At 45.7% G+C, this 71,396-nt stretch overlaps 5 protein-coding genes, 1 long non-coding RNA gene and 1 pseudogene across 6 annotated transcripts; 5 read left to right on the forward strand and 2 right to left on the reverse strand.

Moving 5' to 3' along the window:
* Window positions 1-13,390: 13,390 nt before the first annotated feature.
* Window positions 13,391-15,989, reverse strand: LOC125542866. Its single transcript, XR_007298158.1, has 3 exons — window positions 15,412-15,989; window positions 13,971-14,091; window positions 13,391-13,859 (listed from the first exon to the last, which is right to left on the reverse strand). It is a non-coding gene; the product is annotated as an uncharacterized LOC125542866 (long non-coding RNA).
* Window positions 15,990-19,147: 3,158 nt separating this feature from the next.
* On the forward strand, window positions 19,148-20,269 carry LOC125546662 (BTB/POZ and MATH domain-containing protein 2-like). The gene is made up of 2 exons (XM_048710835.1): window positions 19,148-19,406; window positions 19,563-20,269. Exons 1-2 carry the CDS (start codon window positions 19,148-19,150, stop codon window positions 20,267-20,269), a joined length of 966 nt encoding a protein of 321 aa, XP_048566792.1.
* Window positions 20,270-23,745: 3,476 nt separating this feature from the next.
* Window positions 23,746-24,741, forward strand: LOC125546663 (E3 ubiquitin-protein ligase SINA-like 7). The gene is made up of 2 exons (XM_048710836.1): window positions 23,746-23,958; window positions 24,070-24,741. Exons 1-2 carry the CDS (start codon window positions 23,746-23,748, stop codon window positions 24,739-24,741), a joined length of 885 nt encoding a protein of 294 aa, XP_048566793.1.
* A 3,066-nt stretch (window positions 24,742-27,807) lies between these two features.
* On the reverse strand, window positions 27,808-28,952 carry LOC125542867 (receptor-like protein 7). Its single transcript, XM_048706091.1, has 2 exons — window positions 28,054-28,952; window positions 27,808-27,947 (listed from the first exon to the last, which is right to left on the reverse strand). Exons 1-2 carry the CDS (start codon window positions 28,761-28,763, stop codon window positions 27,935-27,937), a joined length of 723 nt encoding a protein of 240 aa, XP_048562048.1. The 5' UTR covers window positions 28,764-28,952; the 3' UTR covers window positions 27,808-27,934.
* Window positions 28,953-31,344: 2,392 nt separating this feature from the next.
* Window positions 31,345-34,057, forward strand: LOC125542868 (annotated as a pseudogene).
* Window positions 34,058-34,649: 592 nt separating this feature from the next.
* LOC125542869 (L-type lectin-domain containing receptor kinase SIT2-like) lies at window positions 34,650-37,624 on the forward strand. Its single transcript, XM_048706092.1, has one exon. The coding sequence runs from the start codon at window positions 35,460-35,462 to the stop codon at window positions 37,476-37,478; it is 2,019 nt and encodes a 672-aa protein (XP_048562049.1). The 5' UTR covers window positions 34,650-35,459; the 3' UTR covers window positions 37,479-37,624.
* A 3,228-nt stretch (window positions 37,625-40,852) lies between these two features.
* Window positions 40,853-42,199, forward strand: LOC125542870 (chlorophyllase-2-like). The gene is made up of 3 exons (XM_048706093.1): window positions 40,853-41,231; window positions 41,324-41,446; window positions 41,528-42,199. The coding sequence occupies exons 1-3, from the start codon at window positions 40,974-40,976 to the stop codon at window positions 42,080-42,082; spliced, it is 936 nt and encodes a 311-aa protein (XP_048562050.1). The 5' UTR covers window positions 40,853-40,973; the 3' UTR covers window positions 42,083-42,199.
* Window positions 42,200-71,396: the final 29,197 nt, after the last annotated feature.

A 71,396-nucleotide genomic window follows, 5' to 3' on the forward strand; every position in this document is an offset into this window, starting at 1 on the left:
CTTGTTATGCCTAGCTAGGGGCGTTAAATGATAGCGCTTGTTGGGAGGCAACCCAATTTTATTTTTATTAATTGATTTTTGCTCTTGCTTAGTAATAAATAAATTATTTAGCCTCTGTTTTGGTTGTGTTTTTTGTGTTTAATTAGTGTTTGTGCCAAGTAGAACCGTTGGGAAGACTTGGGGAAAGTCTTGTTGAACTTGCTGTAAAAAACAGAAACTTTAGCGCTCACGAGAACTACTGCCATTTTTATTTGGAAAGTTCTATTTAGTTAATTATTTTTTCAGATGATTAATAGATAAATTCCTCACGTCCAGTAATTTATTTTAGAATTTTTGGGGTTCCAGATCTTGCGCTAGCTACAGATTACTACAGACTGTTCTGTTTTTGACAGATTCTGTTTTACGTGTGTTGTTTGCTTATTTTGATGAATCTATGGCTAGTAAAATAGTTTATAAACCATAGAGAAGTTAGAATACAGTAGGTATAACACCCATATAAATAAGGAATGAGTTCATTACAGTACCTTGAAGTGGTCTTTTGTTTTCTTTCGCTAACGGAGCCCATGAGATTTTCTACTTTAAGTTTTGTGTTGTGAAGTTTTCAAGTTTTGGGTAAAGATTTGATGAATTATGGAACAAGGAGTGGCAAGAGCCTCAGATTGGGGATGCCCATGGCACCCCCAATATAATCTAAGGACACCTAAAAGCCAAAGCTTGGGGATTCCCCGAAAGGCATCCCCTCTTTCGTCTACTTCTATCGGTAACTTTATTTGGAGCTATATTTTTATTTACCACATGATATGTGTTTTACTTGGAGCGTCTTGTATGATTTGAATCTTTGCTTATTAGTTTACCACAATCATCCTTGTTGTACACACCTTTTGAGAGAGCCATACATGATTTAGAATTTGTTAGAATACTCTATGTGCTTCGCTTATATCTTTTGAGTTATATAATTTTGCTCTAGTGCTTCACTTATATCTTTTAGAGCACAATGATGGATTTGTTTTATAGAAACTATTGATCTCTCATGCTTCACTTAGATTATTTTGAGAGTCTTAATAGCATGGTAATTTGCTTAAAATCCTAACATGCTTGGTATGCAAGATCAATAATAAAACTTTCTTATGAGTGTGTTGAATACTAAGAGAAGTTTGATGCTTGATGATTGTTTTGAGACATGGAGGTAATAATATCAAAGTCGTGCTAGTTGAGTAGTTGTGAAATTGAGAAATACTTGTGTTGAGGTTTGCAAGTCCCGTAGCATGCACGTATGGTAAACGTTATGCCACAAATTTGAAACATGAGGTGTTATTTGATTGTCTTCCTTATGAGTGGCGGTCGGGGACGAGCGATGGTCTTTTCCTACCAATCTATCCCCCTAGGAGCATGCGCGTAGTACCGAGGTTTTTGATGACTTGTAGATTTTTGCAATAAGTATGTGAGTTCTTTATGACTAATGTTGAGTCCATGGATTATACGCACTCTCACCCTTCCATCCTTGCTAGCCTCTTTGGTACCGTGCATTGCCCTTTCTCACATTGAGAGTTGGCGCAAACTTCGCCGGTGCATCCAAACCCCGTGATATGATACGCTCTTTCACACATAAACCTCCTTATATCTTCCTCAAAACAGCCACCATACCTACCTATTATGGCATTTCCATAGCCATTTCGAGATATATAGCCATGCAACTTTCCATCATTCCGTTCATCATGACACATTCATCATTTTCATATCGCTTACCATGATCATGTAGTTGACATATTATTTGTGGCAAAGTCATCGTTCATAATTCTTTCATACATGTCACTCTTGGTTCATTGCATATCCCGGTACACCGCCGGAGGCATTCATATAGAGTCATCTTTGTTCTAGTATCAAGTTGTAATCATTGAGTTGTAAATAAATAGAAGTGTGATGATCATCATTTTCTAGAGCATTGTCCCAAGTGAGGAATAAATAAAAGAGAAAGGCCATAAAAATAGAAGGCCCAAAAAAAAGAGAAATGCCATAAAAAGAAGAAAAGGCCCCAAAAAATGAGAGAAAAAGAGAGAAGGGACAATGTTACTATCCTTTGCTACACTTGTGCTTCAAAGTAGCACCATGATCTTCATAGTAGAGAGTCTCTCATGTTATCACTTTCATATACTAGTGGGAATTTTTCATTATAGAACTTGGCTTGTATATTCCAACAATGGGCCTCCTCAAGTGCCCTAGGTCTTCGTGAGCAAGCAAGTTGGATGCACACCCACTAGTTTCTTTTGTTGAGCTTTCATAAATTTATAGCTCTAGTGCATCCGTTGCATGGCAATCCCTACTCCTTGCATTAACATCAATCGGTGGGCATCTCCATAGCCCATTTATTAGCCTCGTTGATGTGAGACTTTCTCCTTTTTTGTCTTCTCCACATAACCCCCCTCATTATATTCTATTCCACCTATAGTGTTATGTCCATGGCTCGCGCTCATATATTGCGTGAAAGTTTATAGGTTTGAGATTACTAAAGTATGAAACAATTGCTTGGCTTGTCATCGGGGTTGTGCATGATGATAGCATTCTTGTGTGACGAAAATGAAACATGACTAAACCATATGATTTTGTAGGGATGAACTTTCTTTGGCCCTGTTATTTTGAGAAGACATAATTGCTTAGTTAGTATGCTTGAAGTATTACCATTTTTATGTCAATATGAACTTTTGTCTTGAATCTTTCGGATCTGAATATTCATACCACAATTAAGATGAATTACATTAAAATTATGCCAAGTAGCACTCCGCATCAAAAATTCTGTTTTTATCATTTACCTACTCGAGGACGAGCAGGAATTAAGCTTGGGGATGCTTGATACGTCTCCAACGTATCTATAATTTTTGATTGCTCCATGCTATATTATCTACTGTTTTGGACATTATTGGGCTTTATTATCCACTTTTATATTATTTTTGGGACTAACCTATTAACCGGAGGCCCAGCCCAGAATTGCTGTTTTTTGCCTGTTTTAGGGTTTCGAAGAAAAGGAATATCAAACGGAGTCCAAACGGAATGAAACCTTCGGGAACATGATTTTCTCACCGAATACAACTCAGGAGACTTGGACTCTACGTCAAGCCAACTAACAGGAGGCCACGAGGTAGGGGGCACGCCTGCCCCCCCCCAGGTGCGCCCTCCACCCTCGTGGGCCCCCTGTTGCTCCACCGACGTACTTCTTCCTCCTATATATACCCACGTACCCCCAAACGATCAGAGAGGAGCCAAAACCCTAATTCCACCGCCGTAACTTTCTGTATCCATGAGATACCATCTTGGGGCCTATTCCGGAGCTCCGCCGGAGGGGGCATCGATCACGGAGGGCTTCTACATCAACACCATAGCCCCTCCGATGAAGTGTGAGTAGTTTACTTCAGACCTACGGGTCCATAGTTAGTAGCTAGATGGCTTCTTCTCTCTTTTTGGATCTCAATACAATGTTCTCCCCCTCTCTTGTGGAGATCTATTCGATGTAATCTTCTTTTTGTGGTGTGTTTGTTGAGATCGATGAATTCTGGGTTTATGATCAAGTCTATCTATGAATAATATTTGAATCTTCTCTGAATTCTTTTATGTATGATTGGTTATCTTTGCAAGTCTCTTCGAATTATCAGTTTGGTTTGGCCTACTAGATTGATCTTTCTTGCAATGGGAGAAGTGCTTAGCTTTGGGTTCAATCTTGTGGTGTCCTTTCCCGGTGACAGTAAGGGGAGCAAGGCACGTATTGTATTGTTGCCATCGAGGATAACAAGATGGGGTTTTCTTCATATTGCATGAGTCTATCCCTCTACATCATGGCGTCTTGCTTAAGGCGTTACTCTGTTTTTAACTTAATACTCTAGATGCATGCTGGATAGCGGTCGATGAGTGGAGTAATAGTAGTAGATGCAGGAAGGAGTCGGTCTACTTGTCTCGGACGTGATGCATATATACATGATCATACCTAGATATTCTCATAACTATGCTCAATTCTGTCAATTGCTCAACAGTAATTTGTTCACCCACCATAGAATACTTATGCTCTCGAGAGAAGCCACTAGTGAAACCTATGGCCCCCGAGTCTATCTTTATCATATCAATCTCCTACTACTTAGTTATTTACTTTGCCTTTATTTTCTTTGCATCTTTATCATAAAAATACAAAAAATATTATCTTATCATATCTATCAGATCTCACTCTCGTAAGTGGCCTATAGGGATTGACAACCCCTATTTGCGTTGGTTGCGAGGATTTATTTGTTTTGTGAAGGTACGAGGGACTCGCGCGTAGCCTCCTACTAGATTGATACCTTGGTTCTCAAAAACTGAGGGAAATACTTACGCTACTTTGCTGCATCATACCTTCCTCTTCGGGGAAAACCAACGCAGTGCTAAAAGAGGTAGCACGCGCCCACCCCCTGGGCGCGCCCTTCACCCTCGTGGGCCCCTCGTGGCTCCCCTGATGTACTTCTTTCGCCTATATATCTCCATATACCCAAAAACGATCAGGGAGCACAATAGATCGGGAGTTCCGCCGCCAGAAGCCTCCGTAACCACCGAAAGCCAATCTAGACCCATTCCGGCACCCTGCCGGAGGGGGCAATCCCTCTCCGGTGGCCATCTTCATCATCCCGGTGCTCTCCATGACGAGGAGGGAGTAGTTCTCCCTCGGGGCAGAGGCTATGTACTAGTAGCTATGTGTTTGATCTCTCTCTCTCGTGTTCTTGATTTGGCACGATCTTGATGTATCGCGAGCTTTGCTATTATAGTTGGATCTTATGTTTCTCCTCCCCCTCTACTCTCTTGTAATGGATTGACTTTCCCCTTTGAAATTATCTTATCGGATTGAGCCTTTAAAGATTTGAGAACACTTGATGTATGTCTTGCCGTGCGTATCTGTGGTGACAATGGGATATCACGTGATTCACTTGATGTATGTTTTGGTGATCAACTTGCGGGTTCCGCCCATGAACCTATGCATAGGGGTTGGCACACGTTTTCGTCGTGATTCTCCAGTAGAAACTTTGGGGCACTCTTTGAGGTTCTATGTGTTGGTTGAATAGATGAATCTGAGATTGTGTGATGCATATCGTATAATCATACCCACGGATACTTGAGGTGACATTGGAGTATCTAGGTGACATTAGGGTTTTCGTTGATTTGTGTCTTAAGGTGTTATTCTAGTACGAACTCTAGGGCTGTTTGTGACACTTATAGGAATAGCCGAACGGATTGATTGGAAAGAATAACTTTGAGGTGGTTTCGTACCCTACCATAATCTCTTCGTTTGTTCTTCGCTATTAGTGACTTTGGAGTGACTCTTTGTTGCATGTTGAGGGATAGTTATGTGATCCAATTATGTTATCATTGTTGAGAGAACTTGCACTAGTGAAAGTATGAACCCTAGGCCTTGTTTCCTATCATTGCAATACCGTTTATGCTCACTTTTACCATTAATTACCTTGCTGTTTTTATAATTTCAGATTACAAAAACCTTTATCTACTATCCATATACCACTTGTATCACCATCTCTTCGCCGAACTAGTGCACCTATACAATTTACCATTGTATTGGGTGTGTTGGGGACACAAGAGACTCTTTGTTATTTGGTTGCAGGGTTGCTTGAGAGAGACTATCTTCATCCTACGCCTCCTACGGATTAATAAACCTTGGGTCATCCACTTGAGGGAAATTTGCTACTGTCCTACAAACCTCTGCACTTGGAGGCCCAACAACGTCTACAAGAAGAAGGTTGTGTAGTAGACATCAAGCTCTTTTCTGGCGCCGTTGCCGGGGAGGTTAGCACTTGAAGGTATATCTTTAGATCTTCCAATCGAGTTTTTAGTTTCTTGTTTTATCACTAGTTTAGTTTATAAAAGAAAATTACAAAAAATGGAATTAAGGTTACCTCATATGCTTCATCTTTTTAATGTCTTTCGTGAGAATAAGGATTCCTATAATTGTGCTCAAGTGCTAGAAGAAGAATGCATTAGAATGTTTGGCACTAAATATTTGAATGATGAGCATGATTGCAATGTTGTCAGTATGAATCCATTGAATATCTATGATGCTAATGATATGAAAAGCCACAAGCTTGGGGAAGCTATGTTTAATGAAGATGATATTTTTTTGTCCCCCAAGTTTTGATGAGCAAATTTATTATGATGAAAGCATGCCTCCTATCTATGATGATTATTGTGATGAAACGTATTCTTTCAATAATAATGGTGAAACTTGTCATCTTGATTTCAATTTTCAATCCCATGATAGTTACTTTGTTGAGTTTGCTCCCACTATTATTCATGAGAAGAATTTTGCTTGTGTGGAGAGTAATAAAATTTCTATGCTTGAAGATCATGAAAAGAATGCTTTAGGTGCTGGTTATATTGTTGAATTCATTCATGATGCCACTGAAAATTATTATGAGGGAGGAATATATGCTTGTAGGAATTGCAATAATATCAAGTTTCCTCCCTATGTGCTTAAAGTTTTGAAGTTATGCTTGTCATGCCCTCCTATGCTAGTTGATTATTGTTCCCACAAGTTGTTTGCTCACAAAATCCCTATGCATAGGAAGTGGGTTAGGCTTAAATGTGCTAGTCATATTTTTCATGATGCTCTCTTTATGTTTCAATTCTTATCCTTTATGTGAGCATCATTGTCATTATCATGCCTAGCTAGGGGCGTTAAACGATAGCGCTTGTTGGGAGGCAACCCAATTTTATTTTAGTTCCTTGCTTTTTGTTCCTGTTTAGTAATAAATAAGTCATCTAGCCTATGTTTAGATGTGGTTTTATGCTTTTAATTAATGTTTGTGCCAAGTAGAACCTTTGGGAAGACTTGGGGAAAGTCTTGTTGATCATGCTGTAAAACAACAGAAACTTTAGCGCTCACAAGAATTGCTTCCATTTTTATTTGGAAAGTTCTATTTAGTTAATTCTTTTTGCAGATGATTAATAGATAAATTCCTCAGGTCCATAAATTTATTTGAGAATTTTATGAGTTCCATAAGTATACGTTTGATCCAGATTACTACAGACTGTTCTGTTTATGACAGATTCTGTTTTTCATGTGTTGTTTACTTATTTTGATGAATCTATGGCTAGTAAAATAGTTTATAAACAATAGATAAGTTGGAATATATTAGGTTTAACACCAATATAAATAAATAATGAGTTCATTACAGTACCTTGAAGTGGTGATTTATTTTCTTATACTAACGGAGCTTACGAGTTTTCTGTTAAGTTTTGTGTTGTGAAGTTTTCAAGTTTTGGATAAGGATTCGATGGACTATGGAATAAGGAGTGGCAAGAGCCTAAGCTTGGGGATGCCCAAGGCACACAAAGGTAATATTCAAGTATATCCAAGAGCCTAAGCTTGGGGATGCAGCTTGGGGATGCCCCGGAAGGCATCCCCTCTTTCGTCTTCGTTCATCGGTAACTTTACTTGGAGCTATATTTTTATTCACCACATGATATGTGTTTTGCTTGGAGCGTCAATTTATTTTGTTAAGATTTGCTTGATGTTATTTAGAACAATTTTTTTCATCTTTTATTTCAATAAAAGTGGCATTGATAGCCTTTACTATGCCTATTTTAGAAGTCCACATGTTGCTGTTTGAATACAGAAAGTTTACCGCTGTTGCAATAATTCCCTAGAAAAGTAAGAATGTGATAAAATGTTGAAACCTTTTGAATATTAAGCTCTGATAAATTTACTACAGTGGGAATTTTCTTTCATAATTTTTGGAGCTAGGGAAGTATGGATCTTGCTGCACTCTTTACAGACTGTCCTGTTTAGGCAGATTGCTGTTATGTTTGTATTGTTTGCATATGTTTGCTTCTTTAATGATTCTATTTGAGGATAGGACTATTAAGTATGCAGAGGAATTTAGTATGCAATGTTGAATAATAATTTTAGTGATTTGCTACAGTAGAGTATGATAAGGTTTTTGCAATGGTTTATACTAACTTATCTCACGAGTCCTTGTTGAGTTTTGTGTGGATGAAGCTTTTGAAATTTAGGGAGACCGTGATATGGGAGGAATTAAGGAGACACAAAAGCTCAAGATTGGGGATGCCCAAGGCACCCCAAGATAATATTTCAAGAAGTCTCAAGCGTCTAAGCTTGGGGATGCCCCGGTTGGCATCCCACCTTTCTTCTTCAACAACTATCGGTTAGTATCGGTTGATCCTAAGTTTTTGCTTCTTCACATGATGTTTGCTATTCTTAGATGTCATTTTATTTTGTTTTGCTTGCTGTTTGAATAAAGTACCAAGGTCTGAAATTATTAAATGTTAGAGAGTCTTCACATAGTTGCATAATTATTCGACTACTCATTGATCTTCACTTATATCTTTCGGAGTAGTTTGTCATTTTCTCTAGTGCTTCACTTATATATTTTTAGAGCACAGTGGTGGTTTTGTTTTATAGAAACTATTGATCTCTCATGCTTCACTTAGATTATTTTGAGAGTCTTAAATAGCATGGTAATTTGCTTAAATAATCCTAATTTGCTAGGTATACAAGATTAATAATAAAATTCTCTTATGAGTGCATTGAATATTAAGAGAAGTTTGATACTTGATAATTGTTTTGAGATATGGAGATGGTGATATTAGAGTCATGCTAGTTGAGTAGTTGTGAATTTGAGAAATACTTGTGTTAAAGTTTGTGATTCCCATAGCATGCACGTATGGTGAACCGTTATGTGATGAAGTCAGAGCATGATTTATTTATTGATTGTCTTCCTTATGAGTGGCGGTCGGGGATGAGCGATGGTCTTTTCCTACCAATCTATCCCCCTAGGAGCATGCGCGTATTACTTTGTTTCGATAACTAATAGATTTTTGCAATAAGTATATGAGTTCTTTATGACTAATGTTGAGTCCATGGATTATACGCACTTTCACCCTTCCACCATTGCTAGCCTCTCTAATACCGCGCACTTTTCACCGGTATCATACACCCACCATATACCTTCCTCAAAACAGCCACCATACCTACCTATCATGGCATTTCCATAGCCATTCCGAGATATATTGCCATGCAACTTTCCACCGTTCCGTTTACTATGACACGCTCCATCATTGTCATATTGCTTTGCATGATCATGTAGTTGACATTGTATTTGTGGCAAAGCCACCGTTCATAATTCTTTCATACATGTCACTCATGCATCATTGCACATCCCGGTACACCGCCGGAGGCATTCATATAGAGTCATATCTTGTCTTAAGTATCGAGTTGTAATTCTTGAGTTGTGAGAAAATAAAAGTGTGATGATCATCATTATTAGAGCATTGTCCCAGTGATGAAAGGATGATGGAGACTATGATTCCCCCACAAGTCGGGATGAGACTCCGGACGAAAAAAAGAGGCCAAAGAAGCCCACATAAAAAAGAGAAAAGAGGCCATAAAAAAGAGAAGGCCTAAATAAAAAATAGAAAAAAATAAAAAATGAGAAAAAAGAGAGAAGGGGCAATGCTACTATCCTTTTACCATACTTGTGCTTCAAAGTAGCACCATGATCTTCATGATAGAGAGTCTCCTATGTTGTCACTTTCATATACTAGTGGGAATCTTTCATTATAGAACTTGGCTTGTATATTCCAATGATGGGCTTCCTCAAAATGCCCTAGGTCTTCATGAGCAAGCGAGTTGGATGCACACCCACTAGTTTTCTTTTGTTGAGCTTTCATACATTTATAGCTCTAGTGCATCCGTTGCATGGCAATCCCTACTCACTCACATTGATACCTATTGATGGGCATATCCATAGCCCGTTGATACGCCTAGTTGATGTGAGACTATCTTCTCCTTTTTGTCTTCTCCACAACCACCAATCTATTCCACCTATAGTGCTATGTCCATGGCTCACGCTCATGTATTGCGTGAAGATTGAAAAAGTTTGAGAACAACAAAAGTATGAAACAATTGCTTGGCTTGTCATCGGGGTTGTGCATGATTTAAATATTTTGTGTGGTGAAGATAAAGCATAGCCAGACTATATGATTTTGTAGGGATAGCTTTCTTTGGCCATGTTATTTTGAGAAGACATGATTGCTTAGTTAGTATGCTTGAAGTATTATTGTTTTTATGTCAATATTAAACTTTTGTCTTGAATCTTATGCATCTGAATATTCTTTCTACAATAAAGAGAAATACCTGATGAATATGTTAGGTAGCATTCCACATCAAAAATTCTGTTTTTATCATTTACCTACTCGAGGACGAGCAGGAATTAAGCTTGGGGATGCTGATACGTCTCCAACGTATATATAATTTTTGATTGTTCCATGCTATTATATTATCAACCTTGAATGTTTTATATGAATTTATATGCTGTTTTATATGATTTTTGGGACTAACCTATTAACCCAGAGTGCAGTGCCAGTTTATGTTTTTACCTTGTTTTAGAGTATCGCAGAAAAGGAAAATCAAACAGAGTCCAATTGACCTGAAACTTCACGGAACTTATTTTTGGAAGGAAAGCAACCCGGGAGACTTGGAGTCCACGTAAGGGAAGCAACGGGGAAGCCACGAGGCAGGGGGCGCGCCCACCCCCCTGGGCGCGCCCTCCACCCTCATGGGCCCCTCGTGGCTCCCCTGATGTACTTCTTTCGCCTATATATCTCCATGTACCCAAAAACGACCGGGGAGCACAATAGATCGGGAGTTCCGCCACCAGAAGCCTCCGTAGCCACCGAAAGCCAATCTAGACCCGTTCCGGCACCCTACCGGAGGGGGCAATCCCTCTCCGGTGGCCATCTTCATCATCCCAGTGCTCTCCATGACGAGGAGGGAGTAGTTCTCCCTCGGGGCTGAGGGTATGTACCAGTAGCTATGTGTTTGATCTCTCTCTCTCTCGTGTTCTTGATTTGGCATGATCTTGATGTATTGCGAGCTTTTCTATTATAGTTGGATCTTATGTTTCTCCTCCCCCTCTACTCTCTTGTAATGGATTGAGTTTCCCCTTTGAAATTATCTTATCGGATTGAGTCTTTAAAGATTTGAGAACACTTGATGTATGTCTTGCCGTGTGTATCTTTGGTGACAATGGGATATCACGTGATTCACTTGATGTATGTTTTGGTGATCAACTTGCGGGTTCCGCCCATGAACCTATGCATAGGGGTTGGCACACGTTTTCGTCGTGATTCTCCGGTAGAAACTTTGGGGCACTCTTTGAGGTTCTATGTGTTGGTTGAATAGATGAATCTGAGATTGTGTGATGCATATCGTATAATCATACCCACGGATACTTGAGGTGACATTGGAGTATCTAGGTGACATTAGGGTTTTCGTTGATTTGTGTCTTAAGGTGTTATTCTAGTACGAACTCTAGGGCTGTTTGTGACACTTATAGGAATAGCCGAACGGATTGATTGGAAAGAATAACTTTGAGGTGGTTTCGTACCCTACCATAATCTCTTCGTTTGTTCTCCGCTATTAGTGACTTTGGAGTGACTCTTTGTTGCATGTTGAGGGATAGTTATGTGATCCAATTATGTTATCATTGTTGAGAGAACTTGCACTAGTGAAAGTATGAACCCTAGGCCTTGTTTCCTATCATTGCAATACCATTTATGCTCACTTTTACCATTAGTTACCTTGCTGTTTTTATAATTTCAGATTACAAAAACCTTTATCTACTATCCATATACCACTTGTATGACCATCTCTTCGCCGAACTAGTGCACCTATACAATTTACCATTGTATTGGGTGTGTTGGGGACACAAGAGACTCTTTGTTATTTGGTTGCAGGGTTGCTTGAGAGAGACTATCTTCATCCTACGCCTCCTACGGATTGATAAACCTTAGGTCATCCACTTGAGGGAAATTTGCTACTGTCCTACAAACCTCTGCACTTGGAGGCCCAACAACGTCTACAAGAAGAAGGTTGTGTAGTAGACATCAAGGATCCGGCGGCTGGGTGTCGACAAGCAGCGCGGGGTGGTGGCGGCGGCTCGGAGTGGCCATCGGTTGGCGTATGAGTTGCTGTGACGCAGTGATGTCGGTGGCTTGGCGCCTCTGCGGGGTGCGTCCGGCGCGTGGTGGCAACATGGATCCCGCTCGGATCTGGCATAGTGGTGTCGTTCGGGTTCCTCCGGGAGATGCCCGGGCGGCCTGTGGCTCTCGGATGGTGGTGACCCGTGGTTCCAACTCGTAGTGGTGGACTGGCATGGTCTTACCTGTTGGCTGGGGTGGCGCGGATCTGTTAGAAGATGTTCTATATCATTCGTTGGGCGTAGGCACGGGGAGCCAACCTAGCCGCTATGACGGTGCAAGTTGTCACGTTGGTGCTCTCCTTCCTCCTGCTCGTTGGTGGCGGTGGTCTGTGTCGGGTCACGTGACACCATGGTGCTGTCAGTCCGATCGGCGACAATGTCTATGGGTGTGGCGTTGTGTGAGGTCGTCTGGGCCTAGGCAGAGGCTTGCTCGGCCACGGACGTCGGCAGCAATCCGTTTGTGCCCCTCCCCATAGGTTCATCGGGACTGGTTGGGGACTTAGCGCGTACGCTTCCTACAGTGGAGGGTTAACCCATGTTAGGCCTGCAGGAGGCGCCTTTCAGTCTACCTTCCATGGCTGGTGTGTTTTGAGGCAGAGAGTTGGCAGTGGCTCGAGACATGGGTGTCGAGACGACGGCCCTGGATGGCTTCTGCATGACTGGCTCTTTGGTGGGCATCATGGCAGCGGCAGTAGCTATGCTTCTTGGTCTTTTGGGCGAGAGGGGTGTAGTAGGGGTTGCTTGGGCTCGTCTTGTGCTAAGGCAGTGGCGACGCTCAAATCCAGGACCCGGAGACTTGGTTTCATCGCGACTATCCTGGCTACCTCATGGTGACATGGGTGAGCTGCCGAGCGAAAGCTCCGCGCTTTGGTGCCGACGACGGTGCCGCCTGCAGGTGACGCCATCTTCTTGAAGACGTCGATGTGGTTCTTCTCTCCGTGTCAGAGTTCCGGGTGAAGACCATTGTCTGTCTTGGACTCGACAACGGTGACACCTAGTGCCGTTTCTCCCCTCGAGGGCGTTGTCGTGGATCCTATGTGTTCTTGGATGTGTCGTAGTGTTGTATTCATGGTGTTAGCTTTCGGCGATGTAGTCGTCACTACTAGGGAAAAGGCTACTAGCAGCGCGGGTAAAATGGCTACTAGTAGCGCGGGTACTTGCGCTACTAGTATCGCGCTACAGCTAAAAGTTAGTGGTAGCGTGGGTCGAACCCGCGCTACTACTAACTTCGTTAGTAGCAGCGAGGGTTCAATCCGCGCTACTGCTATTATGAACCGCGCTACTACTAATGAAATAGTAGTAGCGTGTCTATAGTCCCAACGCTACTAGTATTTTTATCCTCCACGCCACTAGTAACTTATTAGGAATTAAAAAAAAACAACCAAATTCATTCTATCACACAGTTGTCGTATCTTCTCTAGTTCCTCATTGTAGCAGCAACTCATGTATAATTTCATTCTATCGCACAGTTACATAAGCAATTACATAAGCAACTACGTTCCTCCTTGTAGCAGCAACTCATGTATAATTCCATTCTATCGCACGGTTACATAAGCAACTACCTACGTAAGTTGTTATGGCCCGATACGAAAATTGGACCACTCGTCAGTGTGAGGCGCCTGCCCGGCCAGATCTCGCGGCCTGCAGCTGCGACGAAACACATTGGATAGCCTCGAAGAGCCACACCTGACTGACGGCAGCCGCCGCCTTCAGTTGCGACTCAGTCACGTCCCTCGCTCTGGCCCTCAGCTCCAACAGGACCGGTCGATGTCGTCCTTGTGCCTCGCCACCAGCGAACGGAGGAAGCCATCGTACACGTGCCCCACTCCCCGCACTCTGAAACCCAAACATCATTAAGATTCAGATTCAGAATTGGCCGCATATCGAATCAAGTATATCTAAATGTTGATCATCTCTCGGGCTCGGGGTGTCTCGTCGACTGCTTACCCGTGTGCTGGGGTGACAAAGGTAGAGAACGAGCAGCAGCTTCGCTTCTCAGTACATCGGCAGCCACGACACCGTCCAGTCCACGAACCTCTCGACGACCGTCATCGTCGCTACCAGAACCCTGCAGCATTACAAACAAAGGTTCAGAAACTTCAGATTCTTCAGAAGAATGGCACGAAAAAACAATGCGGTACATGTAGATGCCAATGTGCAACATTTTTTTCCAGAGATTCTTATTTAAGCCGTAATGCACAATTGAAGCTATAAGCTATTTCCTAGTAGTGAAAAGTGCAGAGAATAGTTATATAAGAACGCATATAGATTTGACAAGTGCATAGAAAAACATAAAGTTTAAAAGAAACACAAAATCAAGCAAATCATGCAACCACATAATCAGGAGAAACTAAAGAAAAGCACTATCCAGTATAAGATACTTCATTAGTTGCACATCAGGAGAAACTAAAGAAAATCACACAAGGTGTAGTTATGTAGTTAAGGACACAAACCCTAGAATAGATACCAGTTGTGACAGTATTTGGATGCGCAAGGAAAACAAACAGTTCAAAAATGAAGCTAGCTCTTCATATAAACAATAGATACCCATACCAAGTAGTTCAGATATTGATCTATCTACAATCTGATGCATTTTTTAGTTTTAACCACCTAGCTGTAGTAAGAAACCAACGTTTCTATGGCTTTATGGTTAAAATGGAATTTTTTATTCCACTTGGTTAAGTAGTCGTCTTTTAATTCACACTACCACCACAATTGGCTCTACTCTATACAGTTATCTGGTACAAGAGAGGTAATTATAAGTTTAGCAAGGTTCTTTTGCGAGGATTGATGGGTCAAAGAAGTTGCAGAATATAATTGGCCAGACATCCACTAAGTTGGTTCAACACAAATCGATGGATGCACTTTGGTGGCTCAAAATCATGCTTATCTGCAGAAAAAATAGCATGTGTAGCATACTTTCGACCTGCACTCCAGAAGCAAATATTCATGCTCACCCAATCAAATTCAATCCAGATCAAGATGCATATGGCTCTACTCAATACTATTATCTCGTACAAGGGCGAGGTAATTATAAGTTTAGCTTAGCAAGTTTCTTTGCGAGGATTGAGAAGTCAACAAGATTCCTGAACATAATTCGCTAGAGATTCCTGTGCTAAACCAACTAAGTTTGTTCAATACAAATCGATCTAGTAGACGCACTCACGGCGGCTCAAAATTATGCTTATTCTGCAGACAAAAGCCAGCTTGTGTGGCATATTTCTACCTGGACTCGAGAACGGAATAATTCATGCTCATCCAATCAGATTCAATCGAGATCAAGATGCATAGGGCTTATCTATACGATCTAGCTGCAACAACTGCAATCGCGTCATCCTTGGCTATGAAAAAATAGGTAGAATTACTGGATTCCCTTGCACAAGCTCACCGAAGAACTGGAGGAACTTGACGGGCAACATGACGGCCTCCTACAGCGCCTGCTTGGCGCTCTCGAGCCCGGCGACGATGTTCCACTTGATGTTGGGCTTCTCAGTGATGATGGCGGAGTTGAGGACGGCCCTCAGCTTGGACTGCTCGGAGTCGTCCCCGCCGGCGCCGCGCCCCCGCCGTCCTTCCCCTTGGTCTTGGGGCGGGTGGCGACGGCGGCGTCGCCGCCGTTGGGCGTGCCAGGGGGGCCGCCGCCGCCCTCGTCGAGGACGGCCCAGATCTCCTTGAAAAGCTGGAAAGGCTCCGCCTTTGCTGCGGATTCCGGCGGATCGGCGCGGGGGGCAGGCCGGGGGAGCGCGGGGGCGGCGGATTTGGCGGGGGGAGGGACGGGCCGGGGCGCGCGGCCGCCGGCGTGGCGCACGCGGCGGGGGGCATGTGGGCGAACGTACGGAGGAGAGGAGGTGGAAGGGAGGCCGGCGGCGAGTGGGTTGGGAGAGAAGAGGAGGTTGGGGATCTAGATCGGGCTGCGTGATTTTTTTTGAGACAGACGGGGGTGGGTGGTGTGGGACGGTTGGTGGGGTGGGATTGTGGATCGGGCCGGGGTGGACAGGCTTCGTAGTAGAGTGGGTCTTATCTGCGCTACTACTACTTACTTAGTAGTAGCGTCGATTTTATACCCCTCGCTACTATTATGGCCTATTCGGGGGCATTGTTGGAGACCATTTAGTAGCAGCGCGGATTTATACTCCTCGCTACTATTATCAACTTAGTAGTAGCGCAGTTTTTATACCCCTCGCTACTACTAATTAGCAGTAGCGCCCATTTTTAAATCACGCTATTGATAAACTTCTGTGTATAAGGTTTTCCCTAGTAGTGCGTGGTCATTCCTATTGTCCGATTATACCCAAATCTGCCCTGTAACTGGGCTCCTTCATCACCTTGTATTCTTTGGTCGTATATTTTACGGTTTTTGTTTTACTAGCAAAAGAGCCCGTGCGTTGCAATGGGAGAGAAAACATAACACACGCTCTTAACTCAACAACCATCACTCAAGACCACAATAGGTCCATTTCTTTTATTTTTCCGAGGCATCATATTTGTGTTGCTGCTAATTCTCCTTCTCATCCTCGCCGGCGATGGTCTCGGTGTTCACACAAAACAACAAAAAACATGTGTTGAATATGGTTAATGCTAAGGCGTCTCTCTCTCCCTCTCTCCTCCCTCACCCTCTCTCTCTCCCCCTCTCTCTCGCTCGCTTTCTCTCACTCTCGCGATGAGAAATCTGTTGTTTTCCCCTGCGACATTTTTCAGAGGTATGCATGTGTAGTTATCGATGTTTCCATTTTTGTATATGGTTATAGTGGGGTGTTTATTTGCAATCCGGATCACCGCCGATATGAAAAAAAAGAATCTTGCGCAATAAATTATAAGTTTGCTTCCATTACAATATTTTAAAAATATTTAACAGGTAAAATTAACATCATATTTAGATTCCACATATTTTTCTAATAAAATTTCATATATAATATGTTAAAATCAAAGTTACAGTTTAAAAGATACAGATAATTTAAAAAACCATTTGGTTTGACTCAAATATATTCCAAAATAATATTTAAAAATACTTAACAGGTAAAAATAATCTCATATTCATATTCTACATATTTCTCTAATCAAATTTCATATATAACATGTTCAAATCGGAGTTACGGTTTAAAAAATACGGATAATTTTAAAAAGCATTTGTTTGACTTAAATATGATCCACGGATGAATTACCTAAAACATCTTTTTGAAAAATGTAAAATAACGGTTCGGGTGTGACTTAAATCCGGATGGCGGATTGATTTCAAGAAAAGACAGGGACTTTTGTGTAAAATACGAAAATAACGATTCGTTTTAATTTAAAACAGGACTACGGATTGAATTCTCTGAGATAGAGGGACTTTTCTAAAAAATGCCATGACGGACGAAAGAAACCTAATTTACTTTATTATTACTAGCAAATATGCCCGTGCGTTGCAATTGGAGACAAAAAATTATGGCTAACCAACTAAGTATGACTCAATATTCTAATATATGAGCGTACTCTATTTTAACAAAGTGGCTCACCATGTTGCCATTCTCATCCTAGCCGATGATGGTCGCGATGTCTACGTGATCACAATGCATTCGATGCGGTAAATCCCAAGGCTATGAGTTTGCCAGTGCATACCACACTTGTCATTATGTTGCGCAAGGAAACGTTTAAAACTTTAAAAACAAATCTCATTGACCACGAACTACTCCCAACGCCAAGACATATGAAGACTTTCGAAAAACTAATCAAATCCTAGACATAAAATACTTTTGAATCAGTGAACAGTTTTTCGAATCGACAAACATTTTTTTTTGAAATTTTTGATTTTCTCAAAATCATGAACATTAGTGTTTTTACAAAAAAAAGTACAAACCGGTTTCGAATTCATTAACAGTTTTTGAACCAACGAACATTTTATGAATTGATGAATTTTTTTAAAATTGGGAACAAATTTGAAAAACAAATGTTTATTTTTATTTTTGTGAACATTTTTTTGCGGGAATTTGTGAACATTTTCTAAATTGTCATGAACATTTTTTTCAGATTCCCGAATATGAACATGATTTATTTCCCAACCATTTTTTTCCAAATTGTGATTTATTTATAATTTTGCGAACTGTTTTACAAAACCACCAACATTTTTTGAATCTGCAAAATTTTTATGATTTTCAATTTTTTTAATTCATATATATTTTATGATTTCTCAAAATTGTTTTTTGAAAAATCGCAACTTTTAGAATATTAAAATCCTGAATTAATTGAAAGAAGAAAGAAAACAGAATGAGAAAAGAAAATACAAAAAAATAAAATTAAACAAACAGGGCAGCGAAGCCCCGCACATGGGCTGGCCCATGAACGCATACATGCGTGAGAAAAGAAAGATGTAAATTGTGGATGCTGGGGATCGACGCGGCTCTGTAAAATAACAAAGGAGGCGGCGATTTTTGGTCCGAAAAATTGAATCGTTTTTTCACTTACGGGTGGCATTGGTGGGTAATATTTACCAACTTAAAGGGTAATTTTAATGACGGACGACCAGAAGCGATAGCCGCTTTATTAGTAGGTAAAGATAAAGATAAAGATATATATAGGTAAAAAAGATTTACAAAGCAGGGAGGGAGCTTGCATGGAGATGTAGAGCCGAAATCAATTAGCGAATCTTGACACAACTGCACAAAGTACTCTATGTGATGCAGCGTGGCTAATTTTTTTCTTTTCGAAATGGCAAGATTCCTGCGTTTATTAAAAAGAAAAGAAAAAGTTGCTTGATTAATTAGAGAAAACCAAGCGAACAATCAGATTGCACAGTTAAATAGGCAGCCTGAGACGTGCCGGTCGACGGACGTTTCCTTTTTACAGGCACGAAAAACTTGCTGGCTTCCGTTGCTCGTCAGATTTAACTGGAAGTTGCACTGAAACGACACCTATCTATTCATTGCTCTCGAGGAGACGGACGGCGCAGTCTCCTCATTTTCCTAAACTTTTGCAGTCACGTTCACATACGAGAGACGCGTGCGTTCCCGTACTGAAAGAGTCATCCCCTAGAGCAGAGTATATATAGCGGGTGTGCATTGTGTATAGATGGTGCGTCTTCCTCGTCTCCAATTTCCCTCCTTGCCAAGTGGTCGGGAGCTCACCTGGGTGGAGTCGCTTCGTGGATCATGCCCTTCACCGGCGTATCTGTCATCACCGATGAAGGAGCGCGAGCGCCACGATCGTCCTCGCCAACCACAAGCAGCAACACCTCCAGCGGCTACCACCTGCTCATAGTCGAGGGGTACTCGCGCACCAAGATAAGCACACCGACGGGAGAGTGCATCAGGTCTCGCCCTTTCATGGTTGGCGGCTACCTTTGGTGCATCCAGTGCTACCCCAATGGCGACAGCTCGGAGAACGCAGATTTCATATCTCTTTATCTTGGTCTTCTAAATAATGATGCTGCACTTGCAAGCCCATTGAAGTTGCAGTTCAATATTAGCTTCGTCGATCAGATATACAATCAAGAAACCCCGCAGATTCGAGCTAGCCAAGAATATGAATTGCCTAGAAGCAATCTATGTGCGGCCTATCACCAGTTCATCAGAAGGGACACCTTGGAAAGATCAAAGTACCTTAAGGATGACACTTTCGCCCTCCGCTGTGACATCGTGGTCGTTGGGGATGCCATAAACAGCATGGACACAGCCACCGCTTCTCCGTCCATCAAGGTGCCGCCTTCGGACATGCAACAGCATTTCAGCGATCTTCTTCTGGCTGAGGAGGGAACGGACGTGACGTTCAAGGTCGGCAGCGAGACGATCGCAGCGCACCGGTGTGTGCTGGCGGCCAGATCTGCCGTCTTCAAGGCAGAGCTCTTTGGCACCATGAAAGAGGGTACGGCCACTACAAGCGTCATACAGGTCGACGACATGGACGCGCAAATTTTCAGGGCGATGCTTGGGTTCATTTACAGTGACTGGCCGCCGGAGATAGAGGAGGAAGAAGGTGCAGATGTGATGTGGCAGCACCTGCTTATCGCTGCTGACAGGTATGATCTCCGGCGACTAAGGCTGATGTGTGAAGAGAAGCTGTCCGAGTACGTCGATGTGTCCACGGCCACGACAATCTTGACGCTAGCTGAGCAGCACAACTGTCGCGGGTTGAAGGAGACGTGCTTGGAGTTTCTCAACTCTCCTGCAAACCTGCAAAAGGTCATGGCGACCGGTGGTCTGGATAGTCTTGCCGCATGCTGCCCCTCTGTTCTCAAAGATCTCATTGCCAAGCTTGCCAAGCTTAAGCAATAAAAGTCTGAGTACTAATATGTTAGTACTTGTTGCTATATCTTTTTTTGCAACTTCTTGTTTCTATATATCAAACATGTCGCCAAGAAGTAGTATTTGATCCTAGAGAGATCAGATACGGGAATTTTTATATTTTCGTCATATAGTATTTGATCCTGTTGCACATGGCTGCAAGAACACTGTGCTGCCCTGCCTCTACATCGAGGATCACGCGGTCGAGAAAAGCAATTCTCCCATGCACGGGAGATACCGTGCATGAGAGAGTCTTTGGATTTGCTTGGAGATTTTGTGTCATGCATGAGTTCTATTCATACCTAGTCAGCTTTTTCTCTCACCACATACTACAACCATATTGTTCCATCCCATGATTTTTATCATCTGTTTTGTTTGGCGAGCGGGAGGCCAGAGTTTGATCCACTGGATGGCGAGATACTTGGCGATTGGTGCGCAAGGCAAAGTGCAAAGGGGTAACCAACGAAGAAACAACCATGCTCTGTGTCATTTGGGCATGTGAAAGATTTGGAAGCACCGGAATGACATCATTTTTAATGGAGCAACAGCGTCGCTGGATAGGCTTACGTGGAAGATCGACAGTGAAGGAAGAGCTTGAAGGCAAGCAGGACTACTAAAAGGGGACCCGGATGGTTTCTTCGCGGGATTAGCAGTGCAGGAGTAATTCTGTTTAGATTAAGAGTGTGGTGGTGGACAGATCAGTCGATGTAATTAACTATGTAAACTTGTGGAGTTTTATGAGATGTCTATCTGAATGATATACACACTTGTGCGTATTTGAGAAAAAAGTTTAGTTTATGGTTTGTTACATGCTTATGTTTATGATGACGAGGACTTCAAATGAGACCACTCTTAAATATATTTGAACAAGTTTAAATTTAAATTATGAAACATAGTTGAAACAATATGATTCTTTTTCCATATGGTCGATCGGCGAGTTGTAGTGAAACATGATGGAACCGGTGAGTCATAGTGAAACAACATGATTTTCTTTTTGTGAAACAAAATGAAACACTGTTCATTTTTTATGAAATTATTAAATTTGGATGAAACTAGTTAGAAGCATGATGATTTAGTTATCAAAAATTTATATACAAATATATATATATATATATATATTCAATATTAGTATTGTTTTAGCGATCTTATTGTTTTGGAAAAGGAGGTTAAACCCCCGGGTTCTGCATCAATCGATGCATACAACCATCTTTATTAATTATTTCACAAAGGTCTGATAAGAAAATATATCAAGCCACCCGAAGCCACCACGCAAATCTACAAACTCAATAATGTGGAGTGCTCTCACCTTCATATCTAAAACCGTTGTCGTTGCCGATCCATCCACATGATGTATCGGGACCAACAGCCGGTGCAGCAGACCTAAAGCGCGCATCACATGCACACGTTTTAGAAGCCAGAAGCCGCTATTATCCTCATACCGCTGACCCATCTTCAGGATAGAGATCCGCGTCATTCTTTTCAGTCTAGACATCCGTCGACGCCACCACGACGCCCAACGGCACCACCGTCCTACACGCATTCATCCAGACGCGAAGACTTTGAAGATCTGCCGGGCGTAGCACCTGCCGACCAGGCACGACACAGCGTAGCACCTGTCGGCCAGGCATGACTTGACATCTTCCCCGAAGCTCCGTGCAAGACTTAGCCGCTCCACCTCCTGCCTCTATCTTCCAGCGCCGCTCCACAAACGATGCTCTCAAGAGAGTAACGACACTGCAGTACCGCCATCGTCCGATCTGGATGACCAGGTCTTAGGGTTTTCCCCGAAGCAGCATGAGTGGGTTGACATAAGTTACACGACGATGCCTTCATCAAGGTAACGACGCAAAGACGTCGCCATCGCCCGCCATCGGCTCGGTTTTCACCGGCAGCTCTGCCTCCCCAACTCGCAGCCGGGACTAGACGACCCATCTGGAGATCCGACCACCCAACCTCAGGCTGACCATCTCCGGCGAAGGAGGCGGCCACCACCACGACGCACAAGGCGGGAGCCCCCTACGTCCTTGTGACGCGGGTCGATCCCAGGGGCAGCCTGTCGTTGACGGGACTGTACACGACATCAGCAAGTGCGGTCCGCCCGAAGCCCATCTGAACCCAGATCGGGTGCCCAAGCCGCCGCCGCCTGCATGGCCGCCGCTACCCCGCGCACTGCTGTAGATCCGGCCATCACGGACCGTCGCCGTCCTGACTGAGTCTATGGCGAGGAGAAACGCCGCCGCCGCTATCGCACACAGGCTTTGCCTGCGACGCCCCCAACGGCTGCGACAGGGAGAGGGTGTGCACTGGAGTGAACGAGAGACAGCCGACAGGGGCTCTCCGGTGCAACCCGGCGGCGCCGCACGGGAGCGGGGTAGGGTTAGGAGCGGGGCGGGGGAGAACGAAACTATCAGGTTCTAATCTGTTTTAGCGATCTTGGGAGAGTAAAAACACAATCTTCAACCTCCAACTTCTTCCTCAAGTAGCCGCTGGCCAACTCAGCCATAACAGTCTATCCCCATCCCCCATAGCTGGCAGCTATCGCCGCCTTGCCCTCCTCTCGACCTACCTCACCATCGTGCTGGCTGTCACCCTGGCAATCCCTCTAAGCCTTGCATCACTGAACAACTCCGACGATTCCCTTGCAACCCCACGTCCCTTAGATAGTAAGGCAGTTTCTTCTCGGCGTACCCGCACCCCACATCCCTAAAATAGACAGTGAGCATACTTCTTCCCCGCTGAGGTCCAGCCTCCCCACCTCAGGGCCTAGGAAGAAGAAAAAAATGACTGGCGCCAAGAATAATTTCAAGCATTTGAGAAAAACGACCCTGGTAAGTGCCACACGTGTGGCATGAAGCAATTTCACCCTGACATTTTTTATGAAAACTTTTGTTACCCAAGGATGACAACTTTAGTTGTTAAACATGAAAACTTTCTGTTTGGATTGCAAGTTTTATTTTTTTTCAAACGGCAATTTTAGTTACAAAATCAGACTTATCCTCTAGGAAAGAAGATTAAACTGAGTGGAACCGCGCGCTCGGTCGAGCAGCAGGCATACTGCAGGACGTAGCTAGCGGGCATTGGCGGCCGAAGAGGCGCGTGTCCTGTCTCGTCACACGGAGGCGGAGCACAGCCGTGCATCTCGGCCAATGGCTGCCTTGCAACACGATCGAGGAGTTTGCGCGAGCTGCCCAGAAACTCATTGCAGCCAAGCACGCGCAAGCCAACCCCGTCATCTGGTCGTCTCGCCTCTCGAGATATGCCTATTAATTCTCCGAATGACCGTCGCTGCCTGTGCCATTGCCACCGCGAGTTGTCGAGTTCACGACGACTCGGCTTCCATCTTCATCTCAACCTGCACTGCAGGTTAGCATATCTCAACTTGCAGGTTGCTTTTTGCCTTACTGAATCCATTCGTCACTGCTTTCTCTCTTGGATACATATATAGGGTGACCATACGAGATCTGGCGATGCAGAAAAGGAGCGCCAAGGGTGTTGGTGAGCCAAAGAAGACCATGGGTTCTGGTAGTGGCAGCGCACCAAAGAAGGCGAGAACCACAGCAAGCAAGTGCAAGACGGAGCATGGAGACGAGGAAGAAGAGGTCTTCAACGTCTTCTCCCTTGAGATGGATACTCTGGAATGCGACATATGCTTTTTACCATTTGAGTCGCAAGTTTTCTCGGCAAGCACCTAAACTCCTCAAACATACTGATACTGTAGTAGTAGGACTAGGATATGCTTTGCTCACTGTTGTACTTTCTCTGTCTTAAACTCTGAATTGATGATTGACCAGTGCAAGAACGGGCACGCCGCGTGCGCCAAGTGCTGCATCAGCATGCACCGCAAGTGCCCCAGCTGCAGCGAGCCCATCGGCGACTTGCGGTGCCGTGCCATGGAGAAGATCCTCGCCGGCATGACCAGGCCCTGCAGGTTCAAGAAGCACGGATGCGGCGAGACCGTCCGGTACACCGAGGCGCGCGCCCACGAGGAGGAGGCATGCCTCTTCGCGCCGCACAGCTGCCCGTTCGACGGCTGCGCCTACCGCGGCCGCCTCCTCTACGGTCACATCCTTGACGCCCACGTGCCAGCCGGCGACGCCGCCACCTTCACCAAGGGTACCACTCCCAACACCACGGCCATCATAGTGACGCTACAGAAATCCACGCCCTTCCGCGCGCTGCTCCACCCCGACGACGAGAGCGTGTTCCTCCTGCTCAACGGCGGCGACGTCCTCACGGGCCGCTCGCTCTCGGTGGTCCGCGTTTGCCCATACGGGGCCGAGGTGGATCAGGAGGCGGAGTCAATATACTTGAAGGTGTATGACGACCGGCGGTGGGCGTTGTCGGCGTGGGGGGAAGTGCCGTTCGTCCGTAAGCTGCAGGGGTACAAGGCCAAACGCTTCCTGTTCGTACCGGACGATTTCTGGGGCTCAACCGGTAGCGTGGACGTCGCAGTGGCCCTCTGATATGCGGTGGCCCGTGGCCGATGTTTCGTTTCCGCTCGATCGAGAGCATGAGCTGTGTTTCGTTCCCTGACGCTGGTATCCTGCCGGTTGTGTACTTTTGGTTTTCGGTCCTCTAGACGGTCTATTGGTGTTACCTTCGAGTTTTTACCTGCTTTCTTTTTGCCAAATGTGGGGTTATGCATGCCTGGATTCTTTTGCTTAAGCACCTGCTTACATACCTTTGATGGAATTGTTCCTAGTGCGGTAGTTCTTATATATCGCCATGGTGTGTCAGTCTACTACTCTAGCATATATATCATCTCCAGTATGCAAAAGTACTAACTAAAAACTTAGCTAAAAAAACATGTAAGTACATTTTTACAGGGAGAAAAAAGAGATCTTATAACTCTGAATTTTTTTTCACCAAGTATGAACTTGATCAGGACAGTTTTTCTTTAGCAACTGCTTGCATACCTGTTCAGCCAAGTATATATTACCTTGTATGGTCGGATCATTCTCTAATGTTTTCTTTTGCCAACCTTTACAGACGTGCTTCAGCAATTGACAATGTTCGTAGCCTGGTAGTTCTTATTGCCATGCTGTGTCTGTCTACTTTAGTAGACAGTAGTGTATATTATCATCTCGAGTCTGCAATACTAACTGAAAAACTTGTGCTAAAAAAGCATAAATATTTTTAAAGGGAGAAAAAGGAATCGTATAACTCTGAAAATCCGTTCACCCAACTATGAACTCGATCAAGACTTGAGTAAAGTGGCACATCATAATGTATTTTCATGATACAACATGTCACACCATTTCCCCTTAAGTTACAAGCCTTGATGCAGATGACTTGCAACAGTAATACAACAGTACAACATTAACTAGTACCTCCTCACCTAAGAAAACAGTAACTACTACCAATTATGTAGTACATATGTTTTCATAATCTTCGCACTTATTACCCCACTGATTCTAAATGAAAATAGAGCACCATTTCAACTTTTCTTTCTAATAGGGAGAACCCATGTCCCTATGATTACAACTGCAAACCCAACACCAAATCCCAATCCAGAAAAGAGAAATAACACCATGTTTGTAGGGTTTTCCTTCGAAGGATGAACCGTGGTATATGGCCTTGTATCATTGCTGCATTCTTTGGATAATGGAGTTCCGCATAACCCATCATTCCTGAGAAATGAGCTGTTGGAAAATGACTGAAAATGAGGTGATCCTGGTATTCTTCCCTCCAGCTTATTGTTGGAGAAGTTTAGTGTCCCAAGGAAGTCCAAAGATGCCAACTCTTGTGGAATTACTCCCGTAAGCTCGTTCGAGGATAAATCCAAAGACTCTAGTTTCTTCAAACGACCAAGCTGGGACGGAATTCCTTCAGTCAAGGAGTTGTGTGACATGTTGAGAATGTTGAGCAAACCAAGATCCCCGATAGCTTGGGGGATGCTACCATGGAATGCATTGTTTGACACATCAATGTGTACAAGGGTCCTTGAGATCTTTGGAAGTGTGATGGAATACCCTTTGTAAGTGAGTGTGGTGGCTACTTGATATTCTTGTTGGAGCCTTTGTAGTTCAAATGTGTATTTCATCGCTGATATCCCGTTAGAGGTGTCGACCATCATGGACTTTAGATTCATAAGCCAGTCCTCTGTCAATGTACCAGAGAAGTTGTTGGAGGCGAGATCCAGAATTCGCAGTCTTGGAAATTGACAATTGTTTTTATTATTAGCAACAGATGGTGCCACTTGTCCAAAGAATTCATTAGAATTCAGGACAAGTACTTGAAGACCAGGAGGTCCACTCATCCAACATGGAAAAGAATCGTTGATCCGATTATTTCCCACATCCAGAACCTCCAACTTCTTGCAACAAGATAGAGATCTAGGCAATTGCCCTTGGATCCAATTTCCACTGAAGTCTAGCACCTCAAGCATGCAATTGTTGTTGACATCATGAGGCATCTCTCCTTGAAGTTGATTTTGCTTCAGATTTAGAACCTTCAATGCATTTCCATCCTTCATTAGACATGAGGGTATTGTGCCATGGAGGATATTGTTAGATAGATCAAGAAATTGTATCTTTGTACCACAAAAATACAGTAAAATATCCTGAGAGAGTTGGTTTCCTGATGCCTTGAAAATTGCAGTTTTTTCAAGTTGAGTAGAAATATTATGTGGCATGGATGAAAAATGGTTGCATGAGAAATCTAGCACACTGCCAGAGGATCTCGGTATGGGTATAGGCCCCTTGAACATGTTGAAGCTGAGATCCAACACGTCTACTGGGCCCAAAGGGAGAAAGCTGTCATAGCCAACACTAGTAAATATATTGTGGGATAAGTTTAGGTAGAAAAGGTGTGAATTGCTCCATGTCTCCCTCACCCACTGTGGCACGACCCCTTGAATTTGGTTGTTTGAAAGGTCAATCACATAAATCCCAGGTAAATGCTTCAATACATTGGGGAATTTACTTATGTTGCAAGATGCTAGCTCTAGGAACTTTATGTTTGGGAAAGACACGGAAGAAGTAATATCTTCTCCATCTATTACATTTAGTTTGTTATTTGAGAGCTTTAAGTTAGATAGGCTTGGTAATTTCCACAATGAGTTAAGTTCCACTTCGCCACTAAAATTATTCGAATGAAGTAATAGGGTGTCTAGTTGAGTTAAGTTAAAAATACATGGAGGTATTTTCCCTGAAAAGTTACAACTATAAACCGACAATATTCTCAGTTTTGACAACTCACATATGGAAGAAGGTACTGGTCCATGCAAGCCACAAAGGGAGAACTCAAGAACCTCCAAGGAAGTTAAGTTTGTGATCCATGGTGGCATAGATCCTACTACTTCTAAGCCAGAGACCTGCAATGAACTCAAGAATTTGAGCTCACTGATTGACGAGGGAAGATCACCGGCAAAACCCTGTGCGCCAAGGCCTAACTTCTTCAAGGATTTGAGATTACTGATAGAACTTGGAATTGCACCAGAGAAATTGGTGTTGCCGATGAGTAAATTCTCAAGATTACTATCAGTTGAGAAATGTGGTAGAGTACCTGATAGGCCAGGAATTTGCTGAAGATCAATAGTCACCAATCTCTTGTGTTGAAAGATAGACGGAGGGACCCATCCATGAAGGTCATTATAACCGAGTTGAAGAACACTCAAAGAAGAGTATTCAGCAAAGAACTCCAGAAATGGACCGGTCAAATGATTGTGCTGCAAGTCAATCACCGACAAACACTGTAAACCGGCAATTGATCCACAAATTGGGCCGGTGAGTTCACAATATGGCATGCTAAGAACACGGAGATTCAGAGTGTACCTGGCCAAAGCAGTGCACCACTCACCCCCTTGACCGGAGAGATCCACGAAGCCAAGATGGAGCTCCCTCAGACCACCCATGTTTGCAAGTATGGCTGTTAAGTTTGGGAGTGTGAGCTGCCCTTGGCGAGTTATGTCGGCGGGAAACTTGCCATCGACGTGGAAAGGCCCAATTGATGGTTCGAAGCGGAAGGAAAGGTCGAGGGAGACGAGGTTGGTGAGGCGGCCTATGCTGCGTGGCACCTGGCCTGAGAAGTTGGTGGCTGAGAGGTTGAGGTGGGTGAGCTTGGTGAGCCGCTCAAACCCGATGGATGGTATCTCGGACATACGGAAGTCGTTTCCGGCCAGGTTGAGATACCTGAGCGAGGTTAGCTCGAACAACGAGAGATCGAGGTTGGGACTCTCCAAGCCGCGATCGCCCAAGTCAAGCGAGGAGACGCAGCCGGTGGAGCCATGACATCGGACGCCTTCCCAGCGGCAGCAGTCCGTGCCGGCCTTCCATGAACGGAAGGCGATGGTGGAGTGATTTGTGGCGGAGAAGGATCGTTTCAGCCGGAGCAGCGCTGACGCCTGGTCCGGCAGGCACTCCGGCGACGACATGGCGTGATGAGTGAATGTAGCCTCGGAAGGGAGAAGCGAGTTCACGGCCACGACCACGAGCTGGAGTTGGAGGAGCAGAAGCAGCGAGCGGAATGACTTGGGACATGCCATCGCTAACTGTGGAGGAGATGTGTGTTTGCAAATGATCCCTCGCAATGTGCAATGGCAGGTTCAGTTTGCGTGGTCTAACTCCCTCCGTTTGGAAATACTCGTCGAAGAGATGGATGTATCTAGAACGTATCCTACTACACAACACAAGTATGATGGATGTATCTAGCGAGCTGGCGACAGTGTATTGGATCGTGCACTACGCGGTAACGATGGCAGCAACGACTAGTCCGCGCGCGCATATATATTAGCCGCACACGACGCTGTCATGGTCATGGTGTGTGCCACGCAGCTAGCGCTACGCCAGCGGCGTTCCAGTCAGGAGCAAAGACTCAAGACCTTGAGTCAATGGTCGGCTGGATTCCCTCGTATTTACGTGGACTGTATTTTCTCTCGGATGAGCCTGCCTGCCAGAGAGGAGAGCGGTACATTCTGGTAGTGGCCAAATTCTGCTTTGACCTTTCTCTCGGATGCTTATATTTTCCCTCGGATGCTTGCATCGATGTATCTAGCGAGATGAGATCGGTACAGGATGATGACACCTTGACTTGAAAGTTTTTCTTTTTTTTGACATCAACCTTGACTTGGAAGTTGAAACTTCTCACCTGGACCATTGGGAAGAATATTTTTTTAGGCAAACTGGGAAAAATAGATATGTCCTAACCAACTACGGTAACGGGCCCGCCTAGCCGGGGTGCGTCTATGCGTCGGACGCCTATTGGACGCAAAGTGTGTGACTGTCGCTTTGCGACTCTTATCGCTACATTCGCCCACAACTCCTAATAGATGGCCGGGCTAAGTAAATGTCTATGGCTTACAACTTTGGTCATCATGTATTCACAAAATGATCATAGTCTATTTACAAACACAGGGTGAACATTTTTTAATGCAAGATGATCACCGGGTCGGCCTAACCAAGCACGGTGACCACCCCCAAAGATAGTGTTTGTTGCAAGGTTGTGAGCCTCAACATTTAAGGTCCTAAACTAATGGCTAAAATACAAGAAATAAAAGCACTAGATTGTTCTGTAATTTCATGCACTGCAGCTCCATAGATTGCACGGTGGCCCCCTTGATAGCTTCAACGACCACCTTTCAATCTGACGCCACGAAGATTCATTGGATATAAAGGTCCTCAACCATAGCTGATGCCTTCGAAGGTCGCAACGGGGCTCGGGCTTGGTCCCTTGGGGCGCTGGGGTAGGCTGACGCGGCTGAGGGCAGCGGTCGACCTGCAGCGAGGTGCGCCGGGCGGCGGCAGCCCTCCCTTCCTCAGCGTTTGGAGCGGTCGGCTAGGGAGGCTGCACGGCTGGGGCGGCAAGGCGTGGTGGTTCCGTGGATCCCACACCAGATCTGTGGCGGTCATGTACCGGAGCTTGCCGCGTAGCGTCATTGCGGTGCAGCGGCCTCAGATCCGGCGCGGGCTTGAGCCTTTACAGTGGCTCATGCGGCGGTGGTGGTGAGTCCTTGGGCACGGTGGAGGCGGTGCGGGATCGCTCGGGGTGAGACAGTGATTGCCCTGTTTTTGGTCTCGTTGGCTTGGTGGCGGCGGATGTGGAGCTACGAGATGCCCTCCCTCCCGCTGTGGTGGTCGGCTCGCTTGAGCATCTTTGGTCGATTTTGGGATTTGTGGTATGGGGTTGGGAGAAATCCTGCTTCGCGATGTTCGAGGCTGACAACGGCGACGCCCGCGGGCGTCGTACCCTTCATGGAGGCATTGTCTTTGGCCCCGACCTGAGTCCCTCCCTCTTGCTCAGAGGAAACCCTTGGTCCGGCCTTCGGACCAGACGACGGCGGCGTCATGGCGTCGTTCCCTCCTTAGAGGCGTCGTCTTGTTGCTCGAGGACTCCGGTTGGTGTTGCTTGAGTCGGCCACTGCTCAATCGCCAGTGCCCTCTTGACGGCGACTCCTCTTGGTCTGCCCAGACCTGTCATCCACTTGTCGACTTCTTCTTGACGCATTGGCTGGAAGTACGTTGGTCCGTGTTGTCCTCGAGTATTTATTTCGTTGTAGAGGTGTTTGGCGTTGGTTGTGACACGGCTTGGTTGAGCTAAGACTTGCCTCATTGCCATTGGCATGAGATTGGTCTAGGGAAGCATGTAGCGTGGTGGTGTGTGTGACTGCTAATTTTTGTGATTAGCGTTGTAATGACCGAAAGGGGTTGTATTGGGTTTCTTTGCCGCTTATTCTCTAATGCAATGATACGCATGCTTATACGTATTCTAGAAAAAAGATTTGTTATGGAAATATTAACATTTTAAGAATATGAACATTTTATGAAATTTGTGAACATGATTGAAAATCAGGCAAAAAAATTAGAACTACAAAATAAAAAAAGTAAAAAAACATAAATAAATCGGTAAGACCGTTAACAACACCAATGAAGAAAGAAAACAGAAAAAAAAACAGATTGGAGAAGGTTCCCAAATTCAGGTTTCTTTTTTTAGACAATCCCGCAGTGTTTTTATTAAGCCGTCATAATGTTTATATGCATGAACACAAGATCACTGGGCTAATCTAACCAAACATGATAGCGAACCCTTAAGATTAAAGCATGCTTCAATACATTGTGAGCTTCGGATCAAGCACCTAAACTCATGAACAAAATTGCACAAGGTAAAAACATAGAGTGCTCTATGAAATTCGAGCACCTAAACTTATGACAATGCCATAAAACGTGACCGCCGCGTCTCGCGAAGGAGCACCCGACGAAGGAGACACACCGCGTGTGGGGACTGTGGACTCCACGCTCTCTCCCTTGTGCTGCGTTGCTGTGATTTGGGGACAGAATAAAAAGGATGCGGGGTGGGAGGTTGGAGACGAAGAGGAAACAGATAACGACGTCTGTGGAAAAGCTCGACATGTATATCCGGCACGTTGTCGCTCACAAACATTTGACTTTATAGCGGTGTACACACTCTTCAAATCATTCAAGAAAAAAACCAGGGGTAGTCCGGGCGGGTCCTCTACAAAAAATTCATGTTCCTTTGTCCTCCACCATGGAGAAGAGTGTGTCCACGCTTCTCCGACTCCTCTTCCTCTGCCTGCTTGTTCTAGCAGCCAAGGCCAGCGGCGATGACCAGCTCGTATACTCTGGTTTCACCGGCGCCAACCTCACCCTGGACGGCGCGGCCACGGTGACCCCAGAAGGCCTCCTGGAGCTCACCAACGGCACGGACCAGCAGAAGGGCCACGCCTTCTACCCGACTCCCCTCCGCTTCGCCGGAGGGTCTCCCGGTGGCAGCGCCGTGCGGTCCTTCTCGGCCTCCTTCGTGTTTGCCATCCAGTCCATCTACACCGACCTGAGCGCCCACGGCATGGCCTTCGTGGTGGCGTCGAGCACCAACTTCTCCTCCGCGCTGCCCGGCCAGCTCCTGGGCCTCACCGACGTCCAGAACAACGGCAACGGCAGCAACCACTTCTTCGCCGTCGAGCTCGACACCATCCAGAACAAGGAGTTCGACGACCTCGACGCCAACCACGCCGGCGCCAACGTCAACGGCCTCCGCTCGCTGCAGTCCTACTACGCCGGCTACTTCGACGACGACGACGGTAGCTTCCGCAACCTGAGCCTGATCAGCCGCGAGGCCATGCAGGTGTGGGTGGATTACGACCACAGGGTCGCTCAAATCACCGTCACCATGGCTCCCCTCAACGTGGGCAGACCAGTAAGGCCGTTGTTCACGGCCACCTACAACCTCACGACCGCGGTCACAGACGTCGCGTATGTCGGCTTCTCCTCCGCGACCGGCACGATCAATGTGCGACACTATGTGCTTGGCTGGAGCTTCGCCATGAACGGTCCAGCTCCAGCCATCGACATCTCAAAGCTACCAAAGCTTCCCCGCATGGGACCGAAGCCACGGTCCAAGGTGCTGGACATTGTTCTGCCAATAGCATCCGGAGCGTTCGTCCTCAGCATGGGCGCCATTGTTCTCCTGGTGCTACGGAGACGGTTCCGGTATGCCGAGCTGCGAGAAGATTGGGAGGTCGAGTTCGGTCCACAACGGTTCTCCTACAAGGATCTGTACTGTGCAACGGAAGGTTTCAGCGACACACACCTGCTTGGAATTGGAGGATTCGGGAGGGTGTACAAGGGCATCCTTCCAGTGTCTACTAGAATGGAGGTTGCTGTGAAGAGGTTGCACACGACTCGAAGCAGGGCATCAAAGAATTCATTTCAGAGGTTGTCAGCATAGGACGTCTCCAGCACCGCAATCTAGCGCCATTGCTTGGCTACTGCAGACGGAGAGGTGAACTGTTTCTGGTGTACGAGTACATGCCAAACGGGAGCGTTGACAAGTACTTGCACGGTAGAGAAGGCAAACCAATTTTGAATTGGGCTCAGAGGTGGCATATTGTCAAAGGCATTGCATCATGCTTGGTCTACCTTCATGAAGAGTGGGAGAAAGTGGTCATCCACCGGGACATCAAAGCCAGTAACGTCCTCCTCGATGGTGACATGAATGGAAGACTCGGTGACTTTGGCCTCGCAAGGCTGTACGACCACGACGCCGACCCGCAAACCACACACGTGGTGGGAACCATAGGATACCTCGCTCCTGAGCTAGGGCATACTAGCAAAGCGACACCTCTCACCGACGTGTTTGCCTTTGGAGTGTTTGTTCTTGAAGTTACTTGTGGGCAGAGGCCTGTCAATCCAAACTTAGAGGATAGCCAAGTATTGTTGGTCGAATCGGTGCTCGATCAATGGAACAAGGGATCGCTCCTTGATCCCGTGGATAAGCAGCTTGGGGGCAACTACAACGCCGACGAGGCATGTGTGGCTCTAAAGCTAGGCCTGCTATGCTCTCACCCATTCGCCAATGCAAGGCCTACCATGCGGCAGGTGATGCAGTACCTTGATGGCGACATGCCATTGCCGGAGATGTCACCGACGGATTTAAGCTTTCAGATGATGACCATAATGCAGAATGGAGGATTTGATCAATTCATCATGACGTATCCTTCATCAACAGCGCGTATTGACAGCACATCCGTCCTTACAGTTGGGAGGTGAATTGCATGGTCCTCACTATGATATGTGACTTGAGTCATTGTGCCTTCTTAGTGCCCGGTTAATTCGAGCTTTGTGTTCTTTTTGCTTGTCACTTTTGTACGATGTAATGGATGTTTGATACTCTAATCTTAGCAAATATGGATGTGTGCATCGTCTGATGCAGAGGCGGGGTAAACCGTCATTTTTTTAAAATGGCTCTATCCTTCACTAAACCAACATATAATTACAATGAAGGACATGTACTAAAACTGCTAGGAAGTGTAATAACTGGTGCATACATACTGTAAAGAAAAACATGTGCATATATAGAGTATACTTGTTGGCAAAATACATGTATTTATTGGCCAGAATTATATGGACAACACATACAATTACTGCCCTTGTGACTAATTCTAAAGAATTAATATATGGTCATATGTTATTCAAAATAACTAGCTTAGTTTCTTTCTTGAAAGATCCAACGGATACTGGCTTTCTATATATCAAGGAGATAACATTTTGCACATTTCTACGATAACATGGATATGTTAATAGCAAGAAGATGCAAATTATATCCAGGCTCTACACCATCACGATATCAAAAACTAGTCAAGACATTGAGAATGTAGAAAAGCAAATTATTAAAAAAAATTGCATAGCTCACGCATCAACACGCAACAAAACCAACCACAGACCTTGGCATTACAGACATGGAGTCTTGAAACCACCTTACAAAGTGGATCTCATCCAATGCTACAGTCTCCTCAGTGGACCGACTCCTCTCCCTCCTCCCTTCGCTTTCACATTTCTCTCATGCTTTTCCTGAAACTCCAGCCATGCAACCGGATCGCCCTGGGTTAGCCACACAGAAAAATGGCTGTCGCAGTAGACTTTTATCAGAGAATAGACAAGCTCTTCTGCAGGCACCCGTTTGACTCTACAAACAACACATCCATCAGTCTGGGACCGTCCAACCCGACATGGAGACGTGCATGATGTAGGTGTCCACCGTGTAGCGACGGCCCAGTCCTTGGTGTTGGGCGGATGAGGATGTCCTTACATACAGTATGTAGAAAACTCTAGGCTAGCTACATTATATGTGCGGTGCATACCTAGCCCGGACCACCTCAGATTCAGCAGAAAAGTCCAACAGAAGTGCATATGCAGACCGCTAGCCAGAGGACGCCGGGATTGACCATGACGGATCATGCATACCCAGTCGTTTTAGACGACTATCCAGACTTATCACCAACAGAAGTGTACGCATGCTACTCTACTTTCTGGCTTGATATTCAAAGGCTCTTCCCTCGTCTCGGAGGAGAGAATTATAACAACGTGTTGCTACTTGCTAGTGGTTGCCGTCTAAATCAGTCTGATTTAGACAGTTCCACAAAGATGTTCAGACTTCAGCGTCGATGGGGAGACAATTTTTCAGTATCTAGGAAGAAAATTGAACCTGTTGGACCACTTTCTCTTCGATTGCACACGTGGATGGTGATGTGTCTCTTGCTTGCGACTTAGCAAAATTACTAAGTACTATAAATTTATGGATTTACTTCTTAGTAAATAATCATGGGCAGTTGTTTGCCACTGTCACGCGCACATACAGCAGTACTACTTAGATAGGATAGCCACACCGGTACTAGTTGTTTATCAGCCACAAAATATCGTAATATTTTCCTTGCCAGAGAGCTCAAGGCATGGCTCCGAGGGAGCACATCTTCTTCCTCCTCTATGCCATCCCACTCCTCGTTCTTCCCTGTGCTGCATCCACAACCAGCAACGACAGTTTCAGTTTCCTATACAACGGCTTCTCCGGTGTCAACCTCACCCTCGACGGCAGCGCCAAGGTGACGCCGGAGGGGCTCCTCGAGCTCACCAACGACACCATCAACCTCGGCCACGCCTTGTACCCGACCCCGCTGAGCCTGCGCGGGTCGCCCAACGGCACGGTGCGGTCCTTCTCCCTCAGCTTCGCCTTCGCCATCCTCTCCGTCCACGACGGCATAAGCGCCGACGGCATGGCCTTCTTTGTCGCCCCCACCAAGAACCTCTCCAACACGTGGGCGCAGTACATGGGCCTCCTCAACAGCGGCAACAATGGCAACGCCAGCAACCACATGTTCGCCGTCGAGCTCGACACCACCCAGAACAAGGAGTTCCAGGACATGGACAACAACCACGTTGGCATCGACATCAACAGCCTCAACTCCTTGCAGGCCTACCGCACTGGGTACTACGATGATGAGAGTAGAGCCTTCAACAACTTGACTCTTATCAGCGGCAAGGCGATGCAGGTATGGGCTGACTATGATGGGGTGTCCACGCAGATCAACGTGTTCTTGGCTCCTCTGGGAGTAGCTAAGCCGGTGAGGCCGCTGCTTTCATCTCCCTACAACCTCTCCACAGTTCTGAGAGAACCATCGTACATCGGCTTCGCAGCCACAACCGGCGCAATCAGCACGATCCACTGCGTTCTCGGCTGGAGCTTCGCCGTAAACGGCCCTGCTCCAGCCATCGACACATCTAAGCTCCCAAAGCTACCACGTCTTGGCCCAGAGCCTCGCTCCAAGGTCCTGGAGATCACCCTGCCTATTGCCACGGCCACGTTCGTCCTTGTAGTAGGAACTGTCATCATTTTGTTTCTTCGCAAGAGATTCAGGTACAGGGAGCTGCGGGAAGATTGGGAGGTCGATTTCGGGCCACACCGCTTCTCCTTCAAGGACCTGTTCCATGCCACGGAAGGGTTCAAGGAAAAGAATCTGCTTGGTGTGGGCGGGTTCGGCAAGGTATACAAAGGGACACTCCCAAAGTCCAAACTGAAAGTGGCGGTGAAGAGAGTGTCTCACGAGTCGAGGCAAGGGATGAAGGAGTTCATCGCGGAGGTTGTCAGTATCGGCCGGCTCAGACACCGCAACCTTGTGCCCCTGCTTGGCTATTGCCGAAGGAAAGGTGAACTTCTTTTGGTTTATGACTACATGTCAAATGGAAGCCTCAATCAGTATTTATACTTTAAAGATGGCAAGCCATCACTGAATTGGGAGGAGAGGTTACATATTATCAAGGGTGTCGCGTTCGGATTGTTTTACCTTCACGAGAAGTGGGAGAAAGTTGTCATACACCGAGACGTCAAGCCGAGCAACGTGCTTCTGGACAGTGAAATGAATGCAAGACTAGGTGACTTTGGTCTCTCAAGGTTGTACGACCATGGCACTGATCCACAAACCACACATATGGTTGGAACCATGGGATACCTGGCGCCTGAGTTCGTACGCACAGGGAAGGCATCCGCTCTTACAGACGTGTTTGCGTTCGGCATATTTCTCCTTGAGGTCACTTCTGGGCAGAGGCCTATCAAGCAGAATCCATTTGGCAACAAACATACATTGGTCGACTGGGTTATAGAGCGTTGGCACAACGGATCGCTCATGGATACCCTGGATCAGAGACTGCGGGGTGACTACAACATCGATGATGCATCATTGGTGCTGAAGCTAGGGCTTCTGTGCTCGCACCCTTTTACTAGCGCAAGGCCCACAATGCGGCAAGTCATGCAGTATCTCGAAGGTGATACACCACTCCCAGAGCTAACACCAGCACACTTCAGCTTCACTATGCAGGCCTTGACGCAAAACAGAGGATTGGAATCACCAAACTTGCAATACCCTCAGTTATCGACGAGTTTTGCCACTTTTTCCGACCTTTCAGGAGGAAGATAACATATACATATACGGTGTTCAGTGTTATCGTGTCTCTCTTAGATGTTAAAACATCTACTTTCTTGTGCATTTCGTCTGGATAGATACTATATTTTAATGTATTCAAACACTAGCTAGGGAGCATATCAAACATTTACTTCACTTCAGATGTTACTCTGGTTGTCTATGCTCAGTTTAATTACTCACGGGGTTAATGAATCAATCTTCTGTATGTTCTACATGGTTCCAGTCTGAAACTACTTGGTGTATGTAAGCACCTAGCATGTACATGTGAACTCATGAATTTTACAGAAGTTTCTGTCTGTGCTTGTTTGGAATTCCTTTGAGAAACAATGAGAGTTCACTAACTGAATGGATTACATCGGCTCGTAAGTTGTCTGAAACATCATGGCCTTTGGGTCAGTTTGAGTGATATATACAGGTGTCAGTCGTGGAGCTTGAAAGAAATCTTAGGAGGGACGAAGCTGTAACTTTTTAGGACTACCCCAAATCGTCCGGGTTGAATCAATTGTACTTGAAGTGTCGATCTTGCGTACCATAAACTTTGCAATTTCACAAAAGGGTCTGCATAAGGACTGCTTATTCGAACCACAAAAGGGTCCGCTGTGTGGTATCCCTGAAGATTCGAACCACATCTTCTTCTCCTATGTGTCCGTTTAATTCGTGTGGAGCTGCTTTAGAGAGGTAGTGGGAGGTGATTGGTGCCACACTAACTTTCCCGACCTCTTTGCCGAACTTTAAAACTTCCCCCTGCCCTCTTGCCACATTAGGTGGCTTGAGATTGGGGCACTCGTCTGGACCCTCTGGACGATTCGCAATAAGCTTGTGATTCAGCGCATCCCTCTTCGACGGGCTACTGACGCTCTTTTCAAACTGCCTGGTTTCTTGCAGCTTTGGCAGTCGCTTAGCGGCCTTCGGGACCGGGACGCCATCTCCGCCTTCATCGCCGACCTTCGATCGATGGCCTTTCGTCTGTCGCCGCCGCCGCCCCCTCCGCCTCCTCCGGAGCCAGATTAGGCGCCGGACCTGTTCTCCGGCTTCGGCCTTTCTTTTCTTTGTTGTTTTTTGGGCTTGTTGAGCTGTGCCCTCAGCGGAACCTTTGTACCTCTTGTTGTGTATCTTGAATGTGTGTGTTCCGGACTAGTCCGTGTGTGTGTGCTTTTGACGGTTTGCTTTATTTATAAAGCGGGGCGAAAGCCTTTTTCGATAAGGACTGCTTTAAATCTGCTCGCCACAGATCATCACTTTGATTAGGTGGATAATTGCCAAATATGTGAACACAATGCTGGATCCCGTTCCAAGAATTTAATCCCTCGGAACAAGACTTCGATTGTTCGAGTTTGATTTGTTATTTATGACTTTGATGTTCAAACTAGAGTAGCAAGAGAGGAGGCCGAGCATTCAGTAGCTTCACATTCACCTCTATTTCTTTTGTATAAAATGAATCGACAGTATATTAGCATTCCCCTAAACCATGGCTAGATTCGGTCCTTTATAAACAGCAAATGTGTCTAGTGCAAAACATCTGACCTAGTTAGAATCCCCCACTAATTAAGATGCAGCGGAAAACTAGGAATCGAACTGGATAAAATTACCGAATGGGGAGGGAGAGTAGACTGATCTTGCTGCTCACTGGCTCACCGCGCGTAGAGCTGGCGTCGCCCTGATGCGGAGCGCGGCCGCGACGAGGCGTCGAGGCCTCTGGCCATCTGACGGGCTGGAGAACGCACGCCCGCCGCCCCCCGCGCCCGAACGCATCTGCCCCGGCCCCAGCCAGACCCCGTTCCCCAACGCAAGTCCGCGCGAGAGTCGAGACGAGAAGAACAGAGTTTTTTTTCCTAGATGGAGCAGAACAGAGCTGGTCACTGCTGGCTGCCTAGCTGATGAAATTCTATACGGCACCTATACCGAGGCGCCCCAGTTTTTTTTCGTATTTTTTTCTGTTTGTGGTTTCAAAAATATGAATTTATAAGAAAGATGTTCATGAACGTAGTAAATGTCCCGAATTCTGAAACAAAATCACGAATTAAACAATGTTCGCATATTTAGAAAAAAATACGAATCCAAACATTGTTTTCGAAAAAAAATCACGATTCAAAAAATGCACAGGATTCCAAAAAATGTTCATGGTTTCAAAAAATAATCTTGAATTTCGAAAATATTAGTGAGCTTAAAAAATGATCACAAGTTTTTTAAAAAATGATAACAAATTTCAAAAATTGTTCTCGACTTCAAAAAAATGTTTACGAATTCAAAAAAAATATTATGAACTAAAATTATATCCGTGAATTAGAAAAACATTTGCGAATTAAAAAAACTGTGACTTAAAAATTTTCACATACATAGAAAAATATGTAGGTGGATCCAAAAGTCATTCATGAATTCAAAAAATATTTGCAGATTCAAAAAAATATTCACAAATTTAAAAATAATCTTACCAAAATTATTAAAAAAAGAAAAGGATAAAGGAAGAAAATAAGAAAAAAGACAAAAGACAAAAATAGAAAAAAGAAAATAAAAACAGGACGAAAAACCAAAAGAACAAGAAAAACCCGCTGGGAGAAACCAGTATAGGCCGGTCCGTACAGAGGACGTGGCGCATGGGGAGGTATGCGTTGGGTTGCTATCCAGTGACACATACCATATAGGAATCACCCCTATAGCGCCGGTTGCAAACCACTAGTGGTTGCGGCCTGCCAATGCGGGCTGCTTAAGAGGAAGCTGAGTGCTTATTTCACCGGACTTGTAAAGCATAAATCTATTTCGGTTTATTTCATGAAATTGAAATATTTGATATTTAAAGTTTAGCATGCTTCATAATTACATATTAATGTCATTTTTTTTTCAGAAAGAAGGATAACTCCCGGCCTCTGCATCAGGACAATGCATATAACTATATATTATTAAGAATACAAAATCCAGCAACCAAACAACATTGAACCGGAAATAAAGCGAAAAGAAAATCCGAGGTCGCATGCCTCACGATAGTGACTGCTCTAAATAACCACTAATCCTATGTTACAAGACGAGAGCAAAAAGAAAAATGCACAACTCGTAGGCTACACTTTCAAGAAGGAATCGTCGCGCGTGCACCGATGATGACGAGTCCAACATAAGGTTGAATTTCAGATTCTCATCCCCAAACCAAACTTCAATCCATCACGTTCAGCAAGGACACGATACAAACGCGTCGACATAGTGATGGGAGGCGGCCGACTGATGACTAGTAAGACTTATCGAAGATGGAAACAAAGGAATGTCCCAATCTTCCATCGTATCAACTATCAAGTACGTACTACAAGAGAATGTGAAAAGGAGGACTAAAATGCATCAGATATTTCTTGGAGAACCACGCAGATAAGGATCCCCAGAACACACGGCCGTTAAGCGGCCACAAGCACCGGTAACTACCACAACTCCAGGTTAACATACACGAGCTCCTCTGCAAGGCGCGTGGGATCGGCAGAGTAGCAGCCTGTCGCTCTGCTTCACACCATGGCGTCTGCAGGCGACGTGTTCGACCATGGACGCCATGGCACCAGCCTTACCAAGGTCGCGCAGGCCACGAGGTGCTGTCCGACCAGTCCCGTCGACGCGCAGTCTCCTCCGAAGCCGCTGCTGGTGGCCGCCCCGTGCGACGCAGGGGAGTACCCGGTGCTGCTCTTCCTGCACGGCTACCTCTGCAACAACTACTTCTACTCCCAGCTGCTCCAGCATGTCGCCTCCCATGGCTTCATCGTCGTCGGTCCTCAGGTATCTTATATCAACAAGGTCGTCAAGCTAATGTCGGCGCGGCAATGAATTTCTGCTCCAGAGATGAACACTGAACTCGAGTACAATTGTAGCTGTACACGGTATCCGGGCCCGACACCACCGGCGAGATAAACTCGGCGGCCGCCGTCATCGACTGGCTCGCCGTCGGCCTTTCTTCCAAGCTCCCACCCGGTGTTCGACCGAACCTAACTGCGGTCAGTTTACCATCGATTGCTCTCTAATTTAACCGAACAATTATTCATCAAGATACTAACAATTGCATCATCATTCATCAGGTGTCCATCTCCGGCCACAGCCGGGGCGGCAAGGTGGCCTTCGCGCTCGCGCTGGGCCACGCCAAGACCACCCTGCCTCTCGCGGCCCTCATCGCCGTCGACCCCGTGGACGGCACCGGCATGGGCGACCAGACGCCTCCGCCGATCCTGGTCTACAAGCCGAACGCGCTGCGCGTCCCGGCGCCGGTCATGGTCATCGGCACGGGCCTCGGCGAGCTGCCCCGCAACGCCCTGTTCCCGCCGTGCGCGCCTCTGGGCGTGAGCCACGCGGAGTTCTACGACGAGTGCTCGGCGCCGGCGTGCCACCTGGTGGCGAGGGACTACGGGCACACCGACATGATGGACGACGTGACGACGGGCGCCAAGGGGCTGGCCACGCGCGCCCTGTGCAAGAGCGGCGGGGCCAGGGCGCCCATGAGGCGGTTCGTCGCCGGCGGCATGGTGGCGTTCCTCAACAAGTGGGTGGAGGGGAAGCCCGAGTGGTTGGATGCCATGAGGGAGCGAACGGATGTCACGCCTGTGGTGCTGTCCGTGGTGGAGTTCCGTGATGAGTAGCCAGGATACTGATGCCTTGTCAGTCCTCATTAGAGTTTCAATCGATAGCGGTTACTCATAGCTCCTGTGCGACACATTTGAGGTGAATTAACAAGGGTGCGACGTTGTTTAAGCGAATGGCTGTGGTGCGATAAATTTGACCAGGTAAATAGCCCACGCACGACATGGCTGTTAAACTCAAATGATGCCCTCGTTAGCTGTTGGGGGCTGGACCCACCACTTATCCACGTAAGCGCGGGACCCACCACTTGTCTACTCGTGGGACCCACCTCCTTGCAGCTAGAAGAGACGAGCGCCCATGCCCGTCCGCCCGCTGCCACCCATTCATCCCCTTTCCCCAATCTTTCTCTTCTCCGGCGACCTAGCGCAAATGTCTACCTCCTCCGCCACACATTTAGAATGATGACAATAAGGACCAGTGCTGCTCACAAGGTGCCCTGACTGCCCACGCCCAGACCCTCTTAAACGGCTGGTCACTAAGAGGGATGACAATGGCAATCTTGGGCGGGAATTTGTGAAATGCTTGAGCAAACCAATGGCAGGAAGGGATGGCAAGGTTAGATCTCAGTTCTAAGCCCGTTCTTTCGCTGTCTTTTGCTCTGATTTCTCCATATTTTGTTTTTCTCCTCGATTGGGATTTAGGGTTCATGTTGTTGTTTTTAGATTCTGAAGAAATGTTACCATTTCGAGTAGATTGATGAATATGTTGATAGGATTCGGTTTGAGGGCTACGTTGATCCGAGCGTGGCCGCAACCTGGGAGCTCAATTTGGGCGGGGTGCCGCCGATTGCTGTGGAGAATATGGGGAGCTCGGGCGGAGGGGCGGGTAGAGTCGTGCCGATGGCGATGTATGTGCGCAATGCTGAACTGCATGCGGAGTTCGAATTGACCGAGGAACTGAAGAAGATCAAGAAACATCTAATGCAGATGATCGATTTGCAGAAACAAGCAAATATCATGGCAGGGAGGTTCTATTGTTGTATCATTGCTCTATTTTTGTTTTATTTCTTGTTCATCCGTCATTAGAATGGGCATTTAGGCCTGTCAGGGTAGAGGATGTGATCTGTGCGCCATGCCAAGTTATGTATCTGAATTGAAGCAACAATTTGGAACACAAATTATTCAGTGTTCGTGCTGTGTTTCCTCTGTTTTTGTTCTTCAATTAACAGAGTACACACCCAAATTCAGTTTCTAGTAAAAAACAAAACTGGGCTGTCGAATAGATGTTGGGCCGTAAGAAAATAACCATGCCCAAATAGAGACCAGCCCACCCGCGTAGGGGCACGAGCTCACTCGCGTAGGGACACCAACCCACCTCTAACTTCGGCAAATAAAATGTTACTTGTTTTTACTTTGACCTTTTTCTTGCACTAAATTTTGTGATGGACATTTTTTGATGCACTAAAACTAAATGTTACTTGTTTTTATGCATGTCTACGATTCCATGAACTAAAAGAGTTGCATGCTTGCATGAAGTAAATTAGTTTGCATTTCCTAGTTGCAGGTCGATAGTGGGTTTGCATGGGGCTCCTAGTTGCATGTCTATGGTTTGGGTCATGACCCATTATTTGGCCAATATTTTGAAGATGGTGTGTGTGGTGATTGGGGTGTAGCAACCCGGGCCCGTAGCAACCCATAGCAATACACAAATAATAGCAAGAACAACCCATAGCAATCTACAAATAATAGCACGAAACACACAATATATATAGTAGCATAACGATTATATAGAAGCATAATGATTGCAACCCATAGTTCCACGATAGCCTTACAACTCCACGATATCCTTACAACTTAAAATACTAATACAACTTAATAATAGTAGCATAATGATTACAACTTAAAATACTAATATGATAGATATATAGCAAGCTAGATAGATCGGGAGCACCAAACGCGGGTTCTTTGGGTTCTTCTCCTCCTCCTCCTCCGGGTGAACACCACCTCGCTCCTCCGGGCGCCCTTCACGCCTCCCCGTTGTTGATGGGGTACGGGAGCGTGTGCATAACATCATTGTTGGGGAAGATGCTGTTGAAGTCGGTGAAGATGTTATGGGTGGTGAAAGCTATGAACTCACAACCAACCCAATACACTCGCCCGAGGAGGTGGAAAGCATCGAAGGGGTTAGTGAACGTAGCGAGGAGCCCAACCACAACGCCATTGTGGTTTACCTCCTCAAGATGGTACATCCTCGGAGAGCCGCGGGGGAGGTGGCGGAAGCCGGTCGCAAGGAAGAACTCCATTAACTCCCTTGCGCCCCTCCACCTTGAGATCGCCCACACCCTAAGGGTTCTCTCTACGTACACTCCGGCAGGGTAGAGTGAGGGAGTCCTGGATTAGGGGGTGTTCGGGTAGCCGGACTATACCTTCAGCCGGATCCTGGACTATGAAGATGCAAGATTGAAGACTTCGTCCCGTGTCCGGATGGGACTTTCCTTGGCGTGGAAGGCAAGCTTGGCGATGCGGATATTCAAGATCTCCTACCCTTGTAACCGACTCTGTGTAACCCTAACCCTATCCGGTGTCTATATAAACCGGAGGGTTGTAGTCCGTAGGCAATCAACTCCATACACAACAATCATACCATAGGCTAGCTTCTAGGGTTTAGCCTCCTTGATCTCGTGGTAGATCTACTCTCGTATTACCCATATCATCAATATTAATCAAGCAGGAGTAGGGCATTACCTCCATCGAGAGGGCCCGAACCTGGGTAAAAAACATCGTGTCCCTTGTCTCCTGTTACCATCCGGCCTTGACGCACAGTTCGGGACCCCCTACCCGAGATCCGCCGGTTTTGACACCGACATTGGTGCTTTCATTGAGAGTTCCTCTGTGTCGTCGCCTTTAGGCCCGATGGCTCCTTTGATCATCAACAACGATACGGTCCAGAGTGAGACTTTTCTCCCCGGACAGATCTTCGTCTTCGGCGGCTTCGCTCTGCGGGCCAATTCGCTCGGCCACCTTGAGCAGATCAAAAGCTACGCCCCTGGCCATCAGGTCAGGTTTGGAAGCCTAAACTACACGGCTGACATCCACGGGGACTTGATCTTCGACGGATTCGAGCCACAGCCAAGCGCGCCGCACTGTCTCGATGGGCATGATGTAGCTCTGCCGCCGAACAGCACCTTGGAGGCCGCACACGCATCGGTTCCGACCATTGATTCGGAGCCTACTGCGCCGATCGAGGATCAGCGGTTGGACGCTGCCTCAGGGGCTGCAATCTCAGAGGCGATCGAGCCGAACTCCAGCCCGGCACTCCGCATGGCCCGTGACTCTGAGAAACCGGATTCCTCTCCGAACTCCGAGCCCCCCGCGCCCCTGCCGATCGAATCCGATTGGGCGCCGATAATGGAGTTCACCGCCGCGGACATCTTTCAGCATTTGCCTCTTGGCGATATCCTGAATTCTCTTAAGTCTCTCTCTTTATCAGGAGAGCCCTGGCCGGACTACGGTCAGCGAGGGTGGGATACGGACGATGAGGAAATTCAAAGCCCACCCACCACCCACTTTGTAGCCACTGTCGACGATCTAACCGACATGCTTGACTTCAGCTCCGAAGACATCGACGGCATGGACGACGATGTAGGAGACGAACAGGAACCAACACCCGTAGGGCGCTGGAAGGCCACCTCGTCATATGACATAGATATGGTGGATACTCCAAAAGATGGAGATGGCGATGGAACAGTGGGGGAAGACGCCCCCAAGAAACAGCCAAAGCGTCGGCGTCAGCGGCGCCGCTCTAAATCCCGCCAAAGCAAAAATGGTGATTCCGGCACGGGAGATAATACTACCCCAGATAGCGCCGAAGAACACCCACCTCAGCAAGATTTGGCATAGGAAGATGGAGAAGCCAGCCCTCATGAGAGAGCGGCAGACCGAGAGGTCGAGGATGATAACTATACGCCTCCCTCCGAAGACGAGGCAAGCCTCGATAACGACGAATTCATCATACCATCAGACCCCGCCGAACAAGAGTGTTTTAAACGCAGGCTCTTAGCCACGGCAAGCAGCCTCAAGAAAAAGCAGCAACAGCTTAGAGCTGCCCAAGATTTGCTAGCTGACAAATGGACTGAAGTCCTTGCGGCCGAAGAGTATGAACTCGAACGCCCCTCCAAGAGTTACCCGAAGCGCAGGCCGCTACCCCGATCATAGGAGGAAGCACCTACATCACCAACGCATGACATGGCAAACCGGCCACCTCGTGGCCGCGACAGAGAGGCCTCTCGGCCCTCCACCCAAGCCATGCCCCGACGCCGCTCAACTAAGGCACGGGAAAATGCGCCCGACCTGCGAGACAGACTGGAGGATAAGGCAAGACAAACAAGATCAATCTACGGATCGCACAGGCGCCCTACGGCACGTGACAATGATCTTCACTCAGGATACAACAAATCCGGCCGGGCCGAACACAACAGACATAGCTCTTCCGAGCTGCGTCGTGATATAGCCCAGTACAGAGGCGCCGCACACCCGCTATGCTTCACGAATGAAGTAATGGATCATAAGATCCCAGAGGGTTTCAAACCCGTAAACATCGGATCATACGATGGCACAACAGATCCGGCGGTATGGATCAAGGATTATATCCTTCACATCCACATGGCACGCGGCGATGATCTACACGCCATCAAATACCTCCCGCTCAAACTTAAAGGACCGGCCCGGCATTGGCTCAACAGCTTGCCAGCAGACTCAATCGGTTCTTGGGAGGACCTGGAAGCCGCATTCCTCGACAAGTTCCAGGGCACTTACGTGCGACCGCCGGATGCCGACAACTTAAGCCACATAATTCAGCAGCCAGAGGAATCGGCCAGACAATTCTGGACACAGTTCCTAACAAAGAAAAACCAGATAGTCGACTGTCCGGTCGCAGAGGCCCTAGCAGCCTTCAAGCATAACATCCGTGACGAGTGGCTTGCCCGGCACCTGGGACAGGAAAAGCCGAAATCCATGGCAGCCCTCACGACACTCATGACCCGCTTTTGCGCGGGAGAAGACAGCTGGCTAGCTCGCAGTAACAACTTATCAAAGAACCTTGGTAATTCGGATACCAAGGACAAAAGTGGCAGGACACGTCGGGATAAGCAAAAACGCCGCGTTAACAGCGACAGCAATGAAGACACGGCAGTCAATGCCGGATTCAAAGGCTACAAATCCGGTCAGCGGAAAAAGCCATTCAAAAAGAATACTCAGGGTCCGTCCAGTTTGGACCGAATACTCGATCGCTTGTGCCAGATACATGGCACCCCCGAAAGGCCAGCCAATCACACTAACAGGGATTGTTGGGTGTTCAAGCAGGCAGGCAAGTTAAGGGCCGAAAATAGAGACAAGGGGCTGCACAGCGACGACGAGGAGCCCAAGCCGCCGAACAACAATGGACAGAAGGGCTTTCCCCCACAAGTGCGGATGGTGAACATGATATACGCAACCCACATTCCCAAGCGGGAGCAGAAGCGTGCGCTACGGGACGTATACGCGATGGAGCCAGTCGCCCCAAAGTTCAACCCATGGTCCTCCTGCCCGATCACTTTTGATCGAAGGGACCATCCCACTAGCATCCGTCATGGCGGCTTCGCCGCATTGGTTCTCGACCCAATCATCGACGGATTTCATCTCACAAGAGTCTTCATGGACGGCGGCAGTAGCCTGAACCTGCTTTATCAGGATACAGTGCGGAAAATGGGCATAGATCCCTCAAGGATTAAGCCCACAAGAACGACCTTTAAAGGCGTTATACCAGGTGTAGAAGCCAACTGTACAGGCTCAGTAACACTTGACGTGGTCTTCGGATCCCCGGACAATTCCCGAAGCGAAGAGTTCATCTTCGATATAGTCCCGTTTCGCAGTGGCTATCACGCCCTGCTCGGACGAACCGCATTCGCAAAGTTCAATGCGGTGCCGCACTACGCATATCTCAAGCTCAAGATGCCAGGCCCTCGAGTAGTAATTACGGTCAACAGAAACACCGAACGCTCCCTCCGTACGGAGGAGCATACGGTGGCTCTCGTAGAGGAGGTACAAAGTAGCCTTCTCAGGCAATTCTCCAGTCCGGCCATTAAAAAGTCAGACACTGCCAAGCGCGCCCGGAGTAACCCACAGCAGGACCACCTGGCACACTCTGAGCAAGCATAGCAATGCGGCCCCAACCCCAGCTTTCGCGACATAGCGAAACCAGTACCTCGCGTACATAACTACGCCCTTGAAATACCATGGGCACAGGGGAAGGGGCACAATAACGGCACGCCCAAAATACGGCTTAAAACGTACTAGGGGCTGCCGGATTCTTTGTTTGATTTTTTTCTTACTTTCAGGACTCCATACTTCGGACGACCTGTTTGGCAATTCGACTGCCGCACAAACGATGCAAGATCCAGGGAGGCAGACAAGCCATGCCGCATTATGGAACCCCCAGGTGCTCTCTATCACGAGCAGTATACCTGTTTTGAATACAATTCCGCGGCCTGCCCCTGGCTAGGACATGTTAAATAGTCCAATATCTTTACCTTATAATACCACTTGTATCGTTCTGCTCTGACAGCAACCTTTATATAAACAATGCATAGCTTTTGTCTATTTTCTGAATTACTCTCTTTTATATATGTTCATTAATGACATGTTGCACCCGTACACTATGGTACGGCAAGTACGCCAGGGGCTTCAGTACCCTTTAATATGGTGTGAGAAGTCCGTACACTTTCACAAGTGCGGCACCCCGAACTTATAGCACTATATGCATCGGCTCCGAATCATGATTTGGGTCAATAGTTGGGTTTGCCCGGCTCCTATGTTTTGGTGCCTTACGTTCCGCTATATCGTCTAAGGTAGCACTAGGAGAACCACTGCGATTGTGCCCCGGTTGAGCTGGGTTAAGCACCTCAGTGGAGAAAGCTAAAACTGACTGTCATGATGAGGCGAGAGACCGGTCGCTGTTCGAGAGGTTTTTCGAGTCCCTAAAGACTTATGCCGCTTCGAGCGAGGAGCCGGATTTGTCTGGCCAAGGCGTGGATAGCGCCCCGAACTCGGTCTTCCGAACTAGGGGCTTCGCCGAAATTTAAAATTATAAAGTTCTATGGCTAAGTTAGAGTGTTCAAGCATTATAGTCTGATTGCCTGGTTCGTTGTGCTGAGCGCCTCCCTCGAAGGACCCAACTATGGGAAAAAGAGCGCTCAGGTTTATCCCGAACACCCCAGCACTAGTGGCATGGTGGCAGAAGCCGACGACTGGCCATCTCTCAATTTTTTGATAAACGGCCGCACAGAAAATAATATTTAAATTCAAAAAGCATTGCTTAAACGCCTATGAACAAGTCTTCAGCGCACAGGATAAAAACGAGCGAGTTTATTCCAAAATTACATCCTTGGTACATTCATCCACCACAAGGCGGGCACCCGCAAGAACATCCTTGTAATAGTTCTCGGGCTTGCGATGCTCCTTCCCCGGCGGCGGCCCGTCCTTCACAAGCTTCTCACCGTCCAGCTTACCCCAGTGCACCTTTGCACGGGCAAGGGCCCGACGGGCACCTTCGATGCAGACGGAGCGCTTGATGACCTCGAGCCTTGGACAGGCCTCCACCAGCCGCCGCACCAGCCCGAAGTAGCTCCCAGGCAGGGCCTCTCCGGGCCACAGCCGAACTATGAAGCCCTTCATGGCCTGTTCGGCCGCCTTGTGGAGCTCGACCAGCTGTTTCAGCTGGTCGCTCAAGGGCACAGGGTGTCCGGCCTCAGCATACTGAGACCAGAACACCTTCTCCGTCGAGCTGCCCTCTTCAGCTCGGTAGAATGCGGCGGCGTCGGATACGCTGCGGGAAAGGTCTGCAAATGCCCCTGGAGAACTCCGGATTCGGGTAAGTAACAAGTAGTTTACTTTTATATTTCTACTTTGCATAAAGAATGCCTTACCCGCTGCTATCTTCTTTATCTCCTCCAACTCTCGGAGGGCCTTTTGGGCTTCGGCCTTGGCAGACTTGGCAGTCTCAAGGGCCGCCGCGAGCTCGGACGCTTGGGTCTTTGACTCAAGCTCCAAACTCTCATGTTTTTTCATGAGAGCCTGAAGCTCTTGCTGCACCTCGCCAACCTGAGCCCCAAGTTTCTCTTGCTCGGTGCGCTCCGCGGCCGTTTTCTTTTTGGCCTCGGACAGCGCCTGCTTGAGGGTCGCCACCTCAGTTGTGGCCCCTATAATAAGTAGTGCAATCCTGTTATTTTTTGCAATCATGCCTCTCTATAGGCGCTTTTTCTGCAAGGTATTTCTTACCTTCTTTCTCCTCGAGCCGCCGCTTGGCAAGGCCGAGCTCTTGCTCGGTCTGCTCGAGGTCCTGCTTCAGGACACCCACCTCCGCAGTCAGTGCGGCGGTGGATAGCAGCGAAGCCTGCATACGCATATTGACTCTTTTTGTTAGACTCCTGCGAAATTTAACAAATCCTCTATTCGGCTTTTCTTTCCGAACGCCAAACAGAGCATCAGGGGCTACTGTCTATGCGGTTATATTTTTACATATTTTTACTTACCTCGAAGCCTGTTAGGAGGTTAGCGCAAGCTTCACTCAGTCCGCTCTTGGCAGACTGAACCTTCTGGATCACCGTACTCATAATAGTACGGTGCTCCTCGTCGATGGAGGCGCCGTCAAGCACCTCGACCAGATTGTCCGGCACCTCCGATTGGACGGAGGCCGCCGGCTCAGAAGGCTTGCTCCTCTTGGAAGGATTTCGCCTACCACGGTCCGGAACTGTTGAAGATTCCAGCGCGGTGTCCGGCACAAAGCCGGACTTGGAGCCGTGGGGGGTCTTGTCCCCTTTACTCCTGGGGTCCGGGAGGTCACCTTGCGGCTCCTCCAGGACCACCTCCTCTTACCCCAGAGCTCGTTGTGATGCCACTTCAGCGTCGTCCGCAGTGCGGGGGGAGACAGCGGGCGGAACTGAGTTCACGTCCGATGAATCCAGGGAGCCGCTCGACGACTCGTTGAGTTCGGCCCAGGGCGGGCTGCATAATTATGTTCGACATTAGGGAAAGCTGTGCGACAAAGGAACATCATGAGTTATTCTAATATCCGAACTTACGATTTCGCCGGACGCTTGGCCCTGTTTGGCCACTCCTCTTTGTCCTCTTCGGCGTTGGGGGCGTAGTCCGGCGGAGGGGTCTTCCTTTTCCTAGACCCCTCGGCCTCCCCCGTTGGGGCGGCCTTCCTCTTCTCTCCTCCCTCCGCTGGGGGGGGGAGAGTTTTCTTCTTCCTCCTCCTCGTTTTCGCGGGAGGAGGGCGTCTCGGACTCGTCAGATGACGAGTCCGACACCACCACATTACGGGCACTCTTTCGAGTCCCCGTGGCCTTCTTCTTCTTGGCATTCTTCTCCGGCACCACATAAGGCGCCGGAACCAGCAGCTTCACTAGGAGAGCAGGGGCTGGGTCTTCAGGCAAGGGAGCCGGACAGTTAATCGATCCGGACTTCGTCCGCCAAGCCTGTCAAAGGTAAGGGAGTTTAGATCCCGCATAGAGTCAAACTATGAAAAAACTTAACATCCTGTAAAAGGTGAAAATAGCTTAGCTCGCTAGCGTGACGCTGCGAGTTGTATCCGCGGTCCTCGGAAGCGGATGTGGGAGCCTCGACGCCTTTGGTTAGCACCTTCCAGACGTCTCCATACGTCGTGTCGAAGAGCCTGTTAAGGGTTTGGTGCTGCGCCGGGTCGAACTCCCACAGATTAAAGTCCCGTTGTTGACACGGGAGGATCCGGCGGACGAGCATAACCTGGACTACATTGACGAGCTTGATCGGCTTGCTCACCAGGGACTGGATGCATGTCTGCAGTCCGGTCACCTCTTTTTCGTCGCCCCACGACAGGCCCGTCTCTTTCCAGGACATAAGCCGTGTGGGGGGTCCGGATTGGAACTCGGGGGCTGCGATCCATTTCGGATCGCGCGGCTCGGTGATGTAAAACCACCACGATTGCCACCCCTTTAGGGTCTCCACGAAGGAGCCCTCGAGCCATAGGACGTTGGCCATCTTGCCCGCCATGGCGCCTCCGCACTCCGCCTAGCTGCCGCGCACCACCTTGGGCTTGACGTTGAAGGTCTTGAGCCAGAGGCCGAAATGGGGGTGGATGCAGAGGAAAGCCTCGCACACGACGATAAACGCCGAGATGTTGAGGATGAAGTTCGGGGCCAGATCATGGAAATCCAGGCCGTATTAGAACATGAGCCCCCGGACAAATGGGTGGAGTGGAAAACCCAGTCCGCAGAGGAAGTGGGGGAGAAATACTACCCTCTCACGGGGCCTTGGGGTGGGGAGAAGCTGCCCCTCCTCGGGAAGCCGGTGCACGATGTCTTTGGACAAGTATCCGGCCTTCCTTAGCTTTTTGACATGGCCCTCTGTGACGGAGGAGACCATCCACTTGCCTCCCGCTCCGGACATTGCTGGAGAAGGTTGAGGTGGGAAGTGTGGGCTTGGGCGCTGGAGCTCGAGTGCGCAGGAGATGGATAGGCAAAGGAGTAAGAAGGCGTAGGTAAAAAGGTGGATCCTTATCCCCTTATATGGGCGGATGCGGTTGTGCGTCCCCACCAGCCTAGTAAAACTCACTTGTCTCCCAAGCGCCGTGATAAATGGCGCGGTTGGGTTACCCACGTCCGTATTGATGAGAATCCCGTAAAAGGGGTACACGATCTCTGCTTTGACAAGACGTGCCAAGGGAACCGCCTCGCAAAACACACTGAGGTGGAAAAGTAAAAACGAGTAAAGGACTTGGCCGTAGTGTGATGACGCACTGCGAAATACGTCAGCAGATTTGATTTGTGTTAATATTATTCTCTCTATGGTAATATGTGGAAACTTATTTTGCAGAGCCGGACACTACTCTTGGTGTTTACAATTTTCTACGAAGGACTTGGAGGAGGAACCCGCCTTGCAATGCCGAAGACAATTTGCGCGCCGGACTCGTCGTCATTGAAGCCTGGTTCAGGGGCTACTGAGGGAGTCCTAGATTAGGGGGTGTTCGGGTAGCCGGACTATACCTTCAGCTGGACTCCTGGACTATGAAGATGCAAGATTGAAGACTTCGTCTCGTGTCCGGATGGGACTTTCCTTGGCGTGGAAGGCAAGCTTGGCGATGCAGATATTCAAGATCTCCTACCCTTGTAACCGACTCTGTGTAACCCTAACTCTATCCGGTGTCTATATAAACCGGAGGGTTGTAGTCCGTAGGCAATCAACTCCATACACAACAATCATACCATAGGCTAGCTTCTAGGGTTTAGCCTCCTTGATCTTGTGGTAGATCTACTCTTGTATTACCCATATCATCAATATTAATCAAGCAGGAGTAGGGTATTACCTCCATCGAGAGGGCCTGAACCCGGGTAAAAAACATCGTGTCCCTTGTCTCCTGTTACCATCCGGCCTTGACGCACAGTTCGGGACCCCCTACCCGAGATCCGCCGGTTTTGACACCGACATAGAGCCTTTTCAGCACGGTTGGGGGGAAGCGGTAGGTGGGGGCGTTGTACTGCATGGTGGCTCGAGGTCTCAATCGGGTTTGATGGAGAAGAAGGAAGAAGGAGGGCAGAGGAGGCAGAGGATGGGGTATGGATGAGGAGGGAGAGGAAGACGATAGTGCCCGGCTTAAATAGCCCAAGTGCGACGTGGTTTTTGATTTCTTCGAGTGGTTTCACCGGGTAGAATTAATGGGCGGGCGACGTTTGGTGGCGCCCCATCAAAGTGTGTACATGAGCGTGTGAAACGGGCTGTGACGCTTCTGGGGCTTCTGTGCCACCGGTCGCGGGTCAAGGGGGACGGGCTCACACACGCGTCTGTGCCGTCGTGGGTCAAGGGGAGTAGGGGACACGCCTGCCCCGGGTTCTCTGTGTGTGCCGCCCGTGCATGCATGCATGACAATGTAGCCTGCTTGCTAGGGCCTGGCTAGAGGACAACGTTCGGTCAATGGGAGATGTGACAATAATGGACGCCTTAATTTTCCCATCTTGTAACGAGTAGCACGCCATTTGAACTGCATCGATACCCATCATGCCAGTATTGTGTCGTTCAAAGAGGAGCACGCCATGCACCATTGGCTTTTTGGTTGTCTCTTCATCGGGGTCTGGCTGCTGCATTGTGGCCAGGTGCATGCTTTGATGCGACACTGCATCGGTGCTAATGGTAGGCATGCGATAGCTCACTGCGTCGAGAGGGGTGGCGGAGCAGGGCTACGTCGAGGGCATGCATGCAACGCACGGGCGCAATGCTGCGGGTGGGCATGCATGCTGCAACAGGCGCCGGCGCTGCGGGTAGGCACGCATACAACGATGGAAAGGGCACTGCGTAGGCTTGGTCCATGCACTGCGTCAACTCGTGCCGTTGGATTCAAATGAACGGTCCTGATGCCCCAACGAGAGAGGCTGATCCAAACCCCACTGATTCAACCAACCAACGTGTCTCATTCGGATCGAAGGACACTGTAGCTAACCCTAGCGCCTGATCTCAACCATCCACGCACAACGATCGACGACCCAGTAGTGTGCGGGGTTTTTAGAGGTTTTAAGGGGTTTTGATTGATTAGGGTTGAGCATAACTAATTTGAAAAAAATCAAAAAAATATAAAACTTGCGCACATAGTCTTATTATGTCGTATAGTAACGAGAAAAATATATAAATATGGTTTACATACATTTTTTACGAAAAATCCTTCACTAAATTGTCATTCCTCGAACAATGTAGTATGGAGTTCAAGGGAGAGAATAGTGGGCACCCGAGAGTAGGTGGGGTTTTGAAAATGAAAAGTGTGAAAACCCAACCAAAACTTCATTTTGGATTGACTAAGAAAGATCTTAACTTACTTTCTCATTTTCATGTTTTAAACTTTTATATATATAATTTTCTATTAAACCTTGTTTTTGAAAAATAAAATAAAATAATAGAAAATTAATTCAATAAATAGTGAGAATTTAGATTTACAATATATAGATAGAATAGATGTGTAGAAAATTTATTTGGCTGGCTTAGACAAGGTGCCAAAAAAACTTGCTTAAATATGAGGCTGTTTACCCTACCTTTGAAGGTCATTTGAAACACACTTTTCATGACTATGAGTTCAACTTACCAAAAGGGCTCGGATTGATCAGCAAGCAAACATATTTTAGTTGAGGTACTTTAGATAGCATTAAAACATCAATACCCCATCCCTAATTCAAATTTGAGCCCAAATTTGAATCCAAATTTGAATTTAAAACAATGACCAACAAACAAGTTCGAATAGAAATACGAGGATACATAGTGACTACCAGTACGCACCAAGTTACAAATATTATTACATGACACAAATTTTCAAACAGTTCTCTGTTCTACCTCTTCCTACCACGTCGTGTGCCCTTCTTCGCCTTAGCACTTCTTGTTTTTGGTTCTACTACACACACAAGTTCACTGATCATCTTGGTTTTCTTCACTGGTCTTTTCAACACCTCGCCAACACCCTCGAGATTAGTGTCTTCAGTCTGAATGTTGACAGCAGTTTCAGTTTCTTCGGTGTGTGGTCCGAGATCGCTCGCTCCATTGCATGAACCGACACCAAAGGGTACTTTTGTTCCCAATCCACACTAGCGAGTACCCTATCCAACTTCTCATAAGTCGGAATGGGCAATGTATTGGACCATATAAATTGTCTACCGGTGAGCTCAATTTCTCTTAAATTAAGACTCTCGATAATCATGTTAAACATCATAGACCGCCGTCCATCAAAATTGTCATTGTTCTTTTCATCTTTCCTCTGAATGATATTAAAGTCTCCACCGAATAGGATTGGCAAAGTTTCATCTCCACATATCCGCACTAAGTCGGCTAGAAAATCAGGTTTAAGTTCGGGTTGTGCTATGATGTCTACTACACAACCTTCTTCTTATAGACGTTGTTGGGCCTCCAAGTGCAGAGGTTTGTAGGACAGTAGCAAGTTTCCCTCAAGTGGATGACCTAAGGTTTATCAATCCATAGGAGGCGTAGGATGAAGATGGTCTCTCTCAAGCAACCCTGCAACCAAATAACAAAGAGTCTCTTGTGTCCCCAACACACCCAATACAATGGTAAATTGTATAGGTGCACTAGTTCGGCGAAGAGTTGGTGATACAAGTGGTAAATGGATGGTAGATAATAGTTTTTGTAATATGAAAATATAAAAACAGCAAGGTAACGAATGATAAAAGTGAGCGTAAACGGTATTGCAATGTGTTGAAACAAGGCCTAGGGTTCATACTTTCACTAGTGCAAGTCCTCTCAACAATAATAACATAATTGGATCATATAACTATCCCTCAACATGCAACAAAGAGCCACTACAAAGTCACTAATAGCGGAGAACAAACAAAGAGATTATGATAGGGTACGAAACCACCTCAAAGTTATTCTTTCCAATCAATTCGTTGGGCTATTCCTATAAGTGTCACGAACAGCCCTAGAGTTCGTACTAGAATAACACCTTAAGACACAAATCAACCAAAACCCTAATGTCACCTAGATACTCCAATGTCACCTCAAGTATCCGTGGGTATGATTATATAATATGCATCACACAATCTCAGATTCATCTATTCAACCAACACATAGAACCTCAAAGAGTGCCCCAAAGTTTCTACCGGAGAGTCAAGACGAAAACGTGTGCCAACCCCTATGCATCGATTCCCAAGGTCACAGAACCCGCAAGTTGATCACCAAAACATACATCAAGTGGATCATAGAATACCCCATTGTCACCACAGGTATCCCACGCAAGACATACATCAAGTGTTCTCAAATCCGTAAAGACTCAATCCGATAAGATAACTTCAAAGGGGAAACTCAATCCATTACAAGAGAGTAGAGGGGGGGGGAGAAAACATCATAGGATTAAAATATAATAGCAAAGCTCGCGATACATCAAGATTGTATCACCTCAAGAACACGAGAGAGAGAGAGATCAAGCACATAGCTACTGGTACATACCCTCAGCCCCGAGGGAGAACTACTTCCTCCTTGTCATGGAGAGCACCGGGATGATGAAGATGGCCACCGGAGAGGAATTCCCCCTCCGGCAGGGTGCTGGAACGGGTCTAGATTGGTTTTCGGTGGCTACGGAGGCTTCTGGCGGCGGAACTCCCAATCTATTGTGCTCCCTGATTGTTTTAGGGTATATGGATATATATAGGTAGAAGAAATACGTCAGAGGAGCCACGAGGGGCCCACGAGGGTGGAGGGCGTGCCCCCCCTGCCTCGTGGCTTCCTCGTTGATCCCCCGACGTGCACTCCAAGTCTCCTGTATTGCTTTCTTTCCAAAAATAAGTTCCGTGAAGTTTCAGGTCAATTGGACTCCGTTTGATTTTCCTTTTATGCGATACTCTAAAACAAGGAAAAAACAGAAACTGGCACTGGGCTCTGGGTTAATAGGTTAGTCCCAAAAATCATATAAAATAGCATATAAATGCATATAAAACATCCAAGGTTGATAATATAATAGCATGGAACAATCAAAAATTATAGATACGTTGGAGACGTATCAGCATCCCCAAGCTTAATTCCTGCTCGTCCTCGAGTAGGTAAATGATAAAAACAGAATTTTTGATGTGGAATGCTACCTAACATATTTGTCATGTATTTCTCTTTATTGTAGCAAGAATATTCAGATCCATAAGATTCAAGACAAAAGTTCATATTGACATAAAAATAATAATACTTCAAGCATACTAACTAAGCAATCATGTCTTCTCAAAATAACATGGCCAAAGAAAGTTCATCCCTACAAAATCGTATAGTTTAGTCATGCTTCATTTTCATCACACAAGAATGCTCTCATCATGCACAACCCCGATGACAAGCCAAGCAATTGTTTCATACTTTAGTAATCTCAAACTTTTTTCAACTTTCACGCAAGACATGAGCATGAGCCATGGATATAACACTATGGGTGGAATAGAATATAATGAGGGGGTTATGTGGAGAAGACAAAAAGGAGAAAGTCTCACATCGACGCGGCTAATCAATGGGCTAGGGAGATGCCCATCAATTGATGTCAATGCAAGGAGTAGGGATTGCCATGCAACGGATGCATTAGAGCTATAAGTGTATGGAAGCTCAACAAAAGAAACTAAGTGGGTGTGCATCCAACTTGCTTGCTCACGAAGACCTAGGGCACTTGAGGAGGCCCATTGTTGGAATATACAAGCCAAGTACTATAATGAAATATTCCCACTAGTATATGAAAGTGACAAAACAAGAGACTCTCTATCATGAAGATCATGGTGCTACTTTGAAGCACAAGTGTGGAAAAAGGATAGTAGCATTGCCCCTTTTTATTTTCTTTTTTTGGCCTTTCCCCTTTTTTTATTTGGCCTTTCTTTTTTTTGGGACAATGCTCTATTAATGATGATCATCACACTTCTATTTATTTACAACTCAAAGATTACAACTCGATACTAGAACAAGGTATGACTCTATATGAATGCCTCCGGCGGTGTACCGGGATGTGCAATGATGGTTGAGTGACATGTATGAAAGAATTATGAACGGTGGCTTTGCCACAAATACAATGTCAACTACATGATCATGCAAAACAATATGACAATGATGAAGCGTGTCATAATAAACGGAACGGTGGAAAGTTGCATGGCAATATATCTCGGAATGGCTATGGAAATGCCATAATAGGTAGGTATGGTGGCTGTTTTGAGGAAGATATAAGGAGGTTTATGTTTGATAGAGCGTATCATATCATGGGGTTTGGATGCACTGGCGAAGTTTGCACCAACTCTCAATGTGAGAAAGGGCAGTGCATGGTACCGAAGAGGCTAGCAATGATGGAAGGGTAGGAGTGCGTATAATCCATGGACTCAACATTAGTCATAAAGAACTCACATACTTATTCCAAAAATCTACAAGTCATCAAAAACCAAGTATTACGCGCATGCTCCCAGGGGATAGATTGGTAGGAAAATACCATCGCTCGTCCCCGACCGCCACTCATATGGAAGACAATCAAATAACACCTCATGTTTCAAATTTGTTACACAACGTTTACCATACGTGCATGCTACGGGACTTGCAAACTTTAACACAAGTATTTCTCAAATTCACAACTACTCAACTAGCACAACTTTGATATCACTATCTCCATATCTCAAAACAATCATCAAGTATCAAACTTCTCTTAGTATTCACTGCACTTATATGAAAGTTTTTATTATATCCCTCTTGGATGCCCATCATATTAGGACTAATTTCATAACCAATGCAAATTACCATGCTGTTCTAAAGACTCCCAAAATAATATAAGTGAATCATGAGAGTTCATCTATTTCTACAAAATAAAACCACCACCGTGCTCTAAAAATATTTAGGTGAAGCACCAGAGCAAATGACAAACTACTCCAAAAGATATAAGTGAAGATCAATGAGTAGTCGAACAATTATGCAACTATATGAAGACTCTCTAATCATTTAATAATTTCAGATCTTGGTATTTTATTCAAACAGCAAGCAAAAAAAATTAAATAAAATGACGCTCCAGGCAAAACACATATCATGTGGCGAATAAAAATATAGCTCCAAGTAAAGTTACCGATGAACGAAGACGAAAGAGGGGATGCCATCCGGGGCATCCCCAAGCTTAGGCTCTTGTTTGTCCTTGAATATTGCCTTGGGGTGCCTTGTTCATCCCCAATCTTAGGCTCTTTCCACTCCTTATTCCATAGTCCATTGAATCTTTACCCAAAACTTGAAAACTTCACAACACAAAACTTAACAGAAAACTCGTAAGCTCCGTTAGCGAAAGAAAACAAAATACCACTTCAAGGTACTTTAATGAACTCATTCTTTATTTATATTGGTGTTAAACCTACTGTATTCCAACTTCTCTATGGTTTATAAACTCTTTTACTAGCCATAGATTCATCAAAATAAGTAAACAACACGTGAAAACCAGAATCTGTCAAAAACAGAACAGTCTGTAGTAATCTGTAACTAACACAAACATATGGAACCCCAAAAATTCTAAAATAAATTGCCAGACGTGAGGAATTTATCTATTAATCATCTGAAAAAATAATTAGCTAAATAGCACTCTCCAATAAAAAATGACATCAATTCTCGTGAGCGCTAAAGTTTCTGTTTTTTACAGCAAGATCAACAAGACATTCCCCAAGTCTTCCCAACGGTTCTACTTGGCACAAACACTAATTAAAACATAAAAACTCAATCATAACAGTTGCTAGATAAATTATTTATTGCTAAACAGGAGCAAAAATCAAGGAACAAAAATAAAGTTGGGTTGCCTCCCAACAAGCGCTATCGTTTAACGCCCCTAGCTAGGCATGATGATTTCAACGATGCTCACATAAAAGATAAGAATTGTAACATAAAGAGAGCATCATGAAGAATATGACTAACACATTTAAGTCTAACCCATTTCCTATGCATAGAGATTTTGTGAGCAAAAAACTTGTGGGAACAAGAATCAACTTGCATAGGTAGGTAAAATAAGCATAACTTCAAAATTTTAAGCACATAGAGAGGAAACTTGATATTATTGCAATTCCTACATGCATATGTTCCTCCCTCATAATAATTTTCAGTAGCATCATGAATGAATTCAACAATATAACCAGAACCTAAAGCATTCTTTTCATGATCTACAAGCATAGAAATTTTACTACTCTCCACATAAGCAAAGTTCTTCTCATTCGGAATAGTGGGAGTATCATAAGAAACTCGAATACTATAAATTGTTTCCACATTAAAAGAGTAATGTTCAGAAAAGGGGTAACCATAATCATGCCAAGTTTTATAAATATAATCACTACTTTTTATAGCATAAGTATCATCACAATAATCATCATAAGTAGGAGGCATGCTATCATCATTATAAATTTGCATATCAAAACTTGGGAGACTAAAAATATCATCTTCATTAAACCTAGCATCCCCAAGCTTGGGACAAACATTAATTGCAGCAAATATATTCTCAAAAACATCATCTTCATCAAACATAGCATCCCAAAGGTTGGGCCTTTTCATATCATAAGCATAATCACTCTCATCATTAATAGTATGGATAGCACCAATAGTATAGCAATTATCATATTCTTCCAAGCAAGTGCCAAAAAGATTTTCAGCATCATAAGAAGTATCATTATCTTCCACAATTATATTTTCATGAGGCACAATAGTAATAGGAGCAGCATTATTTGGGAGAGATATCTTTTTACCTCTCTTCCTCTTTCTTTTCTTCTTCTTCACTACATCGTGTGTGGGTTCAATCCTCTGTTTGGAGCTCCTTATTAATGAGATTGGTTGAATAGGAGGCTCCTCCTCGTTACCTGATTCATCATAAGAAATAATAAGAGGATATTGGGAAGTCTCTTCCCTTTCATTAGTATTCTCTTCATCTCTATTTGTTTTCTTTTCTTTATGTAATTGGCAATATAGGGGTTTTCAATGCAATTCACCGCACAATACATATAAATTTCCTCTAGATCAAAGCCAAGAAGTTTATCACGGGAAAATATTGGAAGATAGTTAGTTATACGTTTCATTTCTTCATAACCCATAAGCAAACTAAGTTCATTATGATGTGCAAGGGAAATCAAGTCATCACAATTTTTGGAAATGGTTAGATCATGAAACAATTTGCATCGGATGGTTAAATGACCACGTTCATTGCAAAGCTCACAAGTATGGCCAAGAAAATTTGAATTTTCAGCACATTCATCTATCCTTTCTTGCAACAATTTAGTTTCTAAGTACTTATGCCTCTTGCAAAATCTATCTTCCCTAATTAGTGTGTACTTGCAAACCCAATGCACTCCACAAAAATTGACATGTTTATAGGAGACATTTTCATCATAACTAGTGCAATCATCATTAGTACTGTGGATACTCAAGGAATTCATACTAACAACATTGCAATCATGCTCATCATTCAAATATTTAGTGCCAAACATTTTAATGCATTCTTCTTCTAACACTTTGGCACAATTTTCCTTTCCATCATACTCACGAAAGATATTAAAAAGATGAAGCGTGTGAGGTAAACTCAATTCCATTTTTTTGTAGTTTTCTTTTATAAACTAAACTAGTGCTAAAACAAGAAACAAAAAGATTCGATTGCAAGATCTAAAGATATACCTTCAAGCACTCACCTCCCCCGCAACGGCGCAAGAAAAGAGCTTGATGTCTACTACACAACCTTCTTCTTGTAGACGTTGTTGGGCCTCCAAGTGCAGAGGTTTGTAGGACAGTAGCAAGTTTCCCTCAAGTGGATGACCTAAGGTTTATCAATCCGTAGGAGGCATAGGATGAAGATGGTCTCTCTCAAGCAACCCTGCAACCAAATAACAAAGAGTCTCTTGTGTCCCCAACACAACCAATACAATGGTAAATTGTATAGGTGCACTAGTTTGGCGAAGAGATGGTGATACAAGTGGTATATGGATGGTAGATAATAGTTTTTGTAATATGAAAATATAAAAACAGCAAGGTAACGAATGATAAAAGTGAGTGTAAACGGTATTGCAATGTGTTGAAACAAGGCCTAGGGTTCATACTTTCACTAGTGCAAGTCCTCTCAACAATAATAACATAATTGGATCATATAACTATCCCTCAACATGCAACAAAGAGTCACTCCAAAGTCACTAATAGCGGAGAACAAACGAAGAGATTATGGTAGGGTATGAAACCACCTCAAAGTTATTCTTTCCAATCAATCCGTTGGGCTATTCCTATAAGTGTCACAAACAGCCCTAGAGTTCGTACTAGAATAACACCTTAAGACACAAATCAACCAAAACCCTAATGTCACCTAGATACTCCAATGTCACCTCAAGTATCTGTGGGTATGATTATACGATATGCATCACACAATCGCAGATTCATCTATTCAACCAACACATAGAACCTCAAAGAGTGCCCCAAGGTTTCTACTGGAGAGTCAAGATGAAAATGTGTGCCAACCTCTATGCATCGATTCCCAAGGTCACGGAACCCGCAAGTTGATCACCAAAACATACATCAAGTGGATCATAGAATACCCCATTGTCACCACAGGTATCCCACGCAAGACATACATCAAGTGTTCTCAAATCCTTAAAGACTCAATCCGATAAGATAACTTCAAAGGGGAAACTCAATCCATTACAAGAGAGTAGAGGGGGGAGAAAACATCATAGGATCCAAATATAATAGCAAAGCTCGGGATACATCAAGATCATATCACCTCAAGAACACGAGAGAGAGAGAGAGAGAGATCAAACACATAGCTACTGGTACATACCCTCAGCCCCGAGGGAGAACTACTCCCCCCTCGTCATGGAGAGCACTGGGATGATGAAGATGGCACCGGAGAGGGATTCCTCCTCCGGCAGGGTGCCGGAACGGGTCTAGATTGGTTTTCGGTGGCGGCGGAACTCCCGATCTATTGTGCTCCCCGATCGTTCTAGGGTATATGGATATATATATATATAGGCGGAAGAAATACGTCAGAGGAGCCACGAGGGGCCCACGAGGGTGGTGGGCGTGCCCAGGAGGTGGGCACGCCTCCTGCCTCGTGGCTTCCTCATTGATCCCCCGACGTGCACTCCAAGTCTCCTGTATTGCTTTCTTTCCAAAAATAAGTTCCGTGAAGTTTCAGGTCAATTGGACTCTGTTTGATTTTCCTTTTCTGCGATACTCTAAAACAAGGAAAAAACAGAAACTGGCACTGGGCTCTGGGTTAATACGTTAGTCCCAAAAATCATATAAAATACTATATAAATGCATATAAAACATCCAAGGTTGATAATATAATAGCATGGAACAATCAAAAATTATAGATACGTTGGAGACGTATCATGCTACCCCATATACAGCCACAAGAGACCACCGGAAACCATCCAATTTTGATCTCACCCGAAACTTGACCTTAAAATCTCCCCAAACCACATTAAGCACCTCAAGTGTTTCACATCGAACCCCTAGTAAAATCCCACCGGACCTTCCTCTAGGCGGTAAGACATGCCAATCAAAATCAATTCCTCCAGGTAGAGTTCCAAGGAACTGTGAGATGAAATTATCTCGTCGTGTTTCCAAAAGCGCAATAAAATCTAAACGCTTGTCTATCATTGTCTCAGCCAAGAATCTACGTTTAGCCAAGTCAGCTAGACCTCTGCTATTCCAAAAGATTCCTTTCATAAGTCATCATGGATTTTTTTCTTTAGCTTAACCCTAGCACTTCTACGGGCCGCCGAAGTAGGATAAATTTTTCTTTTCCAGGGTCACTTGGGCTTCTCCCCATCACCCTCCATGACCGTAGGGTCGGCGAAACATGAGGCAATGCCCTCTATCCTTAGAGGTTCTACAGTGTCCATAGTCTCCAACCCCTCCTCATCTTCGGCCTCCTCACTAGGCAAGATTTTATTGCAAATGTTTTCTAGGGCTACAATTCCAAGGTTGTTCACGTCATCGTCACTCATAGGTTTGACTGACGCGAGGTTTCTAATTATTTCAGAAGCCCACTCTGCTTCTAAATTTAAAAGATCATTAACAGATTTCACTACCTCCTTTTCATTTGAACCCAAAGTTATTCCTAGGTCGTTTGCCTTATCAATAATTTCATGCTCGGTGAAATGCATAATTGAACAACTCTTATCAAAAGACATACATGTAGCTGTCTCGACATCGCGAAGCATGTCCGCCCTCTTGGCGCGCGCTAGCTGCATGTCATCAGCATCTGGCTGTCCCTGGATCCGGTGACTGACACGCCTGCCAACTGAGACCGGATCCGTAATCCCACCGAAGGAAACAAGCTCCTCCGTAGTCCTCTCCCGAGGCGTGTGCTCCCCACTCCGACTCCCTTCCCTAGCTATCGGTGAAGGAGGGTAAGGTGTGCTTTGGTTAACATTTGCCAAATATTGGCCAACATTTTTTTAAATGTTTTTTAAATATTTTGGAATATGTGATCAAAATTTTCATGATCTGCATGACATTAGACGATTATTTTCAACCCTAAGCGAGACATATCACTCCCCCCTAATAACCCACAAGTATAGGGGATCACAACAGTTTTCGAGGGTAATATTCAACCCAAATTTATTGATTCGACACAAGGGGAGCCAAAGAATATTCTCAAGTATTAGCAGTTGAGTTGTCAATTCAACCACACCTGGAAACTTAATATCTGCAGCAAAGTGGTTAGTAGCAAAGTAATATGATAATAGTGGTAACGGTAGCAAAAATAATATTTTTGGTTTTATAGTGATTGTAACAGTAATAACGGAAAAGTAAATAAGCGAAGAACAATATATGAAAATCTCATAGGCAATGGATCGGTGTTGGAGAATTATGTCGGATGCGATTATTCATGCAACAGTTATAACATAGGGTGACACAGAACTAGCTCCAATTCATCAATGTAATGTAGGCATGTATTCGGAATATAGTCATACGTGCTTATGGAAAAGAACTTACATGACATCTTTTGTCCTACCCTCCCGTGGCAGCGGGGTCCTATTGGAAACTAAGGGATATTAATGCCTCCTTTTAATAGAGTACCGGACCAAAGCATTAACACATAGTGAATACAGGAACTCCTCAAACTACGGTCATCACCGGGAGTGGTCCCGATTATTGTCACTTTGGGGTTGCCGGATCATAACACATAGTAGGTGACTATAGACTTGCAAGATAGGATCAAGAACTCACATATATTCATGAAAACATAATAGGTTCAGATCTGAAATCATGGCACTCGGGCCCTAGTGACAAGCATTAAGCATAGCAAAGTCATAGCAACATCACTCTTAGAACATAGTGGATACTAGCGATCGAACCCTAACAAAACTAACTCGATTACATGATAAATCTCATCCAACCCATCACCTTCCAGCAAGCCTACGATGGAATTACTCACACACGGCGGTGAGCATCATGGAATTGGTGATGGAGGAAGGTTGACGATGATGATGGTGATGGATTCCCCTCTCCGGAGCCCCGAACGGACTCCAGATCGGCCCTCCCGAGAGAGTTTAGGGCTTGGCGGCGGCTCCGTATCATAAAACGCGATGAATACTTCTCTCTGATTTTTTCCTGCCCGAACACGAATATATGGAGTTGGAGTTGAGGTCGGTGGAGCGTCAGGGGGCCCACGAGGCAGGGGGCATGCCCAGGGGGGTAGGCACGCCCCCACCCTCGTGGACAGGGAGGGCCCCCTGACGTGAATTCTTCTTCCAGTATTTTTTATATATTCCAAAAATAATCTCCGTTGATTTTCAAGTCATTCCGAGAACTTTTATTTCTACACAAAATAACACCATGGCAATTCTGCTGAAAACAGCGTCAGTCTGGGTTAGTTCCATTCAAATCATGCAAGTTAGAGTCCAAAACAAGGGCAAAAGTGTTTGGAAAAGTAGATACGATGGAGACGTTTCAACTCCCCCAAGCTTAAACCTTTGCTTGTCCTCAAGCAGTTCAGTTGATAAACTGAAAGTGATACAGAAAAACTTTTACAAACTCTGTTTGCTCTTCTTGTTGTAAATATGTAAAGCCAGCATTCAAGTTTTCAGCAAAGATTATGAACTAACCACATTCGCGATAACATTTAGGTCTCATGTTTACTCATATCAATGGCATAATCAACTAGCGAGCAATAATAATAAATCTCGGATGACAACACTTTCTCAAAACAATCATAATATGATATAACAAGATGGTATCTCGCTAGCCCTTTCTGAGACGGCAAAACATAAATGCAGAGCACCTTTAAAGATCAAGGACTGACTAGACATTATAATTCATGGTAAAAGAGATCCACTCAAGTCATACTCAATGCAAACTAATAGTAATGGATGCAAATGAAAATGGTGCTCTCCAACTGGTGCTTTTTAATAAGAGGATGATGGCTCAACATAAAAGTAAATAGATAGGCCCTTCACAGAGGGAAGCATGGATTTGTAGAGGTGCTAGAGCTCGGTTTTGAAATAGAAATGAGTAATATTTTGAGCGGTATACTTTCATTGTCAAAATAACAACCGAGAGATCTCTATATCTTCCACGCTACACACATTATAGGCGGTTCCCAAACGGAATGGTAAAGTTTATACTCCCCCTCCACCAACAAGCATCAATCCATGGCTTGCTCGAAACAACGAGTGCCTCCAACTAACAAGAGTCCCGGGGGATTTTTGTTTGCAGTTATTTTGATTTGATTTGCTTAAAGCATGGGACTGGGCATCCCGGTGACCAGCCATTTTCTCGTGAGTGAGGAGTGGAATCCACTCCTCTTGAGAATAACCCGCCTAGCATGGAGGATACAGACATACCTAGTTTATACATGAGCTATTCGAGCATACAAAACAGAATGTTTATTTGAAGGTTTAGAGTTTGGCACATACAAATTTACTTGGAACGGCAGGTAGATACCATATATAGGTAGGTATGGTGGACTCATATGGAACAACTTTGGGGTTTATGGAGTTGGATGCACAAGCAGTATTCCCGCTTAGTACAAGTGAAGGATAGAAAAAGACTGGGAAGCGACCAGCTAGAGAGCGACAACAGTCATGAACATGCATTAAAATTAATCAACACCGAATGCAAGCATGAGTAGGATATAATGCACCATGAACATAAATATCGTAGAGGCTATGTTGATTTTGTTTCAACTACATGCGTGAACATGTGCCAAGTCAAGCCACTCGAATCATTCAAAAGAGGATACCACCCCATCATACCACATCAGAACCATTTTAATAGCATGTTGGCACGCAAGGTAAACCATTGTAAGCTCCTAGCTAATTAAGCATGGCATAAGCAACTATAATCTCTAATTGTCATTGCAAATATGTTTCTTTCATAATAGGCTGAATTAGGAACGATGAACTAATCATATTTACAAGAACAAGAGAGGTCGAGTTCATACCAGCTTTCCTCATCTCAATAAGTTCATCATATAATCATCATTATTGCCTTTCACTTACACGACCGAATAGTGTGGATAATAATAATAGTGCACGTGCATTGGACTAAGCTGGAATCTGCAAGCATTCAATTCAAGAGAGAAGACAAGGTAATATGGGATCTTTGTTAGATCAACAATAATGCATATGAGAGCTCAACATTTTCATTATGGTCTTCTCCTCTCGACCCCCAAAGAAAAGAAATAAAACTATTTACACGGGAAAGCTCCCAATAAGCAAAAGAAGAACGAGAAATCTTTTTGGGTTTTCTTTTTAACTACTACCACTACAGGCATGGAAAGTAAACTAACTAAAAGCTACAACTAATTTTTTTGTTTTTCTTAAAGTTTATCAAACACACAAGAAGGAAGCATAAAAAGGGAAATAAACTAGCATGGATATTACAATGAAAAAGTATGAGCACAGACAACTAGCATGAGTGTGTGAACATGAATGTAATGTCGGTGAGAAATACATACTCCCCTAAGCTTAGGCTTTTGGATTAAGTTGGTCTATGGCCACGGCTAGCCTGACGGATATCCAAAGTTATAGTTGGGGTCGTACTGAGAAGAATCCTCCTGGTGCCTGATAACCCACAAGTATAGGGGATCGCAACAGTTTTCGAGGGTAAAGTATTCAACCCCAATTTATTGATTCGACACAAGGGGAGCCAAAGAATACTCTCAAGTATTAGCAGCTGAGTTGCCAATTCAACCACCCCTGGAAACTTAATATCTGCAGCAAAGTGTTTAGTAGCAAAGTAATATGATAGTAGTGGTAACGGTAGCAAAAGGTAAAAGTGGTAAAAGTAATGTTTTTGGTATTTTGTAGTGATGATAGCAAATAGCAATAGGAAAGTAAATAAGCGGAGAACAATATATGGAAAGCTCGTAAGCAATGGATCAGTGATGCAGAATTATGCTGGATGCGGTTCATCATGTAACAGTCATAACCTAGGGTGACGCAGAACTAGCTCCAGTTCATTGATGTAATGTAGGCATGTATTCCGAATATAGTCATACGTGCTTATGGAAAAGAACTTGCATGACATCTTTTGTCCTACCCTCCCGTGGCAGCGGGGTCCTTACGGAAACTAAGGGATATTAAGGCCTCCTTTTAATAGAGAACCGGAACAAAGCATTAACACATAGTGAATACATGAACTCCTCAAACTACGGTCATCACCGGTAAGTATCCCGATTATTGTCACTTCGGGGTTAACGGATCATAACACATAATAGGTGACTATGGACTTGCAAGATAGGATCAAGAACACTCATATATTGATGAAAACATAATAGGTCCAGATCTGAAATCATGGCACTCGGGCCCTAGTGACAAGAATTAAGCATAGCAAAGTCATAGCAACATCAATCTCAAAACATAGTGGACACTAGGGATCAAACCCTAACAAAACTAACTCGATTACATGATAGATCCCATCCAACCCATCACCGTCTAGCAAGCCTATGATGGAATTACTCACGCACGGCGGTGAGCATCATGAAATTGGTGATGGAGGATGTGAAAGATCGTGGATGTCGCCTAGAGGGGGGTGAATAGGCGCTTTAAAATAATTACGGTTTAGGCTTGAACAAATGCGGAATAAACCTAGCGGTTAATTTGTCAAACACAGAACCTACAACAACTAGGCTCACCTATGTGCACCAACAACTTATACTAAGCAAGATAAACAACTATGTGATAGCAAGATATATGACAAGAAACAATATGGCTATCACAAAGTAAAGAGCATAAGTAAAGGGCTCGGGTAAGAGATAACCGAGGCACATGGAGACGACGATGTGTCCCGAAGTTCACACCCTTGCGGATGCTAATCTCCGTTTGGAGCGGTGTGGAGGCACAATGCTCCCCAAGAAGCCACTAGGGCCACCATAATCTCCTCACGCCCTCGCGCAATGCAAGATGCCGTGATTCCACTAAGGGACCCTTGAGGGCGGTCACCGAACCCGTACAAATGGCAACCCTTGGGGGCGGTCACCGAATCCGTACACTTTGGCAACCCTTGGGGGCGGTCACCGGTACCCGTCAAATTGCTCGGGGCGATCTCCACAACCTAATTGGAGACCCCGACGCTTGCCCGGAGCTTTACACCACAATGATTGAGCTCCGAACACCACCAGCCATCTAGGGCGCCCAAGCACCCAAGAGGAACAAGCTCAAGGGTACCAAGCACCCAAGAGTAATAAGCTTCTCAACTTTTAATTTCCACGTATCATGTGGAGAACTCAAACCAATGCACCATATGCAATGGCAAGGGCACACGGAGTTCCCAAGTCCTTCTCTCTCAAATCCCACCGAAGCAACTAATGCTAGGGAGGAAAATGAGAGGAAGAACAAGAAGGAGAACACCAAGAACTCCAAGATCTAGATCCAAGGGGTTCCCCTCACCTAGAGGAGAAAGTGATTGGTGGAAACGTGGATCTAGATCTCCTCTCTCTTTTCCCTAAAAAACTAGCAAGAATCCATGGAGGGATTGAGAGTTAGCAAGCTCGAAGAAGGTCAACAATGGGGGAAGAACACGAGCTCAAAGGATCAGGTTCAATGGGGAAGAAGACCCCCTTTTATAGGTGGGGAAAAATCCAACCGTTATGCTCACAGCCCGCACAGAGCGGTACTACCGCTCCCAGGAGCGGTACTACCGCTAGGGCGGTAGTACCCCTTTGAAAAACAACAGCGAGGAGGAAAAAGGCCAGTAGAACCGCCGGAGCAGTACTACCGCCCGTCCTCACGGTACTACCGCTAGGGATCGCGGTACTACCGCAAAGGGTAGCGGTACTACTGCTAGCGAGCGGTACTAAAAAAATACATCCGGGCCTACCACCGCAGGACTTGGGACGATTTTTTGGTCTGGAGCGGTACTACCGCTGTAGGAGCCGCGGTAGTAAAAAATTACATCTGCTCCAATTCGCGGTAGTACCGCTGCAGCCTTTTCAGAACACCAAAACTGCCACAACTTTTGCAAACGGACTCCGAATTCGATGAAACCAAGTTTGTTGGAAAGCTAGCGACAAGGGCTAACACAATCTTGAACGAAATATCAATGAGAAGCAAATTAGAAAAGGCCCATAAGAAAATGGTGAGAACCCTTCCTCGGATAAGACCGGTAAAACCTTCAACACCGAAAACATCATAGAAGACGCATGCGAACTCCGTTTTCGATGAACTCAAGCTTGCCATCAACATGACCATAAGCTCTAAGACTCACAAAGAGAACCAAAAAAGAACCAAGAAACATGATGCAAGGATGCAACGGTTTGAGCTCTCTACTAATGATACGATCAAGCCACCAACTTGAGAGCCCCCCTTGATAGTACGGCAAACGATCCTATAACCCGGTTTCCCAACTAACACCATGAGATCGGTAA

Source organism: Triticum urartu, chromosome 3, assembly GCF_003073215.2.
Source record: "Triticum urartu cultivar G1812 chromosome 3, Tu2.1, whole genome shotgun sequence".
NCBI lineage: Eukaryota > Viridiplantae > Streptophyta > Magnoliopsida > Poales > Poaceae > Triticum > Triticum urartu.

Excerpts from the sequence above, each read along its gene's own strand:
- LOC125546662 (XM_048710835.1), top strand. The coding sequence starts at position 19,148 with ATGCCCTTCACCGGCGTATCTGTCATCACCGATGAAGGAGCGCGAGCG. Across the intron at positions 19,407-19,562 it reads TTTCATATCTCTTTATCTTG|TCATCAGAAGGGACACCTTG; the intron begins GTCTTCTAAATA and ends CCTATCACCAGT.
- LOC125546663 (XM_048710836.1), top strand. The coding sequence starts at position 23,746 with ATGCAGAAAAGGAGCGCCAAGGGTGTTGGTGAGCCAAAGAAGACCATG. Across the intron at positions 23,959-24,069 it reads TTGAGTCGCAAGTTTTCTCG|TGCAAGAACGGGCACGCCGC; the intron begins GCAAGCACCTAA and ends ATGATTGACCAG.
- LOC125542867 (XM_048706091.1), bottom strand. The coding sequence starts at position 28,763 with ATGGCATGTCCCAAGTCATTCCGCTCGCTGCTTCTGCTCCTCCAACTC.
- LOC125542869 (XM_048706092.1), top strand. The coding sequence starts at position 35,460 with ATGGCTCCGAGGGAGCACATCTTCTTCCTCCTCTATGCCATCCCACTC.
- LOC125542870 (XM_048706093.1), top strand. The coding sequence starts at position 40,974 with ATGGCGTCTGCAGGCGACGTGTTCGACCATGGACGCCATGGCACCAGC. Across the intron at positions 41,232-41,323 it reads TCATCGTCGTCGGTCCTCAG|CTGTACACGGTATCCGGGCC; the intron begins GTATCTTATATC and ends GTACAATTGTAG. Across the intron at positions 41,447-41,527 it reads TTCGACCGAACCTAACTGCG|GTGTCCATCTCCGGCCACAG; the intron begins GTCAGTTTACCA and ends ATCATTCATCAG.